Source organism: Elaeis guineensis, chromosome 7, assembly GCF_000442705.2.
Source record: "Elaeis guineensis isolate ETL-2024a chromosome 7, EG11, whole genome shotgun sequence".
NCBI classification, from domain to species: Eukaryota; Viridiplantae; Streptophyta; class Magnoliopsida; order Arecales; family Arecaceae; genus Elaeis; species Elaeis guineensis.
In genome coordinates, this window is record NC_025999.2 from 46,129,092 (window position 1) to 46,201,180 (window position 72,089).

Below are 72,089 nucleotides of genomic sequence, written 5' to 3' on the forward strand. Positions count from 1 at the left end.
CTATTTGAATTTATTATAAATTTAATGGATTAATTAAATTGCTAGCATATTAATTAATCCAAGTTTCCAATTGGGTTCAGTGCAAAGGTGTTCGTGCTAACCTAGACTTGTTGCCTTGACCTAATATGATTGGGTTTGAACCATCTAATTTATTAGTTGGTTAATCTTAATTTAATAAAATAGTTTCATATGAAATCACCTTTTTTTCATGCCAAGCCACATGCCAAATTTATTTGTAACGCCCATTTATTTTATGTGTTTAAGTGGAGTTGTCCTTCTGGTTTACTCCTCTTAAATTCTTTCCATTATCCACTCGTTCCTTAATTTTGTGTGCTATCTGATGGTGCTTGGGATATGTGGACATGGAAGAGGAAGTGTAATCCTTCTCTTGGAAGGAACTCCATGCAAAAAAATAAATGGGATGCTCTTTTTGTGCGTTGAGATATGAAGAGTCCTTAATTTAATGGACTCTTGGTATTTCATGCGTTCTCCCTTTCCATGCACCATATTTTGGCATTCTGATTTTTTCTAGTAGAGGAAGAGTCCTTTTGCTTGTTAAAATCCTCTTATTCCATGCCTTAACCTATGGGATTCCATGCTAAAAATTAATTTTAACATGTAAGGGAGGTGGGATGCCAAGAGTTGGCACCCCTTGAAAAAATATATGGCGCCCCTTCATACCTTATATAAGGGCCACCCCATATGGCATAAACTCTTATCCAAAGGATGTTTTGGATGTGGGACTAGATGAGGAAGAGGTAGAAAAAATCTAAGGTAAAAATAGAAAGAAAAAGGGAGAGAAAAATAGAAAGGAAGAGAGGAGAAAAGGAAAGCATGAGATACTTGTCCTAAAAATCAGATTGTTCATATGTTGAACATAAAATCTGATTTATGTATGATGAAATCTTTTGAGAAAAGATTTCTAAAGAGATTCTAGTAGAGGTCATGAAGGTATACAAGTAATGGTGCAACCTGTTCTTGCGAAGAACGGTCGGTAGCAAGCTTGCGAAGAAGGCTGCAGCACCATGATGAATCGGAAAGGGCCCTGATCAATCCCGTGTGGATCACCATTGGAAGGCTTCTACTTTAAAATCTCGTGGAGGCTTCAAAATTACCAGATCATGGTCTTCTCATTGGTATATGACTTCTGGTCCCTTTCTAATATGTATGTTTTTGATTATTTGATTGTAATCATCAAGGGGTTCTCAGGGCTTTTGTATTTCGGTAGACTAGTTTAAATATTAAATTTTATTTTTAATTCATATTCTCATATACTTAATTTCCTCATGAGCATAATTTAGAGGGTCATCGCACGCACTTGAACATAAATAAATAATATGAAATTCTAACGTACTTATCTTCCTGCTGAGCATAACATTGAGGCACATTGCATGCACATGCTATTCATCGCACTATTTTGAGATGCTGAGATGCACATAAGATGGATGATATAAGAGTACCGAATGCATTGTGGGAGTGTAATAAGAGCATCCTTCTCAGTGCATAGATGATATCATAGAGTACTGTACAATTGATCCTCGATGGCTGCTATCAAGAGATGAATGGCCAACAAAAAAGACAGTTCATGAATATATACGATGCCATATACGATGCATATTGTTTGACAGTGGCTACCAAGAGCTACACGACACTCTACATATAGTCCACGTGCTATAGAGAATCTTGATTGATTCAACATAAGCATTTGGTTTTTGTTCCGCAAAGGATCTAAACCATACCTTCCGCAAAGAATGTTAAAATTTTTAAAATTCATATTCCATTGCATCACCAGAATCCAACAGTAGTATTAGAGCATGAATAGGTCCAAGGCGTGAGGTATGAGACTCCATCTCCCTTCTTTCTTACGACAACCAATTGTTGGTTGTTGGAATATCTTATCTCCTCCCTCTTGTCCATGTTTAGACATGGATGTCTCCTCTTTCCTTTATCTAAAAGTTGGACAAAATTATTATATCTTTGTTGTAGAGATTTGGTGCATGAATTTTAGGAAGAAAAGAGAAGAAAGGGTTCTTCTCATGATCTCTAGTGTAGAGATCAAGATCCTCCTACATCTTCTTCTTCTCTAAGAGTGTCTTAGGAAAAAAGAAAATTTTCAACCATGAAGATACGATCTTTGTAAGAGAGCTAGCACCCTGGTGAGATCAAAAGGTTTTGAGTAGATCAGAGTCTCGTGTGGATACCTGTAAGGTCAGATGCTTGTACGGCTAAAAGGGACCTTCGAAAGATATCCATGATCATCTGCTCACGTTGAAGATTGATCAATATCCAAATATATTTTTAATTTATTTTTTTATTTAATTTTTGTATCTGAATCTTATCTCACATATGATGATACTGTTATAGTTTGAAGATATGATCTTATGCAAACTTCGATTAAATTAGATTTCATCTGAAAATTTTAAAATTTTGCTACATACTTGTTTTGTAAAATTATGCGTGCATGAAATCATAAAACTCCAATAGTGATATCATAGCCACATCATATGCATGAGATTTAGATTTAGATTTAAAATTTATAGAGAAAATTTTTAGATCTGAAAGGTTTTAATATCGTTCTGACGTAAGGTTGCCCTAGTATAATCTGTTATACTGAATGGTTGTCCTAGAATGTTGTTATAATTTTTAATTAGATTAAATTTTTTAGATCTAATTTTTACAGCATATATGTGATATATGTTTTGTTATTTAGATCTAAAAAAAGTTTTAAAATCTGTTATGATTCATATATATGATATATGAAAGTATGTTTAGGACTGAAATTTATTTATATGATCTGAACTTATTTATGTATGTGATATATATTTGTATGTATGATCTGAAATTATTTTGAGATCAAAATTTATTCTTCATGCAAAGAATTTAGATCTAAAATTTTGATTTAAGATCTGAAATTAGTATTTGTGCATGAGAGATTGGTCATGGATAGATCAAGTTAGGTCTTGTAATTTGATTATGTTAAAAGGTTTTTGATTTGATCATGTTGGGTCTAAATCGATTTAGTAGTTGATCAAATTGAGTCAAGTATTGATTAGGATGAGGTTAATAGAGCCTTATATCATATAATTATTGTTGATTGAATCGATTGACACCCATATGTAGAATCGATAAAGCCTAAGGACCTAATTTGGCTCTATGGCTTGAGTTTGATTTACCTAAGCTAACTATTTGGATCAATTGATCGATTAGTGTCTAAGACAAGTAATTGAAAGATAGTTATTTAATTAGTTCCATTCGCTTACCTGGTCAATCTATTAGTGTCTAAAGAAAGCAACGGGGGGACCCCGACAAATCTTCACTTACCTGGCCAATTTGTAAGATTAAGTCTCAAATATGGTTGTTTGGTGGTTTGATTTAGCCCATGCCAATTACATCAGTCATGTGATGGCTGATTAGATAAGATCTAAACTCAAATCTCTCCATAAATATTAAGTCCAAGGTCTTCCACCATTATAGATGTGTGGGCGTGCTACTGATGTTGATTGTTCTCGGCTGATCACGGTGGTTCAGTTGCATCTAGAACATGCAACCACTCTATTAGCAAAGAGTTGCTGTGGGGTAAAGATGGATTGAGCCCAATAACTATTAGGTGAGGAACTCAATGATGGCTTTGCACCTGCTTATGAAAGGTGGGTCTGGCTGAACTAAGAAGTGCAGACAATAACTGTTAGGTGAGCCCACATGACTTAGAGATCAAGTGGCTGCAATATGCTTAAAGAAGCATCTGGGCAAAGAGTTGTCCACGCATCGGTGTTCATTCGTATTACCAATAACTATTAAATGAGGTGCACAGCATCGGTGGGATCACAGTACCCACTAAAAACTCAATTGTCGCATCAAGATTTTCATTTCTCTACCCGGAGAGTGTGGGAGATCTGATAAAATAGTGGGAGTCACTTTTTGTATCTAAAAATTTTTAGAGTAAATTATAAAATAAGTATAAATATCTAATTAGAATCTTTGCTCTCTGCTGTTCATTGTGTTAGCTTCCAACCCTCTAGTCTGAATTTTAGATATCAACCGATTCACCAAAATCGATTACATAGACTGGCTCATAAATCTAAGAATTATTTTTAATTTTAAAAAATTAAGTAATATTCTCTATCAGATTATTCTATTGTTAACAACTTTTCCAACCCATAGTCAATGAGCTATATGTTATGATCCAGGTGGTGTGCCCAAGGCCCAGGAGATCAAGGCTAAGGCCAAGGTCCATCATTCATGAGGGCTTCATGGAGGCTCTAGGGCTAGTTGGGCCCTAGGTTGAAAGGCTGTGGGCCTTTCAGGTTCTTGAGGTCTAGGTTATGTGGGCCTCAAGGGACCAACACTTTATGGGCCAGGTCTGAGCCCAGGATAGATAAGATTAGGTCGAGTCATGGGTGTACATGGGCTTGGGTTAACCTAATCTCCCATAGAGTTGGTCAAGGGAGTTTTGGGTTTGGGTCACTTGACCCGGTGTTTATATATACATGTACTGTGTATAGGTTGGAAAAAAACCAAGAAAATATAAGACTCTTTCTCCCAAGTCTCTCTCTCTCTTCTCCCTCTCTCTCCAGCAATTCTTCATGCCCCAGGAGCAAGAAACCCTAGGGTTTCTTGCCGCCAGTCCATAAAAGGAAAGAGAAGAAGGGGAGGTGCGAGCCCCTTTCCCCCTTGCAGCCGCCTACCAGATCTGCTCTCCCCCTCTTGTAGGTGCTCAAACACCAGGCCCAGGACCTGGAATCTCTTAAGAAGAGGTTGGTACAAGTTTCTCTCAGATCTGGAGTTGATCTGAGGTCGTTTGAGGCATGGGTGAGATCTCCATCAACAGATCTACAAGAAAGGCTGCAGCAGGATAGATCTATGAGGTCTATCTCCATCTATCTTTTTCTCTATCTAAAATATCCCAATTTGAGATCTACAAATTGGAAGACCTTGATCCAGGTCTGATCTGGTTGGGTACCATATCTTGGATTTTTTAGAGGTAGTTTTAGAGTTGTTCTTCATCTGGAACGAAAGACTGATGAAGAAGACAGCAACCAGGCTGATTTTGTCAAGGGCCTTGGATCGTGTCCAGACGACTCCAGATCTATTTGTTGCTGGTTCTGCTGTACCCAAGATCCATGGGAGGAGCTGGGATCATGCTCCAATAGTTGGTATCAGAGCCACAGTGGTGAGGAAGCGGTTCCAAGCACGAGAAGTTGAAGATCCCAAGTGCTGAAAATTTTCAGCAAGGTACCATCAAGGTATATTTTACACTTCTTGATTTTATATTGCTTGTTTGGCTTAGATCCAGTCATGGGCAGCAATATGAAGGTCGATGTTGAGAAGTTTGATGGCAAGGAGAATTTTTTCATGTGGAAAATCCAGATGGAGGATCTTCTGGTGCAAGCAGATCTGGATCAGGCTTTGGATGAGAAGCCTGAGGGAATGACGGATAGACAATGGGCATCGTTGGAGAAGAAAGCATGCTCGGTGATTAGAGGATGTTTGGCGGATGCGGTGTTGTATTCGATGCTGGAAGAAAAGACCCTGAAGGGTTTTTGGTCGAAGTTGCACACCATGTATATGGGGAAGAATATGTGCAACAAGCTGATGCTGAAGAAGAGGTTGTACAGTCTTTGGATGCAGGAGGGATCTGATGTGATTGGCCACATTCAGAGGTTCGACCAGTTGTGCACGAAGTTGATAAATATCAGGGTGAAGCTGGATGAGGAGGACAAGTCCCTGTTGCTTTTGTGTTCACTACTAGGATCATATGATTCTTTGGTGACTACACGCTCTATGGTAAGGAGACTCTGGAGTATGAAGACATGGTCTCGGTGCTGAGGTCTAATGAGCAGAGGAAAAAGTTGACCAGAGATCGGGCTCCTTAGGAGGGTTTGGCAGTAGGGGAGAGGACAGGAAGAGGCAGAGGCAGAAGCAAGTCCAGGGGGCGGTCCAAGTCCAGGAAGGGAAAGAGAGAGGTGAAATGCTTCAAGTGCAAAGAGTTCGGGCACTTCAAGTGAGAATGTCCACTATGGAAGAGCAAGAAGGAAGAAAGAAGTGGCTCAGAATCAGTGAGTGCAGTTGCTGGACAGCAGGTGGAGGATGATCTACTTGTGGTATCAGATGGTCACAGGCATTACACAGAGGAGTGGACACTAGACTCTGCGTGCTCACATCACTACACACCACACAGGTCTTGGTTTGTGACATACACCAAGATAAATGAGGGATCAGTGACTTTAGGCGACAATCATCCTTGCAAGGTGGCTGGGATAGGGACAGTCAGGGTGAGGATGTTTGATGGGATTGTGAGGATATTGACAAATGTAAAGCACATCCCGGAGCTGGAAAAGAATCTGGTGTCACTAGGCTACTTGGAGCGCAGTGGATACAGCTTCAGTAGTAGGGCTAGAAGCGGAGTACTGAACATCTCCAATGGAGCTATGGTAGTGATGAGAGGCAGGAGGTTGGACAATAACCTCTATCACATGGAGGGATCTGTGGTGATCGAAGAGTCTGATGCAGCAGCTGCAGCACAGGACCAGGAGGAGACTTACAGGATGTGGCACTACCGCCTAGGCCACATGGATGACAGGGGGCTGAGGGAGTTGAGCAGGAGAGGACTTATCTCTGATCTGGAGGATGGTGCTACAGGGAAGATCTGTGAGCCTTGCCAGATGGAAAAGTAGAGGAGAGTTCTGTTCACCATCAGTACAGCCCGCAGTGCAGTCCCTCTGGAGTTAGTATACATGGATGTGTGGGGACCAGCCCCAGTTTTAGCTAGAAATGGGGCCAGATACTTCATGATCCTGATTGATGATTTCTCAAGGAAGCTCTGGATTTACTTCATGAGAGAGAAGTCAGAGGTCTTCACCAAGTTCAAGATCTGGAGAGCTAAGGTGGAGAAGGAGCAGGGGAGGAGCGTGAAGTGTTTGAGGTCAGACAATGGCAGGGAGTACACCAGCAGAGAGTTCCAGGACTACTGTGAGGAGTGTGGGATCAGGAGACACTTCTCAGTTAGGGGGACTCCACAGCAGAATGGGGTGGCCGAGAGGATGAACAGAACACTTTTGGAAAAGGCACGATGCATGAGGCTGTAGGCAGGGCTTCCAAAGGAGTTCTGGGTTGACACAGTTGACGCAGCAGGCTTCTAGAGGAGGTGTGGTCTAGGAGGACAGTTAGGCTGGGCCATCTAGGGTATTTGGGTGCATGGCCTATGTGCACATTGGAGCTGGTGAGCGGAGCAAGCTAGATGCCAGATCATGCAAGATGGTGTTTCTAGGCTATCCGTGAGGAGTCAAGGGATACAAGATGTGGAATCCCTTGGAAAATAAGGTCATCATTAGTCGGGATGTGACTTTTGATGAGGAGTCAGTCCTACGGAGGCGAGCAGGTATGGAGGAGCAGCAGGAGCAGGAGGAGGTCCAGCAAGGTGCTGCTGGACAGCTTACCTCTTTGATTTTGCCTCTTGCAAGTACTACTGGAGGACTTGACATTCAGGTGGAGAATCTACCTAAGGTGTCTCCACAGGTGGAGAGGACTCGGATGGATGATCGAGGTGGAGAGGTCCAGCAAGAGCGAGCTGGATCGAGGATTGATATCGGTGTTGCCCTACACAAGCCCAAGAGGACCATCAGGCAACCAGACCGATATGGCTTCGAGGAGATGCTGTCATATGCCCTGGTGACTGTTGGGAAATGTATCCCAAAAAGCCAATCGTCAAGCTGTTGACGGTTGAGCAACCAAGTATTGTAATTGATTTGTTAATAAATAAAATATATTTGGCATTTTCATCATAAGCTTTCATCTTCTAATGAACTCCGTTGTTATGATGAAGTCCTTAGGACTATTTAAGTTCGATAAAGAGAGGATTTATCGATTAGTCCTTAAAACTGTTCACGACCAAATGATAGGCTGTTAATAAGGACGACAGCTTCTATCAAGCATAGGTCGCTGTAGGCCATATGGGTTGGTTGTCCTCTTAACCAAGGAGTGTGGAGACACTGGTATGGCATACAGGTGAGATGTAAGGGTACATCGTCATTGAACGTGACCAACTCCAGAGCATTCTGCTGTCGAGAATGTCTCTGATGGGATATAGGTATAAGTGTCCCTTAGACTTGAGATCGCCTCAGTGACTTGCAAGCAACTCACTGTGCTTTGGTACTGGATTAACTGAATTTCTAATTCAGGGATGGAAGGCTTCTGGACACAGTCAAGTACTTGCGAAGTCAGAGTGTGATCGAGATGGGATTGACCACTCCAAGAGTTGGAGAAGAATGAGTCGCTGTATTTCAATTTAGCAAAACCTTGGCCAGGGTAATCCATCAGATGGATTTGATATTTTGAAGTACAATGTGGACAACCTGATCAGAGTTGACAGTTGAGCTTTGGGGTGTCCTATGATCATTTTGGTCAAGGGGATGAATTATATGAAAACTATATCCGCATGGGTTCTAAGGATGTTGTTCTACACATTCGACCTATCCGGACGTCGGGTACCATTGCTAGATGGTCACTTCGATTGGTATAGGAATTTATTTCTATGCTACCGGCTTAGGTTCGGACCTATGAGGTCACACACATTAGAGTTCATGATCCGATCGGATGGTTGATCAACGATTAAGAATCGTTCTAGGGTTAGATGATCAATACGATTGATATTTAACCCAGTGCAAGTGTTGCAGGAGGATCGATTAGCAATTCGATTGCTAATTAGCTTAATTTGATTACGCCAATGGGCTGAGATTAAGTCTAATTAAATATGATTTAATTAGATTTGATTTGGGCTTGATTGGATCAAGTCCAATTGGTTTATTGGATAAGCCAAGTGCAAGGAAAGACTAGTCCTAGTTCAACTAGGACTTGGGTCAATCTAATTTCTAATTTGATTAGAAAATTAAATCAGATTTAAATCTAATTTAATCTGATTAAATTAGGTTCTTAATTAGGTTAAGACCTATTTTAATTGGGTTGATCTAATTTTGATTTGATTTGGTTTGGGAAACCAAATTAAAACAAGTTATGAGACAGAATCCTAGTAGGACTAGGATTCCACCTTGCACCACATAAACCTTCTCCACGCCCTCTCTCTTATTCAACGCCAATCTCCACTTATTTTGTGCGACAAAACCCTCTCCCAGATCTCTCCCACGTTCACAAAAGGTCTCTTCTCTTCTTTCTTACATGGAAGGTGATTTGGATCAAATCTAAAAGGAATAAGTTTGGATTTCGAATTCTATGAGATAGAGTTTTAGAAATCCAAAACTCTTTCAATTTTGCACCGAATTTATCCAAATTTTTTTTGGAATTTTCGTGGCTTTTAGGGTTTACATTGTGCACCCTTTTCTGTTGATCCATCCACGAAAATATGAAGGAGGTGCTCAAGAGTTGGGCGTCCCTTTACTTGCCATGTTTGGATAAGCCTTGACTAGGTGTTTGACCTAGACAAGGACTCTATCATATCACTCTATATAAGATGAGTTTCTTCATAAAATTTTGAGGGGAGATAATTTTTTGAGAGACCTTTCTACCATCCAAAAATCAGAGAGAAATACCTTTGGGTCGTGGAGATATAAAAGACGCAAGTTTGGGTGTCTAGAGAGAAAAACGTGAAGAAGAAGAGGGTCTTCTTCTAGGGTTTTTATTTTCATATCTTTCCTCCTTCCATCTTGAGTTTCCTGAGAGCGTCTCAGATCTGAAACTCCTCCTTCTACTTTCCATCTTTGGAAGAGTCCAAATCAAGAAGAAGGAGGCACCTGATCAACCATCAAAGAAGGATCAGCGCAGTACTAGCATACTGTGCTGATTTCCTGAAGCAGGACTTCTGATCGAGATTCGTGGGCTCGTGTGGACGACTCCTAGAGGCCGGACGCGTGTGCGGCTTGCAACATCATCCTTAAGCCCAGATCAGCGAGGTTAGAGTGTCTAACTTGCAAGGTAATAGATCTGATCTATTATTTAATACATACATTAGATGTAGCTAGCATAGAAACATGTTGATATGATCAACATGTAGTTCATACTATATTTATATATATTTTAATTTTTGATTTAATGCTATGTAATAATCATGTAATAGGATCTTAGATCTAGAGATTTTCTGATCTTATAAAATAAATTTTGATTTATTTTAGTCTTCCGCTGTATGATCTTGAAAAAGTTTCAAGATCTAACCCTGAAACCCTAGATCTGGTTCCTTCAATTGGTATCAGAGCCTAGGTTCTTTATTACATGATTATTTATACATGCTTAGATTATTTCTTAGATTAGATCTAATTTATAATCTGATTATTAAATCTGAAATTAAAATTTTAGATCAATCACAAACTGCAAGGTTGTCCTGCTGTAAGGTTTACCCCTTACAGTGCAAAGGTTGTCCTAGTTTGTGTAGATCTATCTTTAATCATAAATTTATTAGATATGATCTAGATTAAATTTATGATTTATTAGATTTAAAAGATGTTTAAATCTGAAATAAAATCTCTTTGTTAATAATTTTTGTGCAAAGAAATTGTTTAAAGTTGAAATTGTTTCAATTACATGAACCTGTTTGGATTAGATCTAAAGTAGTTTCATATTTATTTCACTTGCATCTTGATTCGGAATCAAACATGCAATATGGTTAATAGAATCATATTGTAAAATTGTTTTACAAATATGAAAATAATTTTTTGAAAAGCCAAACCCAACCCTCAGCCCAAAACTTAATTAAGAATTAAGAAGTTGTTTGATTAGGTTCTAGGATTGTGAATTGAAGAACCTAAGACACAAATCATAACACATTGGGTTAATGGGTTAGTGGGAACTAGGTCCATTAATTGGGTTAGACCTATGGTTAGATTAAAGATGGACTTAATTAGAGAATTGACTAAATCTAATCAATTGTTGTCTTAGATTAGGTCAAGGATTCTCTAGATCAATTACAATAGTTGTAGTTGGTCAAGTCCATGTCTTTAACGAGAACCAAATGGACTTGATTCTTGGCTAAGCGGTCTAGCACGAACTGTTAGGTTGATCTAATCAAAACTAATTAAACCAGTTGGTGTCTAAGGTAAACCAGACCGGTGGTTTTTAATTGGGAGCCCGCTTACCTGGCCATTCATGATGGTGTCTAAGGCAAGTTTTGGCAGACCCTCCCACTGATCGAACTTACCTGGCCTGTTGGTGAAATTATATTTTGATCAGATCACTTGACTATTCGAGCTGACCCATGTCAGCTAGGTAAATCAGTGTGACTGATTTAGGTGCTCCTAGACCAGCCCTTTTAATGGTCTCCCTTAAGCTGACTTGGTGAAGTCAGTGGGAGGATCATGATAAGCTGGTTCATCTGACCTCATCCTCTATATTATTTAATCCTCTAAAATTATTAGGTCCTTAAAATGATAAAGTTATGGAGATAACTGAGTCATAGCCTCCCATTAAGGTGTTTGATAATGAGTCCATGAACTCAATAATCATTGCAGACCCAAAGGCCTGGTGCTTGTTGACTAATGGAATTATCACTCATCATATGACGACTTGAAAGTGTCTCTCTAATGGTGGTTAGGTGAGCCAACCAAAGTTGGGCTTAATCATTCGTTGGTTAGATACACCAAGTATGATCATGTTGATGGTTGGACCTAACCGGATCCTTACAGTGGAGGCCAAAGCCTACTGATTAGGTTTCTGGGGCAAAATTAAAATTACTAGAAATTGTTTAGAGAAACAATTGGTTATGAACCTACCCTTAGATGTACATGGGTTGGCCAACCAAAGTTGGGCTTGTGTGCAGTCTAAGTGGATTCTAGTACCCGCTAAGGAATTAGGGTAATTCCTCGAATTGGAGGTAGAGGCTACCAATTCGAATAAAATAGTGGGAGAAACCTTTTGATTAAAGTCCAAATCTTTAGGTTTAATGAATCAATTACTAATTAGGTTATGGTTTTCTTTTGTGTAGATATGGCCACTTCCCTATCGCTCCGATCATTGTTGGACAATGATAAGTTGGTGGGACCCAATTTCGGTAGCTGGTATCGAAAGTTGAAGATAGTCCTGGAGCATGAACGGATCCTATATGTGATATTAGATCCTGCACCTGAGGAGCCAGCTGTCAATGCATGTGGAACAGTCAGAGACACTTACCAGAAGTGGCTCAGTGACCGGACCACGATGTGCTGTATCATGCTAGCTGCTATCATGAGCGACGAGTTCAGTCGCAGATTCGAGACGGCTCAGCCAAAGGACATGCTTCAAGTGTTGGAGGATGCCTTTGGCACACCCGATGATGTGGAGAGGCACAAGACTAGTTGTGCCATCTTCAACGCCAAAATGCGGGATGGTGCCTCTGTCACTGATCATGTATTGTACATGATCGAGCTGATGGAACGATTGAGCAAGCTCGGCTTTCCCTTGCATGAGCAGCTTGGGAAAGATGCAATACTGAACTCGCTGCCCAAGTCTTGTCTCCCATTCCTCACTCATTATAGAATGACAAAGCCTGAAGTAAACTACCATGGGTTAATGGGGTTGCTTCAGAACTTTGAAAAGGATCACCAACTCCTCAAGGAGTCGGTGAACTCAGTGAACTCAGTGGGAGGTTCATCTTCTGGTTCTCGACCCTTTGAGAAAGGAAAGAAGAACAAGAAGAAGAAAGTCAAGAAGGTGCAAGTTCAGGCTGGGACATCTGTGCAGAGCCAGACCAAAAAGATCAAGCCTGATAAGAGTCTATTCTACTGGCAAGCACCCTAGATTAGATAGTGTGTCAAATATCTACTTATGGCATTGGAGGCTAGGTCATATAAATAAGAACAGAATAAACAGGTTGACTCAAGAGGGAATCCTCAAAGTCAGTGATTGTGAATCACTTACAACCTGTGAGTTCTGTCTTCTTGGTAAAATGACCAAGTCACCTTTTACTGGAAAAGATGAGAGAGCTACTGAGCTCTTGGGCCTAGTACATACTGATGTATGTGGGCCCATGAGCACCAGTGCTAGAGGTGGATATTTCTACTTCATAGCTTTCACGGATGACCTATCCCGATATGGATATGTCTATCTGATGAAACATAAGTCGAATTCGTTTGAAATGTTCAAACGATTCTGAAATGAAGTAGAAAAATAAACTGGGAAGAGTATTAAAACTCTTCGATCTTATCGAGGAGGAGAATACCTTTCTAGTGAGTTTCTCACATATCTAGGAGAGAATGGGATTCTCTCTCAATGGACTCCTCCAGGAACACCATAGCATAATGGTGTGTTTGAAAGGAGGAATCGGACTTTGTTAGACATGGTCCGATCCATGATAGGTTTTTGCTAGCTTGCTGATATCCTTCTAGGGATATGCACTCGAATCGGCTTGTTATCTGTTAAATAGGATTCCAAGTAAGTCTGTAATTAAGACTCCATATGAGATATGGACAGGACGTAAGTCAGTATTTTCACACCTCAGGGTCTGGGGGTGTCCGGCCTATGTCAAACGATTAGTCACAGACAAACTTGGACCTAGGTCTGACAAATGCTCATTCATAGGGTACCCCAAAGAGACAAAAGGATATTTTTTTCTACCATGCTGATGAACAAAAGGTGTTCATCAGCCTTAAGGCAATCTTTTTAGAAAAGGAGTTCCTTGGTGAAGGAACCGTTGCCTCTAAGGTTGAACTTGATGAAGTTCAACAGGTAGAAGGACCGACACCAATAGCTGAACCTGAGTCGGATATGATTAGATCAGATCCGGAGCCCAATATACCTGCACCATTAAGGCGATCCGGTAGAGTACCACATCAGCTGGACAGATACTATGGTTTCTTGATCCGGGATGGTGATCCCATCGAACTTGATGAGAATAATGAGGATCCGATCACCTATATGGATGCTATGCAGAGACCTGATTCCGAGAAATGGCTTGAAGCCATGAAATCCGAAATGGAGTCCATGAAGGTCAACGATGTATGGACATTGGTTGACCCACCTGAAGGGGTTAAACCCATTGGGTATAAATGGATCTTCAAAAGGAAGAGGGGCGCAGACGGAAAGGTGGAGACCTATAAAGCCCGTCTGGTTGCCAAGGGGTATCGTCAACGTTATGGTATTGACTATGACGAGATGTTTTCCCCTGTGGCAATGCTCAAATCTATTCGGATAATGCTTGCAATAGCTGCCCATCTAGATTATGAGATCTGGAAGATGGATGTAAAGACAGCTTTTCTTAATGGAGAGCTGACCGAAGAGGTGTATATGATACAACCTGAGGGGTTTACATCCACAGATGAGTCCAAGGTGTGCAAGCTTCAGAGATCCATTTATGGATTGAAGCAAGCTTCTCGGAGTTGGAACATGCGTTTTGATAAGGTGATCAAAACGTATGGCTTCATTAAGAATGGAGAAGAGCCCTGCATCTATAAATGGGCAAATGGTCCAGTTGTGGTATTCCTTGTCTTGTACGTGGATGACATTCTCTTAATCGGGAATGACATCCCCGCACTACAAGGAATAAAAGTTTGGTTGTCATCACAGTTCTCCATGAAGGACTTGGGTGAAGCATCCTACATCCTAGGGATGAAGATCTATAGGGATAGATCTAAAAAGATGCTTGGGTTATCCCAGTCCATGTACATAGATACTGTGCTGAAGAGGTTCAACATGGAGAATTCCAAGAAGGGCTATCTACCGATAGGCCAAGGAATTTCTCTCTCTAAGAAGGATTGTCCGACAACTCCTGAAGAGAGAGAGCGTATGAGTAGAGTCCCATATGCTTCAGCCGTGGGATCTATCATGTACGCCATGACATGTACAAGACCAGATGTGGCATACTCACTAGGAGTAGTGAGTAGATATCAATCTGATCCTGGAGAGAATCACTGGAAAGTGTTTAAAGCCATCCTTAAGTATTTGAGAAATACTAAGGACCAATGGTTGGTTTATGGCAAGTCAGATCTGAAACTTGTGGGGTTCACAGACTCCAGCTTCCAATCTGACCATGATGACAGCAGGAGTGTGTCGGGTTATATCTTTACTCTGAATGGTGGAGCCATCTGCTGGAAGAGTTCCAAGCAGCATACTGTGGCAGACTCTGTTTGTGAAGCAGAGTATATCGCAGCATCAGATGCCGCGAAGGAAGCTGTGTGGCTGAGGAAATTCATCAATGAACTTGGAGTAGCATCCTCCTTCGATGGTCCAGTCCTGCTCTACTGCGACAGCACTGGTACCATAGCTCAGGTGAAGGAACCCAAAGCACATCAGCGGATGAAGCACATCTTGCACCGCTTCCACCTGGTTCGAGAGATCGTGGATCGAGGTGACGTCGACCTTCAGAAGATCGACTGAAAGGAGAACCTAGCCGACCCCTTCACTAAAGCCCTGGCAATAAAGGAGTTCGACAACCATAAGTCAAAGATGGGTATTAGATACTGTGCCGAGTGGCTTTAGAACAAGTGGGAGTTGTTGGGAAATGTGTCCGAAAAAGCCAATCGTCAGCTGTTGACAGTTGAGCAACCAAGTATTGTAATTGATTTGTTAATAAATAAAATATATTTGGCATTTTCATCATAAGCTTTCATCTTCTAATGAACTCCGTTGTTATGATGAAGTCCTTAGGACTATTTAAGTTCGATAAAGAGAGGATTTATCGATTAGTCCTTAAAACTGTTCACGACCAAATGATAGGCTGTTAATAAGGAGACAGCTTCTATCAAGCATAGGTCGCTGTAGGCCATATGGGTTGGTTGTCCTCTTAACCAAGGAGTGTGGAGACACTGGTATGGCATACAGGTGAGATGTAAGGGTACATCGTCATTGAACGTGACCAACTCCAGAGCATTCTGCTGTCGAGAATGTCTCTGATGGGATATAGGTATAAGTGTCCCTTAGACTTGAGATCGCCTCAGTGACTTGCAAGCAACTCACTGTGCTTTGGTACTGGACTAACTGAATTTCTAATTCAGGGATGGAAGGCTTCTGGGCACAGTCAAGTACTTGCGAAGTCAGAGTGTGATCGAGATGGGATTGACCACTCCAAGAGTTGGAGAAGAATGAGTCGCTGTATTTCAATTTAGCAAAACCTTGGCCAGGGTAATCCATCAGATGGATTTGATATTTTGAAGTACAATGTGGACAACCTGATCAGAGTTGACAGTTGAGCTCTGGGGTGTCCTATGATCATTTTGGTCAAGGGGATGAATTATATGAAAACTATATCCGCATGGGTTCTAAGGATGTTGTTCTACACATTCGACCTATCCGGACGTCGGGTACCATTGCTAGATGGTCACTTCGATTGGTATAGGAATTTGTTTCTATGCTACCGGCTTAGGTTCGGACCTATGAGGTCACACACATTAGAGTTCATGATCCGATCGGATGGTTGATCAACGATTAAGAATCGTTCTAGGGTTAGATGATCAATACGATTGATATTTAACCCAGTGCAAGTGTTGCAGGAGGATCGATTAGCAATTCGATTGCTAATTAGCTTAATTTGATTAAGCCAATGGGCTGAGATTAAGTCTAATTAAATATGATTTAATTAGATTTGATTTGGGCTTGATTGGATCAAGTCCAATTGGTTTATTGGATAAGCCAAGTGCAAGGAAAGACTAGTCCTAGTTCAACTAGGACTTGGGTCAATCTAATTTCTAATTTGATTAGAAAATTAAATCAGATTTAAATCTAATTTAATCTGATTAAATTAGTTCTTAATTAGGTTAAGACCTATTTTAATTGGGTTGATCTAATTTTGATTTGATTTGGTTTGGGAAACCAAATTAAAACAAGTTATGAGACAGAATCCTAGTAGGACTAGGATTCCACCTTGCACCACATAAACCTTCTCCACGCCCTCTCTCTTATTCAACGCCAATCTCCACTTATTTTGTGTGACAAAAGCCCTCTCCCAGATCTCTCCCATGTTCACAAAAGGTCTCCTCTCTTCTTTCTTACATGGAAGGTGATTTGGATCAAATCTAAAAGGAATAAGTTTGGATTTCGAATTCTATGAGATAGAGTTTTAGAAATCCAAAACTCTTTCAATTTTGCACCGAATTTATCCAAATTTTTTTTGGAATTTTCGTGGCTTTTAGGGTTTACATTGTGCACCCTTTTCTTTTGATCCATCCACGAAAATATGAAGGAGGTGCTCAAGAGTTGGGCGTCCCTTTACTTGCCATGTTTGGATAAGCCTTGACTAGGTGTTTGACCTAGACAAGGACTCTATCATATCTCTCTATATAAGACAAGTTTCTTCGTGAAATTTTAAGGGGAGATAGTTTTTTGAGATATCTTTCTGCCATCCAAAAATCAGAGAGAAATACCTTTGGGTCGTGGAGATATAAAAGATGCAAGTTTGGGTGTCTAGAGAGAAAAACGTGAAGAAGAAGAGGGTCTTCTTCTAGGGTTTTTATTTTCATATCTTTCCTCCTTCCATCTTGAGTTTCCTGAGAGATCTCAGATCTGAAACTCCTCCTTCTACTTTCCATCTTTGGAAGAGTCCAAATCAAGAAGAAGGAGGCACCTGATCAACCATCAAAGAAGGATCAGCGCAGTACTAGCATACTGTGCTGATTTCCTGAAGCAGGACTTCTGATCGAGATTCGTGGGCTCGTGTGGACGACTCCTAGAGGCCGGACGCGTGTGCGGCTTGCAACATCATCTTAAGCCCAGATCAGCGAGGTTAGAGCATCTAACTTGCAAGGTAATAGATCTGATCTATTATTTAATACATACATTAGATGTAGCTAGCATAGAAACATGTTGATATGATCAACATGTAGTTCATACTATATTTATATATATTTTAATTTTTGATTTAATGCTATGTAATAATCATGTAATAGGATCTTAGATCTAGAGATTTTCTGATCTTATAAAATAAATTTTGATTTATTTTAGTCTTCCGCTGTATGATCTTGAAAAAGTTTCAAGATCTAACCCTGAAACCCTAGATCTGGTTCCTTCAGTGACAGCGAATGGAGACCCATACACTTATCAGGAGGCTATTGAGAGCCAGGATAGAGAGCGGTGGGTCCAGGCGACGTCCGAGGTGATGCAGTCTCTCCACCAGAACCAGACGTAGCGATTGGTGCAGTTGCCATAGGGGAAGAGGCCCATTGGTTGCAAATGGGTCTACAGTCGCAAGGACAGAGTGGAGCTGGTTGAGGCCTTGGGACACCAAAGTGGAGATTGTTATGATCCAGGTGGTGTGCCCAAGGCGCAGGGGACCAAGGCTAAGGCCAAGGTTCATCATTCATGAGGGCTTCATGGAGGCTCTAGGGCTAGTTGGGCCCTAGGTTGAAAGGCTGTGGGCCTTTCGAGTTCTTGAGGTCTAGGTTATGTGGGCCTCAAGGGACCAACTCTTTATGGGCTAGGTCTGGGCCTAGGATAGGTGAGATTAGGTCGAGTCATGGGTGTACATGAGCTTGGGTTAACCTAATCTCCCATAGAGTTGGTCAAGGGAGTTTTGGCTTTGGGTCACTTGACCCGATGTTTATATATACATGTACTGTGTATAGGTTGGAAAAAAGCCAAAAAAATACAAGACTCTTTCTCCCAAGTCTCTCTCTCTCTTCTCCCTCTCTCTCCAGAAATTCTCCATGCCCCAGGAGCAAGAAACCCTAGGGTTTCTTGCCGCCAATCCATAAAAGGAAAGAGAAGAAGGGGAGGCGCGAGCCCCTTTCCCCCTTGCAGCCGCCTACCAGATCTACTCTCCCCCTCTTGCAGGCACCCAAACACTAGGCCCGGAACTAAAATCTCTTGAGAAGAGGTTGGTGCAAGTCCCTCTCAGATCTGGAGTTGATCTGAGGTCGTTTGAGGCGTGGGTGAGATCTCCATCAAGAGATCTACAAGAAAGGCTGCAGCAGGATAGATCTGCGAGGTCTATCTCCATCTATCTTTTTCCCTATCTAGAATGCCCTGATTTAAGATTTATGAATTGAAAGACCTCGGACCAGGTCTGGTCTAGTTGGGTACCAGATCTTGGATTTTTAGAGGTAGTTTCAGAGGCATTCTTCATCTGAAACGAAAGGCTGACGAAGAAGACAGCAACCAGGCTGATTTCGTCAAGGGCCTTGGATCGTGTCCAGACGACTCCAGATCTGTTCATTGCTGGTTTCGCTACACCCAAGGTCTGTGGGAGGAGCCAGGATCATGCTTCAACACTATACTTAATAAGTGAATGGACAATGATAATTAAAAAGGTGCTATGCATGAGCACATGTTCACTGCCAACGACATGTTGATTCATCTACAAGTATTGTAAGATGATCAAAGTCGCACATTACATATGATGCATGATGGACAGTCAGTCTATGATCGTTATTTGATAATGATCAAAGAAATTAAGGAGCTTAAAAGGTTCGATATGATCATGCACAAGGAATTGCTTATGGATTTGATTATGCAATCCCTGATTAGTTTATATGGATAGTTTATAGTAAACTATCATACAAAAAATTATCATGGCACCTTATCTAAATTGATCAAAGTATTGATAACAAAGAAACCTTGAAAAAGTTCAGAGATAAATACCTGAAGAGCCTAAAGAAACAAAGATACACCTAGAGTAGGTATGTCAAGATTGCTAAATATTATCCTTACGATTTTTTCTTCTCCCAGTTGAGCTATGGACTCTAGTGTAGAGTCGATGAAAAAATGGAGGGCTGAGGAAGTAACCTTTGAAATTGACTATAGGGCAACAGTTGTCGCTATGGTCATGGGTATCTATCCTTCGCTATCATCATTTGGATTTAGTTCTTAGAGACGATCTCAATCATTTGCATGGTGATGCATATGTGAACTTAATTAAGCAACCAGTGAATACCATTGGATCTGAGAGATCCAGAATTGAGATGAACCTTAAAGTATATGTGGACCCTTATGCCAAGTCATATTAGAGAAGAAATGATTAATAAACTAGAGAATATGGGCTTTTGGGCTCATTGACTGTTGAGTCAAATTTAGTTTGTGTATCATCTCTTTGAGGAAATATGACCAAGCTACTCTTGTGGGACAGAAGAAAAGGACCACTGAGATACTTATCCTTGTACACATTTGATATGTGTTGTCCATGTGATGTGCTAATCAAGTTGTCTCTACTTTGTATATGAGATATAAATTTAAAATTTTTGAAAGATTCAAAGAATTCAGATGTAAGTAAAAAGGCAAATCAAAAAATTTCTAAAGGTACTTCGATCGGATCAAGGATGAAATACCAATAAAAAGAATTTCTCAGTTATCTCATAAAATGACATAGTTTTATATTGGACTGCTCTTAGTATATCTCAGCTCGATGAGATAAGAAGAGTCAAGGGACTATATGAAATATGGTCTGATCCATGATGAACATCACTGATTTATATTTCTTTAGGGACATGCTTTATTTCTATAGAATTGAGTTCTCTTTAAACCTATTCCTACCACACCGTATGAGATATGGCATGGTGAGAATTGAATCTTGATTATTTTGAGGCTCAAGGATGTCCAGCTTGTGTCCAGGATAGCTGATGGATATGTTAGAGGATAGGTCTATAAAGCTCATCCTAAAAGAATTTGGGATATTACTTTTTGATGGGATTACAATGTGATTGTGACTCAATGCTATCTTCTTGAAAAATTATTTAACCAAGATGAAGCAGTGAGAGAAAAGTTAAGCTCTAAGAGAGTGTCTCTGAAGAGAAGGGAGCCTTTGGACCTTAAGAACCGATTCATGATGAGCCAATAGACGTATATTCCTCCTCCACCTCATATATATAGTAGCATCTCCAATCTTTTCAAAAGATATTCGGATATGCTTGATAGAGGATGTAGAGAAAATCATTTCTCATGGGAGATGGGAGCATAGAGTTGATCCTAAAAGCCTACAACGAGGCAATGTAAGACATTGACTCCAAAAAAGAGATGTGAAATAGCTTTCTTGAGAAGAGATCTTCTGAAGAATTTCTATATGGAATAGCCTATGGATTTCACTTCTTGTGATAAGAGATCACAAAGTCTGTAATAATCTTGAAGTTGGAACATCAGAATAGAAGAATTATGTATTTTCAAAAGAGTTAGTGGGAGTGTCCAATACTGATATCAGTTAAAATATGATTGAATATAGATTTCTCCATAAAAGATATAAAATGAGTATCCTAAAGATCTATAGTGATAGATGCAAATGGATGCTTGTGTTTTCACAAATAAAGTACAGAGACTGGATGCTGAAAGGGTTCAGCATAGAAATCTCGAAGAGGGGTCTGCTATCCTCTCGGGCATAGTCGTATGTCATGTAACGTACTTGAACTGATATAGTTATTACTATGATTGTCACAAGTAGATATTAGTTGTATCCAAGCTGAGAGCACTGAATTGTTGTGAAAATATCCTTAAGCTTTTAAGAAGAACTAAAGATATGCTCTTAATTTGGAGAAGGATCAAAGCTAAGAGTGGAAGGATATACCAATTCAGATTTTATATCTAACAATGATGATAGAATGTCTACATCATGGGGTCTATTCCTGTGTCGATATTTTGGAAAGGTTCCAAGTAATCGATCGATGGAAGCTGAATACACTATAGATGTGTAAAATGCATTTTGATTTTAATGTTAGTTGCAGAATTGGATGTCATGCCATCAGATACCATGACACTATACTGTAAAGACAATGACACCGTAGCCCTAGCTAAAGAGCTTAGGTCTCACCAGATATCCAAGCACATAGAGCAGCTGAACATGCAACTACCTCGAGTAAAAATACATAGAGGTGCAAAGAGCAAACTTCACATGTGATGTAGTTGATCCATTGGTAAGTTACTTAGCTAGCCTAAGACAAAAGCCTGTCTTGTGAAGATGGGGCTTAGTATATGGCAGATTGGCTTTAGTGCAAGTGGGAGATTATTGGATGTATATCCTAGAAGTCAATTTTGGCTGACACATTTCATATCTCTAGGATATGATTTTGTACTTATTAGGTAGTTATATTATCATTCATATTTATGTGTCCATGAATCAGCCAAGGGATTAACAAGATGATGATACATATTCTCAAAGAGTTGAGAATTTGAGACATATATCATTAATAGTTAATTCTTAAATTGCTCCTGGTCATAGGATCATCATGGGGATGGTGATAGATTCGGATAGATCAGTGCACGGATCACTTTCTTCAGACAGATGGATCTTGAGTCTGCAGTGTAGAGACACTGGAGAGAGAGTGCAGGTGGTTGTTAGAGAACAACTAGCACTGAGCATGACCAACACGAGAAGTTATTGGATATCTACTCACTCATTAGTGACTTTCTCGATACTGTAGTTGTATGACTAGTTCTTTGATCTGAGATGGCATTAATGCTCGTAGTGAGGCTACTGGAGTTTGACTAACACATCAACATGGGTCTCAATGAGCCCTTGTAGTGGATGTTGGTGATAGTTAGTCCACTGTAGGAGTGGGGTGTACATCAAGATGGGATCTATCGATCCTAGCAGAAAGGAGTAGTCCTATGAGATTTAAGAGGCTGAGTCCTTAAGTCTGTAGTCATAGCAGTGTGATTGATAAAAAAGAGTTTTCATAGAATCACATATGGACTCGAGCTGATTGAATCTATCTATGACCAATGTTGAGGTTTGATGATTTATCCATGATCTGCCATTTGGTTGGGACTCATAATAGAGAAACTGTATCATACGTTAACTGTACCTAGAGGTTCATCATCTTTTATTCTACTAGGTTGCCACTACATACTGCTAGGTGTCATTGGTAGATTGTGAGACTCATGAGGATCATCTTGATGATCAATGATTTTTGGTGGACAGAGTTGAAATTATTTCAACCTATTGAAAAGAGATTCAATGATATTGTGATAGAGATCACAATATATCTCACTATCAGATAGAATAATTTTTTTTGAATCACACACAAAAAAAACTTTTGACTGATCAAATGGTTGAATTATGATTATGAATCATAACAAGATTTGATTATCAATTTGATTGATAATTGATCTAATGCAAATATTGCATTATGTAACTCGCTAAAGAGTTAATGAGTTATAGGAGAATTAATTAGAAATAGGATTCCTAATTGGCTCAATTTGATTAAGCAATAGGGCTTGCATCAAGTCTAATTTAATTGGATTTAATTTGATTCATTATAGGTTTGATTTGATCAATCCCAATAGGGTTATAGGATAACCCCAAAAGGATCGGATGATTAGCCCCAGTTGAATTAGGATTTGGATTTGACCCAATTACTAATTAAACTAAGATATATGAATTCTTATCTGGACTAAAAATCTTCATTTTCTTGGGTGCATCAAATCTTAATTAGATTAGGATTAAAAATTGAGTTTAACTCAAGCATCAAGAAAGAGTCCAATAGGACTCAGACTCCTCCTCCAATTAAGAGACATATAATCTAAATTAATTAGACTCCAAATTAGATTTAGATTTCTATTTATTTGAGTTTAATATGGTCCTAATATGATTAGGATTAATTGGTGTTTTAATTGGGTTTAAAACAGCAATTTAAACAAGAATCCCATGTTCTTGAAACTCTTCCTTTTCTTGCACTAAAAGGACTCCATGTTGAACTAGTTTTTTGTACCTAGATAAACCCATGCCTCCATTAATTTTTGATGCCACTTTTACTCTTTTTTTAGCATGTAAGAAAAAAAGATTTCCTCCCTTTTCTACCATGTAAATCTGGGCAGAAATAGTTTTGGGGTGGGCGGCATCAAAAGAATAAGAGTCCTTGGCATTATGGACTCTTGAATCCTGTCCAATTTCAAACTCCATCTTAGCCTATATATATACCCAGCAATTGGAACATGTAAGATAGGATTAGTACCAGGTTTTGATGCCCAAAAGGAGCTCTTGTGCATGGAGAAAAATAAGGGAGAGAAGGGGTGGTGAATAGGTCCAAGGCGTGAGGTATGAGACTCCATATCCCTTCTTTCTTACAACAACCAATTGTTGATTGTTAGAATATCTTATCTCCTCCCTCTTGTCCATGTTTAGATATGGATGTCTCTTCTTCTCTTTATCCAAAAGTTGGACAAAATTATTACATCTCTATTGTAAAGATTTGGTACATGGATTTTAGGAAGAAAAGAGAAGAAAGGATTTTTCTCATGATCTCTAGTGTAGAGATCAAGATCCTCCTCCATCTTCTTCTTCTCTAAGAGTGTCTTAGGAGAAAAAAAAAATTTCAACCATCAAAATATGATCTCTGCAAGGGAGCTAGCACCTCGATGAGGTCAAAAAGCTTTTGATCAGATCAAAGTCTCGTTTGGATATCCATGGAGGTCGGATGCTTGTGCGGCTAAAAGAGACCTTCGGAAGATATCCATGATCATCTGTTCACGTTGAAGATTCATCCATATCCAGGTATATTTTAAATTTATTTTTCTCTATTTGATTTCTGTATCTAAATCTTATCTCACATATGATGATCCTGTTATGATTTTAAGATATGATCTTATGCATGCTTAGATTAAATTAGATTTAATCTAAAAATTTTAAAATTCTGCTACATACTTATTTTGTAAAATCATGCATGCATGAAACTATAAACCTCCAACATAGATTAGATCCTATGATCTATTTTTTGATGGAATTAAAATCCAGTGCATATGATGTGCGAAGCCTTGGAATGCTACATTTGGAAGTAGATTGCCAAAACTTAGGGTTCTTGCATTTGATGCATCTACTTAGATCCAAAGGCCGACCACCATGTTATCAGATACTCACCATTGTTGATCGACCATTTTGGTTGTTGCTCGAGGAATGTGTGGTGTCGAAAAAAATTTGATCATAGAAAGAAAGCATCAGACATGGATTAGAATTTTTGTCGATAGATTTGTTTAACTATAATTTATTATTCTAATGTGTTTAGAATTAATGATTATAGAATAAATCAAATTCATGGTTCTAATTTGATTAGAAGTCATGTTTAAATTTAGGTTGATCTAATTGTCATTTACCTAATTTGATTAGGGTTTGAGTCATGGTTGACTGAATCTATGCTAACCTAATTGGATTAGGGTTAATCTAAGAATTGATCAATCTAACTCAAATGGATGATAAATATTGACTTAAAGTTAAAATTGGGTCAAGGGCTGAACCCGAATAAAAAATCCTAGATGGGTCTAATATCCATATATTTAAACATCTTTATTGACATGTGTATAATGATATCACAATAAAAATAATATGAGCAGTTTGTTACAATATTTTATAATTATTATAAAATACATGTTGATTGGTTATGGACTATGAAACATCCATGTGATGGATGTATGCATGAATGCTTTCATGTTGGCTGATTATATAAATACATCTGCAAGAGTTGCAATAGGGGCTGGATGTCCCTGATGCATTATATTATCAGCTGAACCTTTCCTTTCTATATTCCCAACTATTGATTGAGATTTTTTTTACATATTAATATAAAATTATAAAAAAAATTGAGAACAGATAGAAATTATTTCTTTCTATTTTTAAATAAAGATCAAGCATTCATGGTAGACTTTATGGTGATAAAAACTGGACTACTTGGCTTTTGGAGAGCAGAGGCGCACTAAAATTGACCATGAGATGGTTCAATCAATGATACACCTAGGGTTTAACCCATTAATCATCTTATGGCTTGGATGATTTTTCAAAAAGTTCATAACTATTTGTCTTCCTTTATATATGCTCTTACATACTGGTAGTTATAATTACAGTTAATTTAAATTGTATATGATGCATGATATATATATTTAGGATGTTCTTGAGACCTAAGTCCCTCATTCAAATTATATTAAGTTATAATGGTGAAGTATTAAGAACACTATCCATACATTCCTTCATGCTAAGCCTGTATTATATCAAGAATCATAGTAGGCTTGTTGTGCTATCCACAAAGCTTACTGTGAAGACTGATTTGATACTGTCTTGGTGCATAATGAAACTAATTGTACTTAGCTCATACTAGATCAATAGAGTATGTCAAAAATTATAGTGAGTTTGTTGTGCTATCCACAAGACTTGCTATAGTGATAGGTATGATATTGACTTAGTGATGCTTATGACATATTCTAGTAGTGTTGTCTTATTGTGCTAACCATAAGAGTAGTATTATTCATATATGACCATATAGAATTGAAGGGTATGACTTAACTAAAATTCTATAGTTTGTTGTGCTATCCACAAAGCTATAAGTATTTTAGAGGCAAAAGTTATGTTGAGAGTTGCATGAGATGCAATTAGTAAAGAGCTACTTATCCTTGAACTTATAGGAGCTTGTTGTGCTATCCATAAGGTTTTTTATGAGAAATTGGGATCTCAACCCCACTAAGAAACTTTATGATAAGGTTTCTCGATTTCATACTTGAGGGCTATGAAATTCGTTAAAATAGTAGGAGACACAATTAGATAAAAATCTCATCTAAATTGTACATGTCATCATGAGTAGTCTTTTTATGTTCTAATATACAAATTTGCATCTTTACTATCATTGCATAGTATAGAAGAAAAAATTACATATGAGATATGACAAGGATGATAGTATGACTATCAAAGTGTATCCTGATTAACTTAATCATCCAATTAGGTTATTATCATGGATGGTGAGTTATTCTAGGATTAGATCCTGTTAACTCTCCTTAGTTCCTTCTTTAGTATCCCTTAGGAGAAGAAGGTAAAGAATGTCTTCACTATGGATATCTAATATCATTACAGCAATGATGAGCACTAAATTGCAAGAGTTATCTTACAAATGTGAAGTAATAGTAGGATGCAAAAGTTGCATCTGCTAATAGTTTGTATGTGATACAAACTATGTATCATTGAGTGTTTCCACTTCAGAATTTTAGGTATGTGATACCTAATATAGGTCTCACTTATGCAAAGTATTGCTGGACCTATAAAGCTGAACTAAAGTAACTACATGCCTTTTGGCACTAATGGATAGTCCATTCATGCTAAGGCTGCTGAAACATACTTATTTAGAAACTAATAAGCTGTTGTTATATGCCTGAATTATCAGAAACATTATCTCAATCTCTTTGTTATTGTAATATAGATTTGAAATTAATACTAAAGAGTAAAAGTTACTCTCCTTCTGGTAAATGTTATGGCTATGGCCTTATGTTTCTGTCACTCAATGATGTTGTTCTTCATATTAATGAGAAGAATATGTGATAGTCACATATCTCTGGCTTCGCCAACTTAACTATTTTTGTGAGTCAAAGATAAACAAGTAATACAAAAAAGAGTTTTTTATCTGTATGATTTTGAATCATATAGAACTTGTAAATCTTGTCTCATGGACAAAATGACCAAGATCCCATTTATTCGACATGGAAAAAAGGCGAGCAAGATATTAGGTCTTAAACATATGGATGTTCAAGGACTAATAATATTTCGATCTAGAGATGGATACTATATATGAGATATGGTGTGTTCCTTTATTTGCTTCATAAATTTTGTTGTTCATTCTGGGGATACCTCTATTAGAAAATCGGGTAGGCAGCATGTGTAGATTTCAAAACTTTGAAAATAGATAGCAAAAAATAAAATGGGTTAAACCCTTTAACCTCACATGCTAGATACCAGATCTAAACCTACCTAAAACCCAAGAAAAGCACATATTATCAATCTAAAATTTAGAAAAATTTTATGAGATCAGATCTCATTACCTTTGCATGGGTAGAAATTCACCACTATCGATGATCTCAGATTCGTAGAAGGTTAAGCCGCACACGTATCCGACCTCTATGGGTATCCATCGGGATCGATCTTGAACTTTTTCTTCTTATTTGAGATTATTCTTCTCAAGAAGAATTTTGGTCTTGAAGGCTTTGATCAACTCCTTTGATTTTAACTGTGAGATCAACTCCTTGATCTGCAGCCTTCTTCTTCTTCTCCTCGATCCTTGATCTTTAAGTCACCAGAACTTCTTCTAGGCATGTGGAAGAGAAAGCACCCAACTTTTAGGTATGGAAAGGAAGAAAATGATGAGAGGAGGCATGGAGATGGAGAGAGAGAGAGTTTTGTTGATCAAAAATTCATTCTATGGAACCCTAGAGACCACCCATTATATATAGACACTGCCCTGACACATATCAGGAATCCTATCAACTTAAAAAGGTAGATTCTTATCTTATAAGAATCTTCTACCTTTTAAATCTAATTTATGCCAAATAAAATCAGATATACATGGTAATTAATCAGCCCTTTTAAGTATATACAATGGCATCCATGGAATACATGTCAGGTGGTTGGGGCGCCAACTCTTGGCACCCCTCAAAGGGATCTCTAGCCAAAAGAGATGGGGCATGGACCCCACTCTCTCTCCTCCATGCCATGACACATAAGAGAGGGTGGGCCCCTCTAGGATATGGCACCCAATAATTTTCAAAAAGAAAAAGATGCGCCACATATTCTTCCATCTATTCTACATGCATACTTAGAGATAATTAGGAGATAAAGAAGAGATCATGTTAGGATAATTATATAACTAATTGACTTAATCAAATTCTCTTGGGTTCACAATTAAGAGTCTAATTAAACTCAAATAAATTTAGGTTAGGTTCATGCCTATGGACTTGATCAAATCAAAGTTCTGAGAAAAATTAGGTTTAACCGTGTGCTAGCATGGTTCTCATAAACCTAATAGGATTTCAATAAATCCTAACCCAATTGAAACTTCATAAGCTCAATTGATAAATTTGAGATTAAATCTCTTAATGTGTGACCCCATAGATTCTATTTTATCTGGTAGTGAGATATATTATGACCTTTATCACAATATCATCGAAACTCTTTTTGATGGATTGGAATATTTTTAATTCTACCCTTCGAGGGCCATCGATCATCAAGATGATGCTCAATGAGTCTCATAATCTACCAATGACATTTAACAGTACATAATGGCAATCTAGTAGAATGAAAGTATGAACTCCTAGGTGTAGTTATCGTATGATTCAGTCCTTCTATCGTGAGTCTCGACTTGACGGAGGTCATGGAGATCTCATCAGATCTCATCATCAATCATATGCTAGATTGGCTCGATTCGAATTCATTTATGAATCTCATAAAAATTCTTTTCTAGTATTCACATTTGCTTTGGCCAAAGATTTTTTGAACTCAGTCTCATAAATCTCATAGGACTTCTTCTTTTCTACCAAGATCGATAGATCCCATCTAGGTGCATCCTACTCCAAACAGCAAACCTAAACCTACTGAAACCAACATACACAGCAAGGATCCAAATGGCTAGGGACCAAGAGAATATGCAGTCAAACCCAGTAGCCTCACTACGAATAGCTAATGACACCGTAGGTCAAAGAACCACTTAGACCACTGTAGCATCGAGAAGACCACTGATGAGTGAGTAGACATTCATATGGTTCTCGTGTTGGTCATGCTCAGTGCAAGTTATTCTCTAACAACCACCTGCACCTTCATGCCAATGTCTCTACACTACAGATCTGAGACTTATCTGCCCACAAGGGAGGTGAACCATACACCGATCTCAAATGGATTGATCATTGTCCTCCGTGATGATCCTTTGATCGGGAGTATTTAAAAATTAACTACTAATTAATGTATGTCTGAAATTCTTAACTCTTTTAGAATATAAAAATTATCTTTGTTAATTTTTAGGATGAATCATGGACACATAAACATGATTAGAAAAAAAAGCTCTCTATTGATAATAAAAAATTACAAGTATAGGCTCTAGAATTACATAATATGTCAGTCAATAATTGACTTTCAGGACACAAATCCAACAACCTCCTAAAGATTACTGTATATATTTTTGTAAAAAGATACCATAAAAATCTGTTACTAGCACTCCATATGAGATATGGAAAAGGAAGAGGTAGGTTGCCCACTTATGTGAAAAGAGTTGATGTACATAAGATTATGCTAAAATAGATTTTTATTAGTATATAGGTTATCCTAAAGAGTAGTATGAGATGCTATTTCTACCACCCTACTAGACAAAAGGTATTTTGTCAGTCGGTATGCCATCTTTTGGAAAAAAAAAAAATCTAAAATGGGGACAGTGGGAGGATAATTAAACTTGAAAAGTTCAAGACTTATGAACTATTCTAACCTATGGAGTGTCTACAAATTTATCCTCGACCAGATGTGCCCATTGACGAGGTATGACCATGATACATATCTCCTCATCGAAGGTCAATTTGAGTGTTTAATGTACCTCTCAAATTATGGGACTGTCATTGAGAATGATGATACACCATACTGAAAGAAGAGTGCCCTGTAAGCCAATCGAAAGTGTGTTGCGATGGGACTTTCTTTAAAATTTTTCAACTCATGAAACGACATTTATTATTTGAGGCATTGATTATCATATTAGCTGCATTTTAATATATCTAAGATTATGATGAACTTCAAAGATAAGGATAATAGTTTTAGGAGACATGAATGGGTCATGCTAGTGAGACCTAAAATCCTAAAATCCTAATCTTAAATATTTTTGATCGTAGGAGCATTGAGTCGGGGATCAATGTTTCAGATAGACTGGCACATCCTATGTATGCTCAATGGAGAAGGTGACAGATATCACTAGCCACTTGTATGAGACACTAATACAAAGATGTGGGTGCTCATTTGAGAAATGAGTCTACTGAATTGACACGATGAAAGAGAATATCAAATGGAAGCCATATTTGCACGTCAAAGATAGTTCTCTAAGTGAGAATTGTGCAAGTGATCCTTAGACCTGAAACCACCATGGAATCTTGTGCACATGAACTCATATTTTGGTTCATACCCAAGCATAGCATTAAGACATGTATGGGGTGTTCTGGATATGGTGGTGTGTGTATGAAGGTTGTGAGTAGATCAATATGGAATCGATCACTCCTAGTAAGAGGAGATCGTATCCTGTGTATTCACAATCCTAGATGACTCAGAAAAGTCTTTTGGCCAAAAGCAGGAAAGAGATTAGAAAGAGTTTTTAATGTTTCTTCATTGGAGTTATTATTGGTTAATTGAGAATTGATATGAATATGTGTTTGAGTTTGATATAATTCCATACTCATGAACATATTCAGGGTGCAAGGATGATCGAAGGATTAAATTACACAATAATTTGCCACTAAAGGGTAGATTTGGTATTTTCATCAAATTTCACATCTTCTGGGTAGTCATGATATGTTACTAGATATCAATCTTGACTTGTAGATTTTTGACCAAATTAAAGAGTTTAATTCGATTGCCAATTAGAAATGATTCTAATTATTGAACTCGGGTTAGCTCGATTGGACCAAAATTGATTAGATTGAAATCTAATCAAATTTGGTCAACTTATACCTAAACCTACTACTGACTAGATATAGAACCCAATGGGTCACACACATATAGAAATTGGCCAAGGACCCTTTTGAAAAAGGTTGATTAGAATTTTGGATTCAATCAGGGTTCCAGTAAGCATGCTAGCACGTGTGGAAACCCTTGCTCCTTTGGAGACCTATTTGATCCCATCCCTTGCTAATTAGCTAGCCCAATTTAGTAGACATTTGGGTCAAGTCATATCACCTGAAAATAGCCCAAATTGGGGCACCACATCTCATGTTAACACCAATTATGAAGAGTCCAAGTTGTGGTGGACTCTTGGTGGAAAATAGGTTCTGCGTACAAGTGTTGGCGTGGGCAGAAGAAAAATATTATTTTTTGTGAGATTAAAATTATGTGTGATAGCTCACATCACCCTCCATCCTCTGGTACATATCTCAAAGTATGAAATATATTTTTTCTAAAATTTTTGGGGAAGAGAAAAAATTAGAAAAAGAAGGATGTCTTGCGCATGTGCACAGAAATGTCGCATCTCTCTATGATTTGGAGAGTCCTTCTCCCTAATGAATACTTTTATATTAGAATTATTTTTGGTGATAACATTCTAAATTTGATATTCTATGTTTGATAATTTTTTGGAATTTTTCCAGACTTATCTGGATGCCAAACGGATGCCATAAGTCGGTCCTAATGCTTGCATGTGCAGTGATCAGCACTTACATGAAGAGGTGTGAGGATAGCATCCTTCTATGAGAATTTTATCACCATTTTTAATTTTTTAAAATTTAGATTAAATCTCCAATCTATGTGGATTTTTGAAGATTTTTTCTAATTTAAGAAGAGACATGAAAATATTCCTTCTTTGGTTGCACGTGCGCAGACCAGGGTGCTGATCGATGTATCATGGATAAGAGTCCTTCTGCTTGAAGGAACTCTTATCTCTGATAATCAGAATAGATATGCCTTTTGGATAAGGCATGTCCTTCTCTTTTGGCATCCCTTTGGTGGCTATAAATAGGTTAGGGTGCTGAGTATCCGAGGAATCTAAGAGGGGTTTCCAATTTCTCTCGTGTTGCTCTCTTTTCTTTCTTACAACCTATCTTAGTTTTAGGACAAGGCTTTAGGATTTAAGACAAGGCTTTGGGATTTAAGACAAAGCCTTATATGGTCCTAACAAGGGTTGTAAGGGTCCTAAAGAAGGAGAATCAAAAGTCCAGAGGAGATTCTAAGAGGGTGAGGTCAGGTTCTTGAAGAAACTTGACCGGTACAAGGCTAGTCGAGTTCTAGGGACTAGAACTCTTAAAGTAAGGTGAAGAAGGAGCGCTGTCTTTGGTTCAATTTCCAAGTGGATCACCATTGGAGGGCGGACACTTGGACGCCTTGTGAAAATTGAGATTAGCGCTATAGGTATTCTTCTTATCCTAATTTATATTTATTATGCTTTGATTATTATAGTCAAGAGTTTCTGGGCATTAGGGCTTTCGGTGCACTGGGTGTTTTGAATAAAAATTTTAAACACCTAACCCTTTCACTGTGCCACCAGAACTCAATAGTGGTATCAGAGCCTATCTTGATTTATGTAATCAAAGATTAAATTATTATCTTGATTGTGATCAAGCATGAGTTTTTGGTTTGTTTCAAGTCGGGTCAAGGGTTGAACCCGATTGAACATCCAAACCCTATCATGTCTTAGAGATGTTTTAAATATAAAATGCATGATGTATGTGTAGAATTTTCTTAGTAGCTTAATACTCTAATTGGAGTTCATCACTAGGCCGTCCGGTCATAAGAGCATGTAGGGTTCAGAGATCCTCTCTTCCTATTCAATAGGGTACTCTTATGGCGTGTAGGGGTGCCACTGTGATGTTTCAAGAAGAAAAACCATGAAAAAAAAGTTTTATATTCATGCATATTATTAGAACTTTATGTATATATGATATGCTTGAGATGTTTATTATAATCATATTGTATGATTCTACTTCCATATCTTAGAGATATGATAAGATACCATAATTAGTTGTTATGATTATTAAGATACAACTATTATAGTACATTCTTGTGATAGATTGAATTAGGATGTATTTGAGACCATTAAAGCCCTCATAAAAATCATATTAAGTCATAGTGTTGTTAACTGAAGCTGACCTATTTTTTTGAATTGATTAATTAATTGGTGTCTAAGGAGTGTTTCAAGTGCGGTGGTTATTTAATTGGTTTCGTTGCTGATTTGGCCAATTTTATTGGTGTCTAAGAAAAGCAATGGGGGACCCCCACCAATCTTAATACTTTTTTGGCCAATTAGATTAGTTCGAATCTTGAATGAAGGTAGCTTAGTATTTTCAACACTACTAAGGGCCTTCCTTCATGCTAGGTTAATGTTACATCATGAACTATGACTAGTTTGTTGTATTACCATAAGGCTTGTCATAAGGATTGATATAACATAATCTTAGTGCATAAAAGATGCTTACGGTAATTTTGGATATACTGCTTTATTATGCTAACATAAGGACAATTATATTCAATTTTGATTGTATTGAAATGAAGGATCTTACTTAACTAAAATATTATAGCTTGTTGTGTTAACACAAGGCTAATAATATTTTAGAGGCCAAGATAAAATATTGAGAATTGCATGAGATGTAATTGGAAAGAGTTTCCTACCTATGAACTCATAAGGGTTTGTTGTGTTAACATAAGATCGTTATGAGGAATTAGGATCTCAATTCTACTAAGATAAATATAAAATATATCTCGTTTACCATAGGAGAGGGCTATGGTATCTGATAAAATAGTGAGAGACATAACTAGTTTTAAAAGTCTGCATCTAGTTATTCATGTCAAACATGAGTGGTCTGCTTATACTATTATTTTATATAGATTTAAGTCTACATTATGGCTTCTTTATTTTCACCCCATGATATAATAAATAAAACTATGTTGACCGATACAACTATGTGGATTGGTTGAGGAACTTACAAATTAGGTTTATATCAGAAAAGAACTCTGATATTCTAGATATTTTTGACCCTAGATTGGTCAGTGATAATGAGAAGGTAATGATGTCCGTATGAATATTATTTATGGTAAATTTGAAAATTGAGAGTATAGTTGCAAGAATAATCTTGAAAGGTTGAAGTAGGGTGCAAGTGTAACACCAATAGGTGTGTATATGATATAGACCTATTTTTTAATTGAGTGATTCAGACTCTGATATTTGGGTATTGGATACCACCTATGGATCATACTTTTGTAGTTCGTTACTGTAACTACAGAATATCAAAGATCTGAAAAGAGATAACCTCGAGCTTTATGGCTCAAGTAGAGAATCCATTAGCGCAGAGGCTGTGGGAACCTGTATGCTTGATTTACCTTCAGGCAAAATGTTAGAATTAAAAGACTATTATTCATGTCAAAGGTCATTAAAAATATTATTTCTATACCTTTGTTATTAAAACAAGGTTATGAAATAAAGCTAATGAAAAATAGATACTTCATTTTTTTTTCTAAGGAATTTTATGGTAGTGGTTATACTGATAACAATCTTTTAATTCTTACACTCAATAAAATATTTTTCATATTGAAAGAAATATGAAAAGAAAGAGAGAAAATGTGAATGTCACATATCTCTGGCATTGTCGCCTTGGTCATATTAGTGAGTCAAGGATAAACAAGTTATAAAAAGAAGAATTTTTTGACCCAAATGATTATGAATCATTGAGAACTTATAAATCTTATCTCATGAGTAAGATGACCAAGACTCTATTTTCTGGATATGAAGAGAGGACAAGTGAGTTGTTAGCTCTAGTACATATAGATGTATATGGACTGATAACAACTCAGGCCAGAAAAAGATACTCCGATCTTTACAGATGATTTATTAAGGTTCGGATATGTGTATCTTATGAAACATAAATTTGAAGCTTTTGATAAGTTCAAGGAGTACTAAGGTATGATCGAGAAATAAACTGAAAAAAAAAAGTATCAAGCTTCTTCGATCTGATCGAGGAGGAGAATACTTATCCATTGAATTTCTTGATCATCTTAAAAGTAAAGGTATTCTCTCTGAATGGATCCCTCCTAATATGTCTCAGTTAAATGGTGTAGCAGAAAGAAGAAATCGTACTATGATGGATATGATGCGGTCCATAATATGCTTCATTGATCTCCCAATATCTTTCTTGGGATAATGCCCTAGAGACTGCCACATATATATTAAACAAAATACCTTCAAAGTCTATTGCAAGTACTCCATATGAGATATGGAATAGAAGGAAGCCTAATCTTAAATATCTTAAGACTTTGGGCTATCTCACTTATGTCAAAAATATTTTTGGACATAAGCTTAATGCTAGATCAAACATGTGTAGGTTTGTAGAGTATCTTAATAAAATTAATAGATATTATTTCAACCATCCTACTGAACAAAAGGTGTTTGTTAGTAGGCACGCCACTTTTTTGAAACATGAATTTATCCAAGAAGGAGGCAGTGGAAGAAATATTGAATTTATAAAAGTTCATGATCTACAAACCGATCTAAAAATACCAGTGGTTGGACCACAAGAAGATCCTCAATCAAAAGTATCCAAGGATGAGATACATCCACAATACACACCTCCTCTCCGAAGGTCAGATAGAGTGCGTTAAGCATCTCTGAGATATAATTTTTTCATTGAGAATAACAATTCTATCAACATCATTTAAAATGTTGATCCATTGACCTATTCAGAAGCTGTCATGAATAGAGACTCAAACAGATAACTGAAAGCTATGAAATCTGAGATGGACTCAATGAATACCAACCAAGTGTAGACCTTGATTGATGCACCCAAGGGTGTGACCCCAATAGGATGCAAGTGGATCTTCAAAAGGAAGATCAGAGTAGATGGCCAAGTAGAAACCTACAAAGCTAGGTTAGTGGCGAAGGGTTTCAGTCAAAGGCAAGGAATTGACTATGATGAAACCTTCTCACTAGTGGCTATGCTCAAGTCTGTCTGGATTTTGCTTGCTATAGCAGTATACTACGATTATGAAATCTGATAGATGGATGTCAAGATCGATTTTCAATAGTAATCTAGAGGAAGAGGTCTATATGACTCAGCCAGAGAGATTTTTCTCAAGTGGGAGAGCAAATCAAGTATGCAGGCTAACGAGATCCATCTATGGATTGAAGTAGATTTTGAGGAGCTGGAACATCCGATTTGATATGACAGTCAAAGAGTTTGGCTTTATCAAAAATACGGATGAACTATGTGTATATAAGAAGACAAGTGGGAGTGTTATTGTCTTCTTGGTTCTGTATGTCAGTGACATACTGCTCATTGGGAATGATATCCCAATGATGCAATGAGTCAAAACATGGCTATCAAATAAATTTTCCATAAAAGACTAGGGTGAAGCATCCAATATACTGGGTATAAAGATCTATAGAGATAGATCTAAAAGGATGTTAGGCTTATCCCAGTCATGGTACATAGACCTCATATTAAAGAGATTTAATATGGAGGCAAGTAAGAAAGGTTACTTGTCTGTAAGTTATGGTATACGTCTTTCTAAGAAAATATGTCTTAAAGACACCAGAAGAGAAGAAAAGGATGAATGAAATCTCTTATGCTTCAGCTGTGGAATCAATTATGTATGCCATGCTATGTACCAAGCCTGATGTAGCTTATGCTTTGGGCATAGCTAGTAGATTTCAGGCTGATCTAAGGAAGGATCATTGAAAAGCAGATGATAGCAAGTCAATATCAGGGTATATATTTATCTTAATTAATGGGATAGTGAGTTGGAAGAGTTTCAAATAGCAGATAGTAGCTGACTCAACTATTGAGTGTTGGGTGGATGTCTGGCCAGGACACCACCTCCCAAGATTCTTTCAATACCATGCGATGCAGCAGGAAGAAAGAAGAAACAAAATAAAAGGAAAAAATAATCAAAATACGTGGATCAGCCACAAAAGGGCTCGCCTCTACGGGGCATACAAACTTCACTATGAAAAAGAAAATTTTACAACAGGAGACCTCACCCTCAACCCTTGTACATCCAATTCTCTCTCACTAGAAGTTCCCCTCACAAAAGCTCTCTCTCTTGGAAGACCCCCTGAACCCCTGAAGTACCTGGCGACCGTTGTCCAGGAGCCTCCTGCTTCTTCTCTCTCAGTGCTTCCGCCTCTCTCTTCTTTGGGTTCTCGTACGGTGCAAAAAACCAATCACACATCCTCTCTGTTACCGATCAGCCCTATTTAAAGGGCTTAAAACTTGATTAGAGATGGATTAGGAGTCCTAAACAAAGCCAGATAACCCCTGGACCGTCGGATCAAGATCGGGAGCCACTCACACCCTCAGATCGTGCTCCGATCCACAGAATAGTGCTGTGGACCGTGAGAAATGTGTGGGAAACACCCACGCGGTCCACAGGCTCAGTCGTGGACCGCCCGATCCACGGTGGACTGGGGCAAATGGCTAGCAGGCCGCCTAGGCCTGGGTCGGCCCGCCCAAGCAGGCCTGGGCCACGCCCGCGCGTGGGCTTGCACACGGACTGGGCCGCGCACCCGACTGGGCCGCGCACCCGCCTGGGCCGCCCGCCCGCGTGGGTCATGCATCCCGCGCATCACCGCCTGTGGCCGCACCACTGTTGCCCGCCGTCGGTCACCTGTGGTCCTCTACCACCTCGAATCTCATGCCGACTTCAAAAGCTCGTATCTCCTCCATCCGAGCTCCATTTTGGGTGATCTTGGTCTCGTTGGACTCTATTTTTTATCTCAAACCTTGCTGTGGGCTCAATGTAGGCTGAATCTCAAAACATCAAATCCTAACAATCTCCACCTCGACTCGATATTCGGCCTTCTCCAAACTCTGAGAGCTTTTGGATCTCCTCGCCCCCATGCCCTGGGCAATCACCTGCTGATCATGGATGGGCAAACATGGGAGTCGAGCCAGGCTGCTCGATCCCATCTCCATCGTATGCTGTGCTCCTCCTGACCTGAGACTTGCTCGGGGCATCATCCTGCGGCAATAGGAATCTCACCTTGCGACGTCGCCTCTCATCCTCCCGAGTCTCCTGTCTCGTGCCCGATCCACCTCCTGGAGCTCCACCTCACTTTGGGCTCCACCTGGCTCCCAAAGCTCCACCTCACACTGGGCTCCCCCTAGGTAATAATGTCCTCTGCTCCCCTTCTTCCCCTCCAGCATAATCCTATCGCCGCGTAACACCCTCAGGATTCCTCCACCAGCTACCGTCCTGTAGCCTCTTGAATCCAGTCTGCTAAGTGAGATAAGATTTCATTTGAAATCGGGTATGTATCAGATCTCTCCCAATCTCCTCACTGCACCGTCATGTGTCCTCTAGCTGACTGTCCCAATGCCTTTGATCGCATAGCTCGATCCATCCAGCAGATATACAGTGCCCTCACTGTTCTCCAAGGAGTCCAACTACTCCTCTCTACAACACACATGATAGGGGCATGCAAAATCTAATATCCACTATTGGGAAGAAGTAGATACCTCGTCAGATATCTCCAGGACATCTCCATCTGAATTGCTGCTGGCCATCGCTACAGCAGCCACCGTTCGATTTTTGAGTTGAGGACAATCTCTGGCTAGATGCCCCAACTCCTCACACCGGTAACACCTGATTTTGCTCAAGTCCCTCCTGGACTTAGACCGCCCTCATTGCGATCTCCTGTCATTCCATCTACCACCTCCTGCTCCTCCAAAAGCCACCAAAGTTGAGCTACCGCCACCTGAGCTCGAAGCTGGGTTCTCCCTCCTGAGAACCTCATTCTGGAGTATCGCCGCGGTGACCTCGTCCATCTTGATAGTGCTTTTTCCCACTAGAAGAGTAGTCACCAAGGACTCGTACGAAGGGGGAAGCAACGCCAGCAAAACCAACGCCCTGGTCTTCTCCTCAATGTTTTCACCAACGCTGAGGAGGTCGGTGAGGATCTTCTGGAAGTGGCTTAAATGCTCCTACACGCTCTGTCCCTCAGTCATCTGTAGTTGGTAAAACTGCCTCCAGAGGAAAAGTGTGTTGGTGAGAGACTTCGCCATGTATAACTCCTCGAGCTTCGACCACAGCACCGTCAGAGAAATCTCGCTCAGCACATGGATCACCACCTCATCCGCCAGGTACATGCGGATGGTACTCACCGCCTGCATCTGTAGCCATTTTCAATCCTGCACCTTCATGGTGGTCGGCTTCTCATCGCATAAGAGAGCATCGATCAATCCCTATTAGATGAGCACGTCCTTCACCCTTGCCTGCCACAAGGAGAAATTGCTTTTACCATCGAACTTGTTGATCTCCATCTTGATTGTTCCTGTCTTCTCCATCTTCAGTCTTGCTCACCACCGCTGCAATCTGCATTCTTGTACTGCCTTGCTCTGATACCACTTGTTGGGTGGATGTCTAGCCAGGACACCACCTCTCAAGATCCTTTCAGTACCACACGATGCAGCAGGAAGAAAGAAGAAACAAAACAAAAGGAAAAAATAATCAAAATACATGGATCAGCCACAAAAGGGCTCGCCTCCAAGGGGCATGCAAACTTCACTATGAAAAAGAAAATTTTATAAGAGGAGACCTCACCCTCAACCCTTGTACACCCAATTCTCTCTCACTAGAAGTTCCCCTCACAAAAGCTCTCTCTATCTTGGAAGACCCCCTAAACCCCTGAGTACTTGGCGATCGCTGTCCAAGAGCCTCCTGCTCCTTCTCTCTCAGTGCTTCCACCTCTCTCTTCTCTAGGTTCTCGTACGGTGCAAAAAACCAACCACACATCCTCTCTGTTATCGATCAGCCCTATTTAAAGGGCTTAAAACTTGATTAGAGATGGCTTAGGAGTCCTAAACAAAGCCAGATAACCTCTGGACCGTCGGATCAAGATCGGGAGCCACCCACGCCCTCAGATCGCACTCCGATCCATAAAATAGTGCCGTGGACCATGAGAAATGCATGGGAAATGCCCATGCGGTCCACAGGCTCAGTCGTGGACCACTCGATCCATGGTGGACCGGGGCAAATGGCCAGCAAGCCTCCTGGGCCGGCCCGCCCATGCGGGCCTGGGCCGTGCCCGCACGTGGGCCTGCGCGTGGATTGGGCCGCACGCTGGCTGGGCCACACGCCCGCTTGGGCCACCCGCCCGCATGGGTTGCGTGTCCCATGTGCCGCCGCCTGCGGCCGCACCGCTGTCGCCCCCCGCCGGTCGCCGATGGTCCTCCACTGCCTTGAATCTCATGCCAACTTCAAAAGCTCGTATCTCCTCCATCCGAGCTCCATTTCAGGTGATCTTGATCTTGTTGGACTTCATTTTTCACTGCAAACCTCACTATGGACTCAATGTAGGCTGAATCTTGAGGTGTCAAATCCTAACATTGAGCCAGAGTATGTTGCTGCTAGTGAAGCCATTAAGGAAGCTATCTGGATGAAGAAACTCATCATGGATTTAAGAGTCATTCCTAAGATTGAAGGACCGGTGTCACTCTATTTTCGTAACACTGGGACCGTTATTCAAAATAAGGAACCTAGGTCTCATTATAGATCCAAGCACATCCTCAGACGTTTTCATCTCGTTAAAGATAAGATGTTGTCTTTGAATGAGTAGACAGAAAGAACAATATAGCAGATCTATTCATTAAGGCCACACCACAGTAGTTATATGATCACCATCTTAATTGTATGAGATACAAAGGTGATTGGCTTTAGTGCAAGTGGGAGATTGAAAGAAGAGTGCCCTATAAGCCAATCGTAAGTGTGTTGCGATGGGACTTTCTTTAAAATTTTTCAACTCATGAACGATATTTATTATTTGAGGCATTGATTCATCATATTAGCTGCATCTTAATATATCTAAGATTATGATGAACCTCAAAGATTAGGATAATAGTTTTAGGAGACATGAATGGGTCATGCTAGTGAGATCTAAAATCCTAAAATCCTAATCTTAAATATTCCTAATCGTAGGAGCATTGAGTCGGGGATCAATGTTCCAAATAGACTAGCACATCCTATGTATGCTCAATGGAGAGGATGGTAGATCTCACTAGCCACTTGTGTGAGACATTAATATAAGGATGTGGGTGCTCATTTGAGAAATGAGTCCACTGAATTGACTCGATGAAAGAGAACATCTAATGGAAGCCTTATTTGAATGTCAAAGATGGTTCTCTAAGTGAGAGTTGTGCAAATGATCCTTAGACCTGAAACCACCATGGAATCTTATGCACATGAACTCATATTTTGGTTCGTACCCAAGCATGACATTAAGACATATACGGGGTGTTTTGGATATGGAGTGTGTATGAAGGTTGTGAGTAGGTCAATATGGAATCGATCACTCCTAGTAAGAGGAGATCGCATCCTGTGTATTCTCAATCTTAGATGACTCAGAAAAGTCTTTTGACCAAATACAGGAAGGAGATTAGAAAGAGTTTCTAATACTTCTTCATTAGAGTCATTATTGGTTAATTGAGAATCGATATGAATATGTGCTTGAGTTTGACATGATTCCATACTCATGAACATATTTTGGGTGCAAGGATGATCGAAGAATTGAATTGCACAGTAATTTGCCACTGAAGGGTAGATTTTGTATTTCTATCAAATTTTAAATCTTCTGGATAGTCATAATACATTGCTAGACATCAATCTTGACTTGTAGGTTTTTGACCGAATTAAAGAGTTTAATTCGATTGCCAATTAGAAATGATTCTAATTATTGAACTCGGGTTAGCTCGATTGGACCAAAATTGATTAGATTGAAATCTAATCAAATTTGTTCAACTTATACCTGGACCTACTATCAGCTAGATGTGAAACCCAATGGGTCACACACATATAGAAATTGGCCAAGGACCCTTTTGAAAAAGGTTGATTAGAATTTTGGATTCAATCAGGGTTCCGATAAGCATGCTAGCACGTGTGGAAACCCTTGCTCCTTTGGAGACCAATTTGGTCCCATCCCTTGCTAATTAGCTAGCCCAATTTGCTATACATTTGGGACAAGTCATATCACCTAGAAGCAACCCAAATTGGGCACCACATCCTATGTCAACACCAATTATGAAGAGTCCAAGTTGTGATGGACTCTTGGTGCAAAACAGATTCTGCGTACAAGTGTTGGCGTGGGTAGAAGAAAAAATATTATTTTTTGTGAGATTAAAATTATGTGTGATAGCTCATATCACCCTCCATCCTCTGGTACACATCTTAAAGTATGAGATATATTTTTTCTAAAATTTTTGGGGAAGAGAAAAAGTTGGAAAAAGAAGGATGTCTCGTGCGCGCACGCAGAAGCGTCGCATCTCTCTGTGATTTGGAGAGTCTTTCTCTCTTTCAAATGCTTTTAGATTAGAATTATTTTTGGTGATAACGTTCCACATTTGATAAGCTTTGTTTGATAATTTTTCTGGAATTTTTCTAGACTTATCTGGATGCCAAACAGATGCCATAAGTCGGTCCTGATGCTTGCATGCATGGTGATCAGCACTTGCGTGAAGAGGTGCGAGGATAGCATCCTTCCATGAGAATGTTATCACCATTTTTGATTTTCTGGAATCTAGATTGAATCTCCAATCCACATAAATTTTGGAGGATTTTTTCTAATTTAAGAAGAGATGTGGAAACATCCCTTCTTTGGTTGCATGCGCACAGACCAGGGTGCTGATCGACGTATCATGGATAAGAGTCCTTCTGCTTGAAGGAACTCTTATCTCTGATAATCAGATCAGATATGCCTTTTGGATAAGGCATGTCCCTCTCTTTTGGCATCCCTCTAGTGGCTATAAATAGGTCGGGGTGCTGGATATCCAAGGAATCGAAGAGGGGTTTCCAATTTCTCTCCTGTTGCTCTCTTTTCTTTCTTACAACCTATCTTAGTTTTAGGACAAGGCTTTGGGATTTAAGATAAGGCTTTGAGATTTAAGGCAAAGCCTTATCTGGTCCTAATAAGGGTTGTAAGGATCCTAAAGAAGAAGAATCAAAAGTTCAGAGGATGTTCTAAGAGGGTAAGGTCAGGTTCTTGAAGAAACTTGATCGGTATGAGGCTAGTCAAGTTCTAGGGGCTAGAACTCTTGAAGTAAGGTGAAGAAGGAGCGCTGTCTTTGGTTCAATTTTCATGTAGATCACCATTGGAGGACGGACACTTGGATGCCTTATAAAAATTGGGATTAGCGCTATAGGTATTCTTCTTATCCTAATTTATATTTATTATGCTTTGATTATTATAGTCAAAGTTTCTGGGTATTAGGGCTTCCAGTGCATTGGGTGTTTTGAATGAAAATTTTAAACACCTAACACTTTCGCTGTGCCACCGAAACCCAACCGACCATACATCATTGAGAATGATATTTTTCTTGACCTATTCAGAGATAGTCATGAGTAGAGACTCTGACAGATGGCTTGAAACCATGACATTCGAAATGAACTCCCTGTACATCAACTAAGTATGGACTATGGTTGAAGCACTTATGGGTATGACCCAATAGGTTGCTAACAGGGATGTCAATTTAGATTTTTGCTATTGTCACACACCATCTAGAGAGTTTGTCTTTAGTGGGAGGATAAATGCATTTATAGATTCAAGCAGGCATTGAGGAGTTGGTACTTCTATTTTTGATTAGACAATCAAAATATTTGACTTTATCAAATATAGATAAACTATATGTGTGTGCAAGAAGATAGGTGGGAGTCCCACTAACTTCTTGGTTATGTGTATCAGTGATATACAACATATTGGGATGGTAGTCCCAATATTGTACTTGGCATGCTTATCACAAATATTTTTATGAAAAAGACTTGGGTTAAGCATCCAATATACTTGGCATCTATAGTGATAGATATAAGTAGATGTTAGGCTTGTCTCAATCTAGATACATGAAATTTATGTTGAAAATGTTCCACATGAATGGGTGTAAAAGAGTTTACTTATCCATATATACAATGTACCAAGCCTGATGTGAATTATGTTCTGTACATAATCATTGATTCTAAGCAAATCCATTGAATCTTTTAAAAACTGTGAAAAGTATTCTCAAAGTACTTGAAAAGTACTAGAAGAGCAGTGATTGGAAGAGTTCCAAGTAGCAAACTGTATTTGACTCAGTTAAATACTGTTAGTAAAGATTGCTAAGGAAAGTTGCCTGATGAAGGGTTCATCATTGAGTTGGGTTTGGTCTCACTTAAAACCCATGCACATCTTAGGAACTTTCACCTTATTCATCATTTAGTCATAAAATGAGTAAATATTAAGAACATTATAATGGATCAATTCACTAAGCCTTATACAGCAGCAGTGTAATCGTCATCCTGATTGCATAGGCATCAGGTACAGGGGTGATTGGCTTTAGTGCAAGTGGGAGGTTGAAAGAATAGTATCCTATAAGCCAATCATAAGAGAATATGAAGGAACTTTTCTTTATTTTCTTCCTACTCATTTACATGACAATAGTTATTTTATTTATGAGGTATTCTGTTTTATCATTTGCTGCATCATATTTTTATGATTATGATAAATCTCATAGATTAGGGCAATAATTTTAGGGCCATGATGAGATCATGTCAGTGAGATCTAAAATCTTGATAGCTCTAATCTAAAATATTTTCAATCATTGGATCATCGAGTCGGAGATCGATGATTTCGATAAGACTGGTACATCCTATGTATGCTCGATGAAAAGGGTAGTTGATCTCACAACCACTTGTGTGGTGATACTAATACAAAGATATAGGTGCTCATTAGAGAATGAGTTCATAGAACTGATCCACAGGAAGAATATCTGATAAAGCCTTACAGCATGTCAACAGATGGTTCTTCAGTGGGAGTGGTGCATGTGATCCTTTGACCTGAGATCACCATAGCACCTTGTGCACATGGACCCTTACTTTGGTTTATTCTCTAGCACACCACTTTAAGATGTGTGTGGGATATTCTGGGTATGGTGAAGTGTGCATGAAGGTTGTGAGTGGTCAACAAGAAATCGATCACTCTTTGTAGGAAGAGAGAACATCCTATATGATCTCATAGGATGATGACTCTAAGAGTCTCTGACCAGAGTAGAGATGACCAGTAGAAATAGTTTCTACTAGTTCATCAATTGAGTCATCATCATCAGATTGAGATACATATGGTTAGATATTTAGGTTTGACATATTTTCGTACCCATAGCCTTTTCGGAATGTTGTGTGATCGAAGGATTGAATTACACAGTAACTCATCATGGAAGGATAATTTTTGATATTTTTACTAAATTTTAAATCTTTTGGATAGTCATGACATGCTGCTAGATATCAATCTTGACTTTTGGACTCATCAAAATTAAAAGAGCTTAATTTAAGAATCAATTAGGAGGAGTCTTAGTTGATTGGGACTCTCGAGCTGACCTAATCTAATCAGATTAGGGTTACGTCGAGAGTCTTGGTCCACTACTGGCTAGATTTGGAACCCAATGGATCACACACAACAAAAAATTTGATCTTGGTCTAATCTATTTAAATTTAATATAAATTCAATGGGTTAGTTAAATTGTTAGCACATGAATTAACCCAAGTTTTCAATTGGATTCAGTGCAAAGGTGTTTGTGCTAACATAGACTTATTGCCTTGACCTAATGTGATTGGGTTTGAACCATCTAATTTATTAGTTAGTTTATCTAGATTTTATGGAAGAGTTCCATGTGAAATCACCTTTCTCCATGCCAAGCCACATGCTAAATTTATTTGTAACACCCATTTATTTTATGCATTTAAGTGGAGTTGTCCTTCTAGTTTACTCTTAAATTCTTTCCATTATCCACTTGTTCCTTAATTTTGTGCGCTATTTGATGGTGCTTGGGATATGTGGACATGGAAGAAGAAGTAGAATCCTTCTCTTGGAAGGAACTTCATGCAAAAAAATAAATGGGATGCTCCTTTTGTGCGTTGAGATATGAAGAGTCCTTAATTTAATGGACTCTTGGTATTTCACATGTTCTCCCTTTCCACGCACCATATTTTTGAAAGGAATATGCCCTACAAGCCAATCTACTTATGTATATAAAGAATTTTTTTTGTAATATTTCAGACTTATGTAAATGATATTTTATATTAATAAAAGATATTTTTTTTTATCATGTGCTGTATCTTATATTTTTTAATTGAGATCATGATGAATTCCATAGATCAGAGCAATATTTTTAGGATTATGATGAGATCTAAAATCCTAAAACTCTGATCTAGAACATTCCTTTTTAGAGGGATATTGAGTCAGGGATCGATGTTCTGGAAGAACTAGCACATCCTATATATGCTCGGTAAAGAGGGTAGCTGATCTCATAAGTTACTTGTGTGAGACACTAATACAAGGATGTGGGTTCTCATTAGAGAATAAGTTCACTGAATTGATCTGACATGAGAAATATCTTATGGAATTTTAATGTCAAGAGATGCTTCTCTAGTGGGGGTTATGCATGTGGGCCTTAGACCTGAGACCACCATAATACCTTGTGCATATGAAACTATAGTTTTGGTTCATACTCATTCATGACTTAGTCATGTATGGGATATTCTGGATATGATAGATTATGTATAAAGGTTATGAGTAGATCAACATGGAATCGATCACTCCAATTAAAAAAGAGATCGCATCCTACTTATTCTGATCGAGAGATGATTCAAGAAGACTTTGATCAAACTAGAATAAAAATTAGAAAAGATTTCTAATATTTTATTAATTAAATCATCATCTTATGATTGAGAGAAATATGAATATGAAATTGGATTTGACTTGGTTCCATATCCGTAATCATATTTGGGATGTTGGATGATCGAAGGATTGAATTGCACGGTAACTTGCCACTGAAGGGTATTTTTGATATTTCTATTAAAAAATTTTATATCTTTCAGGTAGGCATGATACATTGCTAGACGTCAATCATATCTTGTAGGTTTTCATAAATTAAAGAGTTTAATTCATGGGTCAATTAGAAAGGGTTCTAATTTGATAACTTGGATATGCATCCGTTTGACCTAATTCGGTTAGATGGACTCTAATCAATTTGGGTCAACATAAATCTAGACCTACTACTAGCTAGATGTGGAATCCAAAGGGTCACACACATTAAGAAATTAGTCAAACATTTTATTTGATTTAATTGTGGGATATTGGATCCAGATTGGGTGCCTAATTGACAAGCTAGAACTTGTTGGCTAACCCAAGCTCCTAACCTAATCTATTTGGGTTTGAAACCTTGCCAATAAGTCAACCAAAATTATGTGAGACTTAATTTGGTTAGTACCTATTTTAATCAGTCTTAATTGGAAATTTTTTCATAATTTTAACATCATTTATCAAGAGTCCCAAGTTGGTAGGACTCTTGGTGTAAGGTGCCATATTGTTTGGTGCAAGAATTGTGTGCATACAAGAAGTCCTTCTTTAAAAGGATTTTACTCTGAATTTCTATGCCATTTTAATCCTTATTTGATGAGGTTTAATTTCTAATTTTATGAGATTTTAATGAGATTAAAATCTATGGCTTATGGGGCATGGAAATCAGGTCATGCATTTGGGTTTTAGCGCATGAAGACTTGTAACATGTGAGAGGATTAGAGTCCTTCCCATCGAAGGATCTAATCTTAATTTTTGACACCAACTAACTTCTTTCCTTTATCTTATTGCACACTATTTTTGAAGAATTTTAATGGGATTAAAATACCTAAATGGCATGGAGATAAAGTGGATAAGGTTTGGCGCATGGTTCTTGGCGCACAGCATTTTATCTTGGTGTGCAGAAGGGCTAAAAGTCCTTCTGCATGTTAATCACCTTTTTGGGATAAGGATTAGAGGGCCAAGATTTAATCCCCACCTTTGGTTGAGTGATTTGACCAAGTCAAAACACATTTGGAGGGGCAAGTTGGGATCTTGGTGGCGCTAATTCTAGAAGGCTGAAAATTTCTTCGTAACTTTTCACGTATCAATTCTCTCCCAGGATTTTAAATTAAATCCAAGGCCTTAATCAGATTATGGCATGAGATTTGGATGGATAGGATCAGGTTTGACCTGGTCAAACAATCATAAGGAAGTCCGATTATTGAAAAGAAGTCATACGACACTTAAACATCATATGAATTCATAATGCATAACAACAATCCTTCTGATTAAAGGATGTATTTGATACGTTAATAACTAGATTCAAGGCTTTTGCAAATAGACATATTAGCATCTATTCGTATGTTATAAATATCCCCCCTTTGGTATGGATAAAGATCAATCAGAAGTCTGATAAAGTTTCTGAAGGAACCAGATCTAGGGTTTCAGGGTTAGACCTTGAAATTTTTTCAAGATCAGGCAGCGAAAGACTAAAATAAATTAAAATTTATCTTATAAAATCAGAGAATCTTTAGATCTAAGATTCTATTACATGATTATTATATGACATTAAATCAAAAATTAAAATATAAAGAGCAAGAATTACATGTTGATCATATCAACATGTTTCTATACTACATCTAATGTATGTAAAATATAATAGATCAGATCTATTACCTTGCAAGTTAGACATTCTAACTTTGCTGATCCGGGATTGAAGATGATGTTGCAAGCCACACATGTATCCGGCCTCTAAGAGTCATCCACACGAGCTCACGAATCACGATCAGAAGTCCTGGTCCAGGAAATCAGCACAGTATGCTAGTACTGCGCTGATCCTTCTTCGATGGTTGATCAAATGCCTCCTTCTTTTTGATTTGGACTCTTCCAAAGATGAGAAGTAGGAGAAGGAGTTTTAGATGTGAGACACTCTTAGAAAACTTATAGATAGAGGAAGGGAAGAGATGAACCCGCAACTCTAGAAGAAGATCCTCTTCTTCTTCTCTTTGCTCTTAACCCATACACCTAGTTTTGTGTCTATTAGATCTCCATACCCCAAAATTATTTCTCTTTTATTTTTAGAGGCTCTAAAGGTCTCTCAATGCTTTATGTTTCACAAAAATTTCATAAAGAAATTCATTTTAAATAGAGAGATATGAAGAGTCCTTGTCTAGATCAAATACCTAGTCAAGGATTATCCAAACAAGGCAAGACAAGGGGTGCCCAACTCTTGGGTGCCCCCTCTTTCTTTTTATGTGTGGACCACCAGCAAAGGATGTATATTATGTGCCATAAAAGCCATAAAAATTTCAAAAAAAATTTAGATAAAATCAGTGTCATAAGAAAAGAGTTTTGGTTTCCTAAAACTCTATCTCATAGAATTTGAAATCCAAACTAATTCCTACTTTGACTTGATCCACAACCACTTTCCATGTAAGAGAGAAAGAGAGGAAGGTTTTGAGCATATGTGAAGACCTGGGAGAGAAGTTTTATTGCATAAAATAAGAAAGAGTGGGCGTGGGATAAGAGAGAGTGGGTGTGGGGGCTAAATTGGCGCAAGGTGGAATCCTAGTCTTACTAGAATTCAATCTATGACTTGTTCAAATTTGATTTTTCAAACCAAATCAAACCAAAATCAAATCAACCTAATTAAAATAGATCTTAACCTAATTAAGAGCTTAATTTAATCAGATTAAATTAGATTTAAATTAGATTTAATTTTTTAATCAAATTAGAAATTAGGTTGACCCAAGTCCTATTTGAACTTGGATTAGTTTTTTCTTGCACTTGGCTTATCCAATAAATCAATTGGACTTGATCCAATCAAGCCCAAACCAAATCTAATTAATGAAGGAAAAACAATATTTTTCTTGTAGGATCTTCCAAATCTAATAAGATCTGAGGCGAAATATTTTAAAAAAAAAATTATCTTACTTTATTTCAAATCTAAGGTCTATTAGATCTAATTTTTATTATCTGATATTTAATCTAAAATTAAATCAAAAACTTGAGCATTAGAGGAATACATCTAGGATAACTAGATTACCCTGTAGATGATCGCAGCAATGCTCGAGGTTCTAAAATAGCCACGCAGTCACTTGACCTCTACCGGTATCCACTCGAGCAGGATCTAGATCATCTTCTCCTCACAAATTGTTGCTCCAAAAATCAGATCTAGATCTAATCTACAAGATCTTCAAAAGATCTTCTGAAGCTGGAGCAGCAGCTTCTCGACAAATCCCTGCAGCCTTCTGATCAGGGAGCCACCACATCTTGGACAAGCACCAGATGGATGCCCAACCTCTTGGACGTGAACAGGGGAGGGAGAGGAGCAGAGGAGGCATGGAGAAGGGATGTCATATTTTTGCTGGGTATTGAGCAGATTCTCTAAACCTTAGGCATAGACAGGGTTTAAATAGACCCTACTGCGCCATGCAGTGCCACATCATTTGACCAATCAAAAAATTTTAATTAATTTTAAAAAAATTTTGATTGGTGGAGTGATATCATCTGATCATATCAGATAAAAACTCCACCAAATCCTCCTACTGTTGGTGCCAACACTGGATAAACACAATGAGATTGACACCCAACAGTTTGAGTCAATCAAGGCATAGAGTCCTCATCTCATGGGACTCTATCCTTATCCACTTGGGGCGCACACCCAATCTGATCTTGACACCTACTTTGAGGCCTAATTTAGCAGGTGGACACTCCACAAAAACTCTCCAATGACCTCTTGCCAGTGGCCTTCAGTTCAAGATCCATAAGTCAACATTTGACCGATGTCCTAAAATAGAAATGGCAGGTGACAGAAATTGATAGGTGTTGTCTTAAATTCATGTCATGAATTAAGACAAGATTTTTTTGAGCTGGACTGACTCCAGTCAGATTGAGAGAAATCTTCTCAAGGTTCTCTAGATAAGTCAAATCACATTTGGCTCAGTCGAGATGAAAAAGATTGCACGAGAAGAAAGTTAGGCTCAATCGTGTGCTAGCATGATTTTCTTGAACCTAATTGGATCTAATTCAAATCAATCAAACTGGGCTAGCTTGATTGATGACATCCAGACCCTAACTCTTGCTTGTATGACCTAGTTAGGTTCATTTCTGTATGGTAATGAGACATGTCATGATCTCATCATCGACATCATCGAAACTCCTTTCGATGGACCAGAACTCTTCTGATTCAGATAATTAGAATGATCGATCATCAAGATTATTGGGTATAAAATACCCCCAGTCAAAGTTTGTAAAAGACCGACCCTTTCAAGACTTTTCCAGCTTCCGACCTTGTGTGGTGTCTTTCTAAACCCCCTCGACCGTCCGAGCTTCCATAATACCATCCGGACTTCTCCGACAATGAGCTTCTCCATTCATCTACCGGGCCGCTCCAAAGGCTCTCTGGGCTTCACTATCAACCAATCTTCTATAGTGATCAACTATTCTTCGAATCCCTTCTAGACTTCTTCTGACCACGGATGACCCTACTCCGAACTTCTTTCGAACTTTGTTAATATCCGAGCTTCTCCGACAACGAGATTTCTACAGTAACCAGACTCCATCCAAATTTCTACGACGGTCGACTGCCTTCCGGATTCCACCCAAGTTTCTGCGAGAGCCGAACTTCTACAGCAAGCAGTCTACTCTAAACTCCTACTGCAGGTGGTCTACTTCGGATATCTACTCTGGATCCCAGATGAGCTTCTACAACGGGACAGGCTCCACCGGCCAGGTCACTACTCCAAACTTCTACGACAACCGATCTTCGATCAAGCTTCTACAATAAGCTGCCTCCTTTCAGCCTTCTGCAAGAATCGGACTCCGTCCGAACTTCCATAGCAGATGGATTTCGAACAAGCTTCTACAACAGATGGGCTCCAGCAGCTGGATTTCTACAACGATCGATCACCTCCGGTGTCTGTCGAACCTCTCCAACACCATCCGAAGTCCACCGCCGGCCGACCCTCCACTAGATTCTTCATGAAACCAGACTTTCCCAACAGAAAGTCCCCATCCGAGCCGACCCTCCATCAGATTCTTCATGAAACCGGACTCCCCCAATAGAAAGTCCCCATCCGAGCTTCAACAGCAGATGGTTTTCGCCTGCAGCATCGGTGCTCTAGGCACCCAACAATAGTAGACCCATCACAACCTCAAAAACATCTGAACTTCTCCTAGATCGACGAGATAGAGAGCCATTCCACTCCATTAGACATCCCAACCGAGCTTCAACCGATAGATCCAAACTCTCTGGCAAGTCACGACAATGGCTGCTACCCTACCCCACACTCTGTAATGGATTCTGCATGGCTCTACCACTCTCTGGCAAGTCGCGATAATGGACACCATTCCACTCTCCGTAACAAACTCCATGTGGCCCTGAACGGCCCCTGGCGCCACTACTCTCTGTAACAAACTCCACGTGGCTCTGAACGGCCCACTACCAGGTGGTTACAGACATCGCTGTCAATCAGTTACGCTCTCTGTCTATAAAAAGGGACCTCCTAGATACGTTCTTCTCTAAGCTCTAAACTCTATCTCGAAACTCTACTAAAATTTTTATTCGAGCACTCCATTTCTGTTGAAGCAGAGTATGACTGGAGCATCGGAGGGTCTTGTCGGAGCACCCCCAACTCTGGTTTAAACTTTCATTATAGGTCTCGATGGCGGCTGTGGTCATCACTGTTGGAAAATATGTCCCAAAAAGCCAATCGTCAAGCTGTTGATGATTGAGCAACCAAGTATTGTAATTGATTTGTTAATAAATAAAATATATTTGGTATTTTCATCATAAGCTTTCATCTTTTAATGAACTCCATTATTATGATGAAGTCCTTAGGACTATTTAGATTCGATAAAGAGAGGATTTATCGATTAGTCCTTAAAACAGTTCACGACCAAATGATAGGCTGTTAATAAGGACGACAGCTTCTATCGAGCATAGGTCACTGTAGGCCATATGGGTTGGTTGTCCTCTTAACCAAAGAGTGTGAAGACACTGGTATGGCATACAGGTGAGATGTACTGATACATCATCATTGAACGTGACCAACTCTAGAGTATTCTGCTGTCGAGAATGTCTCTGATGGGATATAGGTATTAGTGTCCCTTAGACTTGAGATCGCCTCAGTGACTTGCAAGCAACTCACTGTGCTTTGGTACTGGACTAACTAAATTTTTAATTCAAGAATGGAAGGCTTTTGGACACAGTCAAGTACTTGCAAAGTCAGAGTGTGATCGAGATGGGATTGACCACTCCAAGAGTTGGAGAAGAATGAGTCGCTGTATTTTAATTTAGCAAAACCTTGGCCAGGGTAATCCATCAGATGGATTTGATATTTTGAAATACAATGTGGACAACCTGATCAGAGTTGGCAGTTGAACTCTAGGGTGTCCTATGATCATTTTGGTCAACAGGATGAATTATATGAAAATATATCTGCATGGGTTCTAAGGATGTTGTTCTACACATTCGACCTATCCGATCGTCGGGTACCATTGCTAGATGGTCACTTCAATTGGTACAAAAATTTATTTCTGTGATACCGACTTAGGTTCGGACCTATGAGATCACACACATTAGAGTTCATGATCCGATCGGATGGTTGATCAACAATTAAGAATCATTCTAGGGTTAAATGATCAATACGATTGACATTTAACCCAGTGCAAGTGTTGCAGGAGGATCAATTAGCAATTTGATTGCTAATTGGCTTAATTTGATTAAGCCAATGGGCTGAGATTAAGTCTAATTAAATATAATTTAATTAGATTTGGTTTGGGCTTGATTGGATCAAGTCCAATTGGTTTATTGGATAAGCCAAGTGCAAGAAAAAACTAGTCCTAGTTCAACTAGGACTTGGGTCAATCTAATTTCTAATTTGATTAAAAAATTAAATCAGATTTAAATCTAATTTAATATAATTAAATTAGGTTTTTAATTGGGTTAAGATCTATTTTAATTGGGTTTATCTAATTTTGGTTTAATTTGGTTTGAGAAACCAAATTAAAACAAGTCATAAGATAGAATCCTAGTAAGACTAGGATTCCACCTTGTGCCACATAAGCCTTCCCCATGCCCTCTCTCTCATTCAACACCAATCTCCTCTTATTTTGTGTGACAAAAGCCCTCTCCCAGGTCTCTCTTACATTCATAAAAGGTTTCCTCTCTTTTTTCTTACATGGAAGGTGGTTTGGATCAAATCAAAGAGGAATAAGTTTGGATTTCGAATTCTATGAGATAGAGTTTTAGAAATCCAAAATTCTTTCAATTTTGCACCAAATTTATCCAATTTTTTTTTAGAATTTTTATGGATTTTAGGGTACATATTATGCACCCTTTTTTGGTGATCCATGCATAAAAATAAGGAGGAGGTGCTCAAGAGTTGGGTGCCCCTTATCTTGCCATGTTTGAATAAGCCTTGACTAGGTATTTGACCTTGACAAGGACTCTATCATATCTCTCTGTATAAAATGAGTTTCTTCATAAAATTTTTAAAGAAGATAGAAATTTAGTGACCTTTGGGCCATCCAAATATTAGAGAGAAAGACCTTTGGGTCATGGAGATATATTAGACACAAGATAGGGTGTCTAGAGAGAGAAATGAGAAGAAGAAGAGGGTCTTCTTCTAGGGTTGTTTGTTTTCATATCTTTCCTCCATCCATCTTGAGTTTTCTGAGAGCATCTTAGATCTGAAACTCCTCCTCCTACTTTTCATCTTTGGAAGAGTCCAAATCAAGAAGAAGGAGGCACCTGATCAACCATCAAAGAAGGATCAGTGCAGTACTAGCATAATGTGTTGATTTCCTGAAGCAGGACTTCTGATCGAGATTCGTGGGCTCGTGTGGACGACTCCTAGAGGCCGGATGCATGTGCAGCTTGCAACATCATCCTCAAACCCGGATCAGTGAGGTTAGAACATCTAACTTGCAAGGTAATAGATCTGATCTATTGTTTAATACATACATTAGATGTAGTATAGAAACATGTTGATATGATCAACATGTAGTTCAAGCTCTATATATTTTAATTTTTGATTTAATGCTATGTAATAATCATATAATAGGATTTTAGATCTAGAAATTCTTTGGTTTTAAAAAATAAATTTTGATTTATTTTAGTCTTTCGCTGTATGATCTTGAAAAAGTTTCAAGATCTAACCCTGAAACCCTAGATCTGGTTCCTATAATTGGTATCAGAGCCTAGGTTCTTTATTACATGATTATTTATATATGCTTAGATTATTTCTTAGATTAGATCTAATTATTAAATCTAAAATTAAAATTTTAGATCAATCACGAACTGCAAGGTTGTCCTGCTGTAAGGTTTATCCCTTACAGTGCAAAGGTTGTCCTAGTTTGTGTAGATCTATCTTTAATCATAAATTTATTAGATATGATCTAGATTAAATTTATAATTTATTAGATTTAAAAGGTATTTAAATCTAAAATAAAATCTCTTTGTTAATAATTTTTGTGCAAAAAAATTGTTTAAAGTTGAAATTATTTCAATTACATGAACCTGTTTAGATTAGATCTAAAGTAGTTTCATGTTTATTTCACTTGTATCTTGATTATGAATCAAACATGCAATATGGTTGGTAGAATCATATTGTAAAATTATTTTACAAATATAAAAATTATTTTTTTGAAAAGCCGAACCAAACCCTCAGCCCAAAACTTAATTAAGAATTAAGAAGTTGTTTGATTAGGTTCTAGGATTGTGAATTGAAGAACCTAAGACACAAACCATAACACATTGGGTTAATGGGTTAGTGAGAATTAGGTCCATTAATTGGGTTAGACCTATGGTTAGATTAAAGATGGACTTAATTAGAGAATTGACTAAATCTAATCAATTGTTGTCTTAGATTAGGTCAAGGATTCTCTAGATCAATTATAGTAGTTGTAGTTGGTCAAGTCCATGTCTTTAACGAGAACCAAATGGACTTGATTCTTGGCTAAGCGGTCTAGCACGACCTGTTAGGTTGATCTAATCGAAACTAATTAAACCAGTTAGTGTCTAAGGTAAATCAGATCGGTGATTTTTAATTGGGAGCCCGCTTACCTGGCCATTTCTGATGGTGTCGAAGGCAAGCTTTGGCAGACACTCCCACTGATCGAACTTATCTGGTCTCTTGATAAAATTATATTTTGATCGGATCACTTGACTATTCGAGCTGACCCATGTCAGCTAGGTAAATCAGTGTGACTGATTTAGGTGCTCCTAGACCAGCCCTTTTAATGGTCTCCCTTAAGCTGACTTGGTGAAGCCAGTGGGAGGATCATGATAAGCTGGTTCATCTGACCTCATCCTCTAAATTATTTAAATTCTCTAAAATTATTAGGTCCTTAAAATGATAAAGTTATGGAGATAACTGAGTCATAGCCTCCCATTAAGGTGTTTAATAATGAGTCCATTAACTCAATAATCATTGTAGACCCAAAGGCCTGGTGCTTGTTGACTAATGGAATTATCACTCATCATATGACGACTTGGAAGTGTCTCTCTAATGGTGGTTAGGTGAGCCAACCAAAGTTGGACTTAATCATTCGTTGGTTAGATACACCAAGTATGATCATGTTAATGGTTGGACCTAACCGGATCCTTACAGTGGAGGCCAAAGCCTACTGATTAGGTTTCTGAGGCAAAATTAAAATTACTAGAAATTATTTAGAGAAACAATTGGTTATGAACCCACCCTTAGATGTACATGGGTTGGCTAACCAAAGTTGGGCTTGTGTGCAGTCTAAGTGGATTCTAGTACGCACTAAGGAATTAGGGTAATTCCTCGAATTGGAGGTAGAGGCTACCAATTCGAATAAAATAGTGGGAGAAACCTTTTGATTAAAGTCCAAATCTTTAGGTTTAATGAATTAATTACTAATTAGGTTATGGTTTTTTTTTGTGCAAATATGGCCACTTCCCTATCACTCCGATCATTATTGGACAATGATAAGTTGGTGGGACCCAACTTCGGTAGCTGGTACCGAAAGTTGAAGATAGTCCTGGAGCATGAATGGATCCTATATGTGATAATGGATCCTACACCTGAGGAGCCAACTGTCAATGCACGTGGAACAGTCAGAGATACTTACCAGAAGTGGCTCAGTGACCGGACCACGGTGCGCTGTATCATGCTGGCTGCCATGAGCGATGAGTTCAGTCGTAGATTCGAGACGGCTTAGCCAAAGGACATGCTTCAAGTGTTGGAGGATGCCTTTGGCACACCCGATGACATGGAGAGGCACAAGACTAGTTGTGCCATCTTCAATGCCAAAATACGGGATGGTGCCTCTGTCACTGATCATGTATTGTACATGATCGAGCTGATGGAACGATTGAGCAAGCTCAGCTTTCCTTTGCATGAGCAGCTTGGGAAAGATGCAATACTGAACTCACTGTCCAAGTCTTATCTCCCATTTCTCACTTATTATAGAATGACAAAGCCTGAAGTAAACTACCACGGATTACTGGGGTTGCTTCAGAACTTTGAGAAAGATCACCAACTCCATAAGGAGTCGGTGAACTTAGTGGGAGGATCGTCTTCTGGTTCTCGTCCCTTTATGAAAGGGAAGAAGAACAAGAAGAAGAAAGTGAAGAAGGTGCAAGTTCAGGCTGGGACATCTGTGCAGGGTCAGACCAAAAAGATCAAACCCGATAAGAGTCAAGCTGAATGCTTCTTTTGCAAGAAGCGGGGGCACTGGAAGAGGAACTATCCCCAGTACATTACCTCCCTGGACCCAAACAGGCAAAAAAAGCAGCAAGTTGTTGCTGGACAAGGTATTTATATGATAACTCCTTGCAATTTCTCTATTTGTGATATAACTGACTGGGTATTGGATACCGGTAGCCCTTATCATATTTGCAATTCGTTGCAGGGGTTGCAAGTCAGTAGGAGATTCGAGCAAGGCGAGAGGTTCCTGAACATTGGAGATGGAAGACCAGTTCCAGTTCTAGCATTAGAAATCTTAAAACTTGTATTTGAATCCCATATCGTTGTTCTTAATGATTGTCATTTTTGTCCCAATTTCTTTTTAAATGTCATTTCTGTAGGCCTTCTGGCCAAAAATGATTATGAAATTTCAATAAAGAAATAAATTTATAATATCATTAAGAATGGTGTTACTATTTTTTATGGATATTTGAACAATGGTGTGTATATGTTATCACAACCTGTTAATGTAGTCTATTCAACTGGCAAGCACCCTAGATTAGATAGTGTGTCAGATATCTACTTATGGCACTGTAGGCTAGGTCATATAAATAAGAACAGAATTAACAGGTTGACTCAAGAGGAAATCCTCGAAGTCAGTGATTGTGAATCACTTCCAACCTGTGAGTCCTGTTTTCTTGGTAAAATGACCAAGTCACCTTTTACTGAAAAAGGTGAGAGAGCTACTAAGCTCTTGGGCCTAGTACATACTGATGTATGCGGGCCCATGAGCACCAGTGCTAGAGGTGGATATTTCTACTTCATAACTTTCATGGATGACCTATCCCGATATGGATATGTCTATCTGATGAAACATAAGTCGGATTCATTTGAAATGTTCAAACGATTCCGAAGTAAAGTAGAAAAATAAACTGAGAAGAGTATTAAAACTCTTCGATCTGATCAAGGAGGAGAATACCTTTCTAGTGAGTTTCTCACATATCTAAGAGAGAATGAGATTCTCTCCCAATGGACTCCTCCAAGAATACCACAGCATAATGGTGTGTCTGAAAGGAGGAATCGGACTCTGTTAGACATGGTCTGATCCATGATGGGTTTTGCTAGCTTGCCGATATCCTTCTGGGGATATGCACTCGAATCGACCTATTATCTGTTAAATAGGGTTCCAAGTAAGTCTGTAATTAAGACTCCATATGAGATATGGACAGGACGTAAGCCAGCACTTTCACACCTTAGGGTCTGGAGGTGCCCGGCCTATGTCAAACGATTAGTCACAGACAAACTTGGACCTAGATTTGACAAATGCTGATTCATAGGGTACCCCAAAGAGATAAAAAGATATTTTTTCTACCATGTTGATGAACAAAAAGTGTTCGTCAGCCTTAAGGCAATTTTTTTAGAAAAAGAGTTCCTTGGTGAAAGAACCATTGCCTCTAAGGTTGAACTTAATGAAGTTCAACGGTAGAAGAACCGACACCAATAGCTGAACCTGAGTTGGATATGATTAGATCAGATTCGGAGCCCAATGTACCTACACCATTAAGGTGATCTGATAGAGTACCGCATCAGCCGAACAGATACTATGGTTTCTTGGTCCGGAATGGTGATCCCATCGAACTTAATGAGAATAATGAGGATCCGATCACCTATATGGATGCAATGCAGAGACCTGATTTTGAGAAATGGCTTGAAGCCATGAAATTCGAAATGGAGTCCATGAAGGTCAACGATGTATGGACATTGGTTGACCCACCTGAAGGGGTTAAACCCATTGGGTGTAAATGGATCTTCAAAAAAAAGATGAGCGCAGACGGAAAGGTGGAGACCTATAAAGCCCGTCTGGTCGTCAAGGGGTATCATCAACGTTATGGTATTGACTATGACGAGATGTTTTCCCCTGTGGCAATGCTCAAATCCATTCGAATAATGCTTGCAATAGCTGCTGTTGGGTATAAAATACCCTCAGCCGAAGTTCTTAATAGGATTGACCCTCCCAGGACTCCTCCGGCTTTCGACCGTAGATGGTATCTCTCCGAACTTCTCCAACAGCCAGATTCCCACAGTGCTGATTGAATTCCTCCGATGAACGAACTCCCACTACACCACCCGAGCTCCATCAACATGAGTTCCCCCAGTTATCTATTAAACCGCCCTAAGCGCTCACTAAGCTCCGTCGCCAGCCGACTTTCTACGACTATCAGCTGTTCCCCGAATCCCTTCCGGACTTCCTCCAGCCAAGTTCAACTCCAATCTGAACTACCCCAGACTTCACCAACGGCTGAACTTCCCCAACGGTAGCTTCCTACAACTACCAGATTTCAGCCCGAACTCCTACGGGAGCCAGATCTTGTCTCCAGCTCCAGCTGTGGGAAGACTCTGCCCGGACTCCTACGGGAGCCGGGTCTCGTTCCAAATTTTGACTGCACAAGGACTTCGCCCGGACTCCTACGGGAGCCGGGCTCCACCCATGACTTCGCTTACAGGTAAACTTCGTCCGGACTCCTAAGGGGGCCAGACTTCATCCCTGACTTTAATTGCAGGAAGACTTCGCCCAGACTCCTACGAGAGCCAGACCTCATCTCCGACTCCGGCTACGGGAAGACCCCGCCCGAACTCCTACGGGAGCCGGACTTCACTCCCGACTTTGACTGAAGGAAGACTCCATCCGAACTCCTGCGAGAGCCGGACTCCGAGCTCCTCTCAGATGGGTGGCTAGCCACCTCTCTCCATCAAACACCCCAGTCGAACTCCAGCCGATAGGCCTGGACCCCCTGGCAGGCCATAGTAACGGCCACAGCACTGCTCCGCTTCCTGCGACGGATTCCACATGGCTCCATCACTCCCTAGCAGGCCACAATAACGGCCACAGCACTGCTCCACTTCCTGCGATGGATTTCATGCGGCTCTATCACTCCTTGGTAGGCCACAATAATGGCCACGATCCTGCTCCACTTCCTACGACGAATGCCACGCGATTCTTCCATTCTCTGGCAAGTCACGATAATAGACACCGCTCCGCTCCTCGTGACAGACTCCACGTGGCATGCCCCGGTGATAGCCACGGGTCCACTCCACTACTCTTCGCAACAAACTCCTGGGCAGCCCACTGCCAGACGGTTATAGACATCACTATCAGTCTGTTGCCCCCTTTGCCTATAAAAGGGGGACCCCATATACGTTATTCTCTAAGCTCTCATTTTTACCTAGAAACTCTGCTAAAATTTTTATTCGAGTACTCCATTCTTGTTGAGGCAGAGAACTGACTTGAGCATCGGAGGGTCTTGCAGGAGCAACCCCACCTCTGGTTTAGACTTCTTTTGTAGGTCCCAGCGGCGACCGCGACCCCCACAACTCCAGCTTCTCCGACACAGGCAGATTTTTGCACCAACAGGATTGGCGCTAGAGGAAGGGGCTGTGTCTTCGCAGTACCCTTGTTCTTAAAGGAGCGCTCAACGGGACCGCCCTTGGGCATCTTTTCTGGTGCCCTCTCCTCCTTCCTCCACTTGGTCTTTGCCCGATGCCTCCCCGCAAGGCATCCACGCGACGACCCATGACATCCGCAGCCAGATCTCAAGCTCCAGCTTTGCCTCCAGTTTCCCAGGCCCCACATCCTCTGACAACAGTGGCCGGCATGGAGCGGTCGGACAATCGACCTCCGACGGATTTCGCCAACACCATCTCGGGAGAATCCTGGTGGGAAGCGACCAACGTATTGGCTGTAACCTCCAAGCGACAAAAGATTGAGGAGCCCATAACCTTTACTGAAGAAGATGCTCAGGGAGTTCAATTCCCTCATAACGATGCGGTTGTAGTTTCCTTGAATATAGCAAATTACGATGTCCGCCGCATTTTTGTCGACAATGGAAGTTCGGCCGATATTTTGTTCTACGATGCCTTCTTAAGAATGTCCATCCTTAACGGCCATTTGAGGCCGATTGGCTCCCCTCTAGTAGGGTTTACCGGCGATGCTGTTCCGATGGAAGGAATGATAACTTTGACTACAGCCGTGGATCGATATCCAAGGCAATCCAAGGCTCTGGTGAATTTCCTGGTGGTGAAGGCACCGTCAGCCTATAACGCAATCCTCGGTCGACCTGACCTCAATGCTCTCCGAGCCGTCGTGTCAACCTACCATTTGAAGTTCAAATTCCCTACCAACCAGGGGATCGGAGAGGTCAAAGGAGACCAAGCCCTGGCCAGACACTGCTACAACATAGCCTTGCAAAGAAGCGACCAGTCCGACTCCTATCCAGTTGATGGGCTGGATGCCCGCGACGACCTCACTGAAGAGAGGGGCGGCCCAATCGAAGATCTGGTACCGATCCCTCTGAATGATGAGAACGTGGAGCATGTGGTGATGATCGACTCCAACCTGGGGGAGGAGGTGCGGACGCATCTCATCGATTTTCTATGAAAGAATGTGGATGTTTTCACTTGGGTTCCAGCAGACATGCCGGGGATTGACACGGAAGTCATGGAGCACCATCTGACCGTCGATCCAAAGCATCGATCGATGAAAGAAAAAATTTGAGGTCATGCACCAGTGAGGCAGAAGGTGATAGCCGAGGAAGTGGACAAACTTCTGAAAGCCGGATTCATTAGAGAAGTCAATTATCCTGATTGGATTTCTAATGTTGTCCTAGTCAAAAAGGCAAACGGCAAGTGGAGGATGTGCATAGACTTCAAAAAGCTGAATAAAGCCTGTCCAAAGGACAGCTACCCCCTTCCCAGAATCGATCAACTAGTGGATGCGACCTCGGGCCATGAGCTCCTCACCTTCATGGGTGCATTCTCTGGCTATAATCAAATCAGGATGGCACCGGAAGATGAAGAAAAGACTGCTTTCATTACTAACAGTGGCCTTTACTGTTACAGGGTCATGCCTTTCGGCCTCAAAAATACAGGCGCAACCTATCAGCGGTTGGTGAACAAAATCTTCAAGGAGCAGATCGGCCGCAACATGGAGGTCTACATGGATGACATGCTCGTAAAAAGCAAATCTTCCATGGACCACGTTGCCGACTTTGAGGAGACCTTCGATGCCCTCCAAAAATATAAAATGAGGCTGAACCCGACTAAATGTGCTTTCGGAGTGACCTCAGGAAAGTTCTTGGGCTTCATGGTGTCGGGGTGCGGGATTGAGGCCAATCCAGAAAAAATTCATGCCATCCAGGAGATGGCCACCCCGAAGTTGATAAAAGAGGTTCAGCACCTTACAGGGAGGGTAGCAGCCCTGAATCGCTTCATCGCGAGGTCGGTCGAACGGTGCTTACCCTTCTTCCAAACCCTCAAGCAGCCGAAGAACTTCTGTTGGACCCTTGAGTGCCAACAGACATTCGAAGAACTAAGGAGCTACCTCGGTTCACCTCCGCTGTTGGCGAAACCAGAGCCTGGAGAGGAACTATTTTTATATCTGGCGGTCTCTCCCATGGCTCTCGCGGCAGTCCTTGTCAAAGAAGAAGCAAAAGTCCATCGGCCAATCTACTACGTCAGTCGCACGTTAAGAGACGCCGAGACTAGGTATACTAAATTAGAAAAACTGACTTACACCCTGTTGATTGCAGCCTAGAGGCTCCGACCTTACTTTCAAGGGCACACCATAATGCTGCTCACCGACCAACCGATCAAGGCGATTCTACACCGGGTGGATGCCTCCGGGAGGATGGCAAAATGGGAGATCGAGCTCACAGAATTTGACATCAACTATCGACCCAGGCTAGCAGTGAAGGCCCAGATATTGGCGAATTTCATAGTGGAGTGTACTATCCCAGAGGAGGCCAAACCTGAACAAGGCAAAATTGATGGCCTGAAGCCCCGACCGAACTCCCCCAAAGAAGAAGCAGATCCCTCTGTTTGCTTTTGGGCCCTCTACGTGGATGGGTCTTCCAACATGTCAGGCGCAGGTGTGGGCCTGATCTTGATCAGTCCAGAGGGAATCGTTGCGGAGTACGCTCTGTGCTTCGAGTTTCCCGCAACGAACAACGGAGCAAAATATGAAGCTCTGATCACAGGACTGAGGATCGCCAAAGAGCTGGAAATAGATCGGCTCCAGGTCCACAGCGACTCTCAACTAGTAGTGGGACAAGTCAACAGAAACTATGAAGCACGGGAGGACAGCATGGCTAAATATCTTGAAAAGGTAAAGGAGCTCGTCTCCGCCTTCAGTAGCTTTGACATCAGGCAGATTCTGAGGTTGGAAAATACCAGGGCCAACCTTCTCTCCAAGCTGGCAACGCTGGCTCCGGCCGAATTACCCAAAGATGTTCTCTTTGAAGTGCTCAAGTGCCCGAGTACGAAAGAATCACGGCCCATGATGAAAATTGACCACGAGCCCAGCTGGATCGACCCACTGATAACATATCTCAGAGACAGGGTTCTCCCCCAGGATGCGAAGGAAGCTCGGAAGCTCCGAAATTAAGCCTCCCAATACATCCTTTATGAGGGCAAGTTGTACAAGAGATCATACTCTTTGCCCCTTTTAAAATGTCTCCGGCCTTCGGAAGCTGACTACGCCTTGTGGGAAGTGCATGAAGGAATCTGCGGAAGCCATCTGGGGGCTAGATCTTTATCCCACAAGTTGCTCCGTCAAGGATATTACTGGCCGACGATGCACCATGACTCGATTGAATATGTCAGAAAATGTGACCGATGCCAGAGATATGCCAACATCCAAAGACAGCCCACCACCGAGCTTACGCCCTTGAGTGCCCCATGGCATTTTGCGCAATGAGGGATGGACATCCTTGGACCCTTTCCCGTGGCGTCGGGGCAGAGGAAGTTCCTCCTGGTAGCGATTGACTACTTCACCAAGTAGGTCGAAGCCGAACCACTGACGAAAATCACAGAAGCTAAAGTGCAAGATTTTATCTGGAAGTCAATCGTTTGCAGGTTCGGTCTGCCAAGAACCCTAATCACTGATAACGGGCAGCAGTTCGCGAGAGCAAGATTCACCAAATTCTGTGAAGATCTAAATATCTCTCACAACTTCACATCAGTAGCCCATCCTCAGGCGAACGGCGAAGCTGAAGTGACCAACAGAACCCTGCTGCAAGGAATCAAGACGAGGCTTGAAAAGGTGAAGGGAACTTGGGCAGACGAACATTATCATGTGTTGTGGGCGTATCGAACTACCCAAAGATTGCCCACAGGGGAGACCCCTTTTGCTTTAGCCTTCAGAACGGAGGCCATCATCCCAATTGAGCTTAAACTCCCATCGGCACGAGTTGTGGCATTCAACGAACATCAAAATTCGCAAGGCCTTAAAGCCAACCTTGACTTGCTGGAAGAAAAGTAGGAGGTAGCTCAAGTTCAGATGGCAGCCTACAGACAGAAGGTCGCCCGCTATTACAATTCCCGGGTAAGGAATAAAGCCTTTAGAGCAGGAGATCTAGTGCTTCGACGAGCCGCTGTCTCGCAACCTCAGGATCGAGGGAAGCTCGCCCCAAACTGGGAAGGCCCGTATGAGGTCAAAGAAGTAGTCTGGCCCAAAACTTATTACCTCAAGGAGCTCGGAGGAGCAGACCTCCCACGACCATGGAGCTCGAAAAACTTACGAATGTATTACCGATAACTCTATTTTAAATAAAAGTTGCATATCTACATATCTCTCCTCTTGGCGCTAGCTTATATCGACAGGGCAGTCAAAACAAACTATGTCGGATGCAGGAGGGAAACTTCATCTCGACAAAGTTGAAGGCTCGGTTCTCTTTAGACTGTATGGGGGGAGAGGTCCTGCAACGCCCATATGCACCCCCATAGCCCTGTTAGGGACAGGAGGAGAACCTCGCCCTAACTTGAGCAAAGTCGAAGGCCCGGTTCTCTTTAGACCGGATGGAGAGAGAGGCCTCGCAATGCCTATATGCACCCCCACAGCCCTGTTAGGGACAGGAGGAGAACCTCGCCCTAACTTGAGCAAAGTCGAAGGCCCGATTCTCTCTAGACCGGATAGGGGGAGAGGCCCTACAACGCCCATATGAGCCCCCATAGCCCTGTTAGGGACAGGAGGAGAACCTCGCCCTAACTTGAGCAAAGTCGAAGGCCTGGTTCTCTTTAGACCGGATGGGGGAGAGGCCTCGCAATGCCCATATGCGCCCCCACAGCCCTGTTAGGGACAGGAGGAGAACCTCGCCCTAACTTGAGCAAAGTCGAAGGTTCGGTTCTCTCTAGATCGGATGGGGGGAGAGGCCCTGCAATGCCCATATGCACCCCCACAGTCCTGTTAAGGACAGGAAGAGAACCTCGCCTTAACTTGAGCAAAGTCGAAGGCCCGATTCTCTTTAGACTGGATGGGGGGAAGAACCCAGCAACGTCCATATGTGCCCCTATAGCCGCATTAGAGACAAGAAGCGAACCTCATCCTAACCAGAGCTGAAACCTGCTACGACAGAAATAGAAAAAGAACCTCGCCCCGACATCAATTAAGGTCTGGTCATTCAAGACTAGATGAGAAAAAGGGAGACCTTCCCTAGCAGCCCCTTCGCAATAAAACTACGTCCGGACTCCGCCTCCAACTTCAACTGAAGACAAGCTTCTTCCAGACTCCTACGGGAGCCGGACTCCGTCTCCAACTTCAACTGAAGACAAGCTTCTTTCAGACTCCTATGGGAGCCGGACTCCATCTCCAACTTCAACTGAAGACAAGCTTCTTCCGGACTCCTACGGGAGCCGGACTCCATCTCCAACTTCAACTGCAGACAAGCTTCGTCCGGACTCCTACGGGAGCCGGACTCCGTTTCCAACTTCAACTATAGGTAAACTTCATCCGGACTCCTACGGAAGCCGGACTTCGTCCCTGACTTTGATTGCTGGTAAGCTCCGCCCGGATTGCTACGGGAGCCAAATTTTGCCTCGGACTTCAATTGCAGGTAGACTCCATCCGGACTCCCACGGGAGCCAGACTTCGCCCCGACTTCACCTATGGGAGTCGGACTCCCGCAGCTCCACTAAGAGTGGAGGGAAAAATCCCACTCGAAAAAGAAAAAGGGGAGAGGGGTTAAAAAGGAAAGCGACGGACTACGTCAGCGATAAATGGAAAACAAACAGCATCAAAGATGCAGAGAACCCCGTCTCAGTAAGGATTGGGGTTCTTATCAAGAACCCCAGCTTTCAAGGAAGCTTTCAATGCAAGCTCAAGATAAGATAACTTCCTCAGGGTGACGGAAGCTCAGACCTCCGAGATCGAGCCTTGATGGGGGCACTAAACTCGAGCGGCCCCAGACGAATCTGTGGCCACAGACAAAAAAGATGGGTCGATATGATGACAATCAGGTACCTCCGAATGACACAAAGGTCGAAAAGAAGCTCGGCAAACGACAATTCAACACATGAGTAAAAGAGGTAGCAAAAAATTTCCTTCTCATATTTTTCATCAAATATGCATTATAGAGCCATTAAGGTTGAAGGAAAAGAAAACTGAAAGGTAAGCCGGTGTGACAACCACCGGTAACCTACGGACAACGTCAAAAAAAAAAGAGAGAGAAGAAAAGAAGAGAAAAAGAAAGAAGGGAATACAACAATAACAATGGTAAAGGAAAGAAGTTCGGCAGACAACAATTCGATGCAAAATGCAGACGAAGTAACAAAATCTCCTTCTCATTTTTCGATTAACAAGATGTACATTACAAGACCCGGAGGGCCAGAAAAGAATACATTATTACAAGGCTCGGATACAAGGCTCGGAAGGGATACACCGGAGGCCACTTCAAGCTGTAGACTTCTCTTCCCGGTTCTGTCCTTCCCAGCCGTATTTTTAGTGTGTGTGATAAACCTCTCGGCTCTCTCCCCCCGCCTCATCCCGCTCCATCTCCGAAATCCTAACCCTAGGGGAAAAGGATGGGATAGAATTTAGGGGGCAGCAAAGGCAACGGCAGCGGCGACGACGACCTGTTTCAAGAAGAACCGGAGTTACCCCGGAGGCAGCGATGGCACTGGAGATATGCGCCACCATCGGGTGCTCCATGACAACTGCCATCCTAGGCGTTCCGGCAAGGTCGGCATGCGCTACTTCCACCATCCCCGCAACAAGTTTTACTGCCCCACCGTCGGTGCCGACCGCTTCTGGTCCCTCAGCCCCGACGACATCAAGGATCCCACCATGGCTTGTGACGATAGCTCTACCCCCTTAACCGGTGTCGCCCCATTCAGCTACTTCGAAATTCTCAGACGGAATGCCTTCACCGGTTGTCTCCATTATTAAACCCCTGTTGTTGAAGAAATTCTCTCTCGAGCCCCCTTTAAGGCGACGGGAACCCTCAGCAGCAGTTTGACAATCGGAGAACTCGCAGACTGCTGTTCTCCTCCTTGCACTCTTCCAAGTCCGTGGCATCCTCTTGAGATTGGCCTCTGGGGCGGAGGCCCCGACGGGGGAACCCCTTAGAGAGACTCGGGGAACTGGAGATAGCGGAGAGCCGACGGAGATGGCAAAGACCGGCGCGAAGGATGCTCGGAGTCGGAAGGGGCAACGATGGAGTGGCTGAGTGGCTAAGCTCTCAGGCGAAAGAAAGATGTCGGCCCTCAGGCGAAGTGAAGCCCTTGGAGGAAAGGTGGGGGCTTAAATAGGCAACGGAGCCTGGCGCAGTTATGGTGGCAGGTGTCCCTAGGCCAACCAGTGCCCACCACGTGTCCCACTCACCGCGACCTAGGGTTGACCGTTCGTGGACTTTCATGGTGTGACGCTTGGGATCACGTCCTGGTGGGAGTTCCGAAAAGACTCTTCGGGTCGTCCTAATCAAAAAAAGGCTCCAGCATGCGCGCATTAAATGCCAAAATATCTAAGGACGATCGTGCGCGGATATCGAGGGAGGAACTTCGACTGTGACAATCTTTCTGTACTTCCTTCATCCAAAATTTGAACTCGAAAGTAGGGAGACTGGTGTTGGGTATAAAATACCCTCAGCCGAAGTTCTTAACAGGATTGACCCTCCCAGGACTCCTCCGACTTTCGACCGTAGATGGTATCTCTTCGGACTTCTCCAACAGCTGGATTCCCACAGTGCTGATTGAATAACCCCGACGGACGAACTCCCACTACACCACCCGAGCTCCTTCAACATGAGTTCCCCCAGTTATCTATTAAACCGCCCTAAGCGCTCACTAAGCTCCACCGCCAGCCGACTTTCTACGACTATCAGCTGTTCCCCGAATCCCTTCCGGACTTCCTCCGACCAGGTTCAACTCCAATCCGAACTACCCCGGACTTCGCCAACGGCTGAACTTCCCCAACGGTAGCTTCCTACAACTACCAGATTTTAGCCCGGACTCCTACGGGAGCCAGATCTCGTCTCTAGCTGCAGGAAGACTCCACCCGGACTCCTACGGGAGCCGGGTCTCGTTCCCAATTTTGGCTACACAAGGACTTCGCCCAGACTCCTACGGGAGCTGGGCTCCACCCACGACTTCGCTTACAGGTAAACTTCGTCCGGACTCCTAAGGGGGCCGGACTTCATCCCTGACTTTAATTGCAGGAAGACTTCACCCAGACTCCTATGAGAGCCAGACCTCATCTCCGACTTCGGCTACGGGAAGACCCCGCCCGGACTCCTACGGGAGCCGGACTTCGCCCCCGACTTTGACTGAAGGAAGACTCCATCCGAACTCCTACGAGAGCCGGACTCCGAGCTCCTCTCAGATGGGTGGCTAGCCACCTCTCTCCACCAGACACCCCAGCCGAACTCCAGTCGATAGGCCTGGACCCCTTGACAGGCCGCAGTAATAGCCACAGCACTGCTCCGCTTCCTGTGACGGATTCCACGCGGCTCTATCACTCCCTGGCAGGCCACAATAACGGCCACAGCACTGCTCCGCTTCCTGTGACGGATTCCATGCGGCTCCATCACTTCCTGGCAGGCCACAATAATGGCCACGATCCTACTCCACTTCCTGCGATGGATGCCGCACGATTCTTCCATTCTCTGGCAAGTCACGACAACGGACGCCACTCCGCTCCTCGTGGGAGACTCCACGTGGCAAGCCCCGGTGATAGCCACGGATCCACTCTACTACTCTTCGCAACAAACTCCTGGGCAGCCCACTGTCAGACGGTTACAGACATCGCTATCAGTCTGTTGCCCCCTTCGCCTATAAAAGGGGGACCCCAGATACGTTATTCTCTAAGCTCTCATTTTTACCTAGAAACTCTGCTAAAATTTTCGTTCGAGCACTCCATTCTTGTTGAGGCAGAGAACTAACTTGAGCGTCAGAGGGTCTTGCCGAAGCAACCCCACCTCCGATTTAGACTTCTTTTGCAGGTCCCGATGGCGACCGCGACTCCCACAACTCCAGCTTCTCCAGTGCAGGCAGATTTTTACACCAACAGCTGCCCATCTGGATTATGAGATCTGGCAGATGGATGTAAAGATAGCTTTCCTGAATGGAGAGCTGATCAAAGAGGTGTATATGATACAACCTGAGGGGTTTACATCCACAGATGAGTCCAAGGTGTGCAAGCTTCAGAGATCTATTTATGGATTGAAGCAAGCTTCTCGAAGTTGGAACATGCATTTTGATAAGGTGATCAAAACGTATGGCTTCATTAAGAATGGAGAAGAGCCTTGCATCTATAAATGGGCAAATAGTCTAGTTGTGGTATTCCTTATCTTGTACATGGATGACATTCTCTTAATCGGAAATGACATCCCCGCACTACAGGGAATAAAAATTTGGTTATCATCACAGTTCTCCATGAAGGACTTGGGTGAAGCATCCTACATCCTAGGGATGAAGATCTATAGGGATAGATCTAAAAGGATGCTTGGGTTATCCCAGTCCATGTACATGGACACTGTGCTGAAGAGGTTCAGCATGAAGAATTCTAAGAAGGGCTATCTATCGATAGGCCATGGAATTTCTCTCTCTAAGAAGGATTGTCCGACAACTCCTGAAGAGAGAGAGCATATGAGTAGAGTCTCATATGCTTCAACCGTGGGATCTATCATGTACGCCATGACATGTACAAGACCAGATGTGGCATACTCACTAGGAGTAGTGAGTAGATACCAATCTGATCCTGGAGAAAATCACTGAAAAGTGGTTAAAGCCATCCTTAAGTATTTGAGAAATACTAAGGACCAATGGTTGGTTTATGGCGAGTCAGATCTGAAACTTATGAGGTTCACAGACTCTAGCTTTCAATCTGACCATGATGACAGCAGGAGCGTGTCGGGTTATATCTTTACTCTGAACGGTGGAGCCATCTGCTGGAAGAGTTTCAAGCAGCATACTGTGGCGGACTTTGTTTGTGAAGCGGAGTACATCACAGCATCGAATGCCGCGAAGGAAGCTGTGTGGCTGAGGAAATTCATCAACGAGCTCGAAGTAGCACCCTCTCTCGATGGTCCGATCCTGCTCTACTGCGACAGCACTGGTGCCATAGCTCAGGTGAAGGAACCTAAAGCACATCAGCAGACGAAGCACATCTTGCGTCGCTTCCACCTAGTCTGGGAGATCGTAGATCGAGGTGATGTCGACCTTCAGAAGATCGATGGAAAAGAAAACCTAGCCGACCCCTTCACTAAAGCCCTAGCGATAAAGGAGTTCGACAACCACAAGTCGAAGATGGGTATTAGATATTGTGCCGAGTGGCTTTAGGACAAGTGGGAGTTGTTGGAAAATGTGTCCCAAAAAGCCAATCGTCAAGCTGTTGACGGTTGAGTAACCAAGTATTGTAATTGATTTGTTAATAAATAAAATATATTTGGTATTTTTATCATAAGCTTTCATCTTCTAATGAACTCCATTGTTATGATGAAGTCCTTAGGACTATTTAGATTCGATAAAGAGAGGATTTATCGATTAGTCCTTAAAACAGTTCACGATCAAATGATAGGCTGTTAATAAGGACGACAGCTTCTATCGAGCATAGGTCACTGTAGGCCATATGGGTTGGTTGTCCTCTTAACCAAAGAGTGTGGAGACACTGGTATGGCATACAGGTGAGATGTACTGGTACATCATCATTGAACATAACCAACTCTAGAGTATTCTACTATCGAGAATGTCTCTGATGGGATATAGGTATAAGTGTCCCTTAGATCTGAGATCGCCTCAGTGACTTGCAAGCAACTCACTGTGCTTTGGTGCTGGACTAACTGAATTTCTAATTCAGAGATGGAAGGCTTCTAGGCATAGTCAAGTACTTGCAAAGTCAGAGTGTGATCGAGATGGGACTGGCCACTCCAAGAGTTGGAGAAAAATTAGTCGCTGTATTTCAATTTAGCAAAACCTTGGCCAGGGTAATCCATCAGATGGATTTGATATTTTGAAATACAATATAGACAACCTGATCAAAGTTGACAGTTGAACTCTGGGGTGTCCTATGATCATTTTGGTCAAG